This window comes from Scophthalmus maximus, chromosome 4, assembly GCF_022379125.1.
Source record: "Scophthalmus maximus strain ysfricsl-2021 chromosome 4, ASM2237912v1, whole genome shotgun sequence".
Lineage (NCBI taxonomy): Eukaryota > Metazoa > Chordata > Actinopteri > Pleuronectiformes > Scophthalmidae > Scophthalmus > Scophthalmus maximus.
Window position 1 is genome coordinate 8,582,452 of NC_061518.1, and position 72,089 is coordinate 8,654,540.

At 42.0% G+C, this 72,089-nt stretch overlaps 2 protein-coding genes across 3 annotated transcripts in view; both read left to right on the top strand.

Moving 5' to 3' along the window:
* The window catches only part of LOC118302553 (mothers against decapentaplegic homolog 6-like), a 22,442-nt gene extending 16,730 nt beyond the window's left edge, over positions 1-5,712 (top strand). For both annotated transcript variants that reach the window (XM_035628782.2, XM_035628783.2), the window contains one exon: positions 4,682-5,712. In XM_035628782.2, the coding sequence (XP_035484675.1) occupies positions 4,682-5,349 (668 nt within the window). In that variant the 3' untranslated portion in view covers positions 5,350-5,712. The remainder of the gene's footprint in view (positions 1-4,681) is intronic.
* Positions 5,713-27,281: 21,569 nt separating this feature from the next.
* On the top strand, positions 27,282-54,703 carry LOC118302389 (mothers against decapentaplegic homolog 3). The gene is made up of 8 exons (XM_035628468.2): positions 27,282-27,870; positions 46,527-46,720; positions 46,972-47,106; positions 48,057-48,182; positions 49,066-49,278; positions 49,417-49,554; positions 50,823-50,967; positions 52,116-54,703. Exons 1-8 carry the CDS (start codon positions 27,668-27,670, stop codon positions 52,237-52,239), a joined length of 1,278 nt encoding a protein of 425 aa, XP_035484361.1. The 5' UTR covers positions 27,282-27,667; the 3' UTR covers positions 52,240-54,703.
* Positions 54,704-72,089: the final 17,386 nt, after the last annotated feature.

The window sequence follows — 72,089 nt, forward strand, 5'->3', positions numbered from 1 at the left end:
AACTCTCAGAAAGAAACCAAGTGAATGTGTTTCTGAAAATATCGGCTCAGTTCTGGGGAGGAAAGACAAAGAGGAGGAAAAGAAAAAGGAAAGACGAGCAGGGTTGTCGTTGTTTGAAGTCCAGGCTGGACAGTCTGTGGGGCGCCGACAGGAAACTGACTGTCTGATCCCCGAACATAAATTGCCACCGTCCGAAAACAAAACTAGTCTTACACATATATTTGTTGCAGCCTATTGCGATTTATTTAACAGCAATTGATTTGTTTTATATTCCACCTCTCTTCCCACAACAACAACAACAACAACAACAACAACAACAAGAGTGAAGTGTATCAGACGTTTCGAGGAGATTGGCACTAAAAGACAGTGATTTTGAAATGAAATAACAAAGACTACTTATCTAATTGGTAAACAGGCCAGTTAAATGGTGGTTGGCTTAAATGCTTGCAGGATGCTGTAATTGCTGCCAGGCCTCACACACAGATGCACGCATGCACACTCACACACACGTCTTTCGACTTCCCCCTCTCAAACATAAACATGCTGATAACCTCAAGTTTGAACCCGTTTTTTACAAATTCCATTGAAGAAGTCGGTTGCCCACCCGCTCCTTCCTCCTCCTCCTCCTCCTCCTCTCTCATTCTCTGCTCTCCCTCGTCTTTCTCACACGAGCTCATTATACCTTTGGTTGGACGATGGCCAGGCGGAGCATGATGACACTAAGGACTGTGCCAGAAACATTAAATGTGACATGCTGTTCCACTCGGGCTGTCAAACTCTGGTGGAAATCTTGATTGAGTGCTTTTCACTTCACAGCATTTCAGTCAAACTTCGGCGTCTGAGCCTTTTATCAACTAACCTTTTTTTTTTTTTACATTTTAAAAGTCACAACAGAAAACGACATGAATGGGATTTGAAAAAGAGTGAAATAAGGTAGAAGACAAAAATAAGCTCCAACAGAATAAAGGTGTTCAGGTGAGAAATGAACTCGGACGATGAAGTCAGACGTTGACACCGGTTGAATTTCAGTAACATGCTGAGGCGTCCGGACAGAGCATGATGGAGGCAGGACATGATGATAATTCCACTATGGAAAGCAGTGTTTATGTTTACAGTTGTCATGTGCTCACACACAAATCTTATATATATATACTTATTCGTGGACATTTGCGTTCTCACATACAGCCCCTCTGGAGAAGTTCAGGAAAACGTACAGACTTCAGTGCATGTCTGGTCTGAAAGCATTTTAAGAGAGATTAAACAGGAATGTAAATATGAAAGCACAGTTACAGATCAGGGCAAGATATGAATTATTAGTCCCAAATTGAATTTAATATTTTTAGAATTGATTTAAAAGAGCCAAGAATTGGAACAGATCTCGAGTTTTCTGGGAGTTTCTACCAGATTTTTCGGTGCATTAAAATAGAGCGGCGTCTTTCTTTAATTTAGTCTCTTCAGATGCTCTTCCTCCGTTTGCATTATACGATCAGTGCTATGAAGTCTTAATGCATCATAAACTTAAAAGCCAAGGTTTGATACTATATCCTTAGCTTTCATTCATTCATTAAATGATAAATTAAAGTGCACTATGTCAAAAAAATAAAAAGCCCCAAAAGTCCCAGTTTGTTTTATGTCTTCTTTGGGAATTAATCTGATCATGAGCTCATAAAGTCCCCCTGTATTTTCCCAGACATGATTGTGTTGCCTTATTACAGGGAAGAGCACAGCTTGTAAACGTGTGTGTGTGTGTGTGTGTGTGTGTGTGTGTGCGTTACAAAGAGAGAGAGAGAGAGAAAGAGAGAGATCCTGCTAGCTGAGCAGCCAGCTCTCTTATTGGAGAGCTGTAAAAACTCCAGACCGCAGTAGTTGCCAGCCTGGAATTCACTAATGACACACGTGGGCCTCAGATGAGAAGTGCAATTTTGTGTGTGTGTGTGTGTGTGTGTGTGTGTGTGTGTCATAGTCATACTGTTTGGATCAGAAGCCCCAATTTGTGTCTGTACGCGTGCATGTGTGGGGCCCTATCTTATCATCTACTGAGTGTGTGTGTGTGTGTGTATGTGCGTGAATGTGTGTGTGTGTGTATGTGCGTGAATGTGTGTGTGCGTGTATGTGCGTGAATGTGTGTGTGCGTGCCTCCTCCTACATGTCCTCCTCCTCCCATCGCCACCGCCCCCCCTCTCACCCTGTACACCCCACCCACCCGTCTGCCCCGTCCCCCTGAAACGAAAATGGCCACTGTGCAAACATAACACACCTTGCCTAATCTCAGTCCTGGTTTCACCCAAAAGCAACTTGTTAATGGACGAAGGGCCACCGCCATCCTGGCCCCTGGTGGATGAGGAGGGGGTGGATATGAAAGGGATGGGGCCACAGGCACATGGGTCTTTAAAGCCTCTGTGTCAATAGAGTCTCTGGAGCAAAATAATGGCATCACTCTGTGTGGGAGTTAATGTGAGCTGATAGCATGAAGGCTGGGGGGTCAAGGGTTCATGGGCTTGCGCTAGGTTGACAGAGAGCTGAATGCTTTCCACCCCCCATTCCCCTCTCCGCTGCTCTCTGCCTCCTCTTTAACTCTGGCCCTGAAGGAGTGTGATGGAGGGAGATGGCGAGGGACGTCAGTGAAGGAAGTGGGTTGATTGGTGTTGACAGTTTTAGCCCCGTTTTCAAAATACACAGACCAGACAGATGAGAAATTGTAGGCAAAACATGGAAGAAATGAGCTGTTTTCAGACATGAACTCAGGAAAATGTCCAGAAAATGTGGGTCTGGACATTTTCATGATTCTGCCGTTCAAGTATGAAGAATGCAGAAGGAGACGGGTTCACAACAGCAGTAAAAAAAAAAAAAATCCAGAATATCCAGGCGGTGGGTGGCGCCTGGGTAGACGGTGAATCTTCCGGAGATGTTCCAGCTGTATTCTCACACGTGCCTACTCTGACATTTTCCCAGAAATGTTACCAGGTGAAATGTCCAGACCAACAATTGCTGATCTTAGCGTTCTCACATACAGCCCCATCCGGACTTCAGTGCATGTCTGAAAGCATCGTAAGTGAATGTAGATGATTCCCTGCAGAACAAAAGGACTTACAGAATTTTCAAAGATTATGAAAACTGTGTGAATGATGGGAATCATATACCGATCAGTAATTAGAGAGCACACACACATCCAGAAAATCTTTCTAGGTGCAATAAGAAACAGTAAGCGGGAAAAAAAAGACAAAAATAACCACACGCTGCTTCCTCGTTCCCGAAGCTTATGTTATTCTTCATCAGTTGTGGCTGAAACAAAGTCATGTCCATGTATCTACTTTATTCTCATTCATGTAAGCAATGTTACATGAGGAAGGGAGATAGATTCACCCCCCAAAGGTTCAGGAGCTACCAGGATGGGACTTGTAGTGCTGGATGTCGCTGATTAGTCAAGTGCCTCAGTGTTTTCACACCAGACATTCTCAAAAACCGGCAACTGCAAAACACTTTTGCTCGTAGTTTGTGGACGAGAATAATGAGGATGGTTCTGCCCAAGAGATTTTAAAATTGATGGACCAACAGCCAGTTATAAAAGTCCAGGCTTTGTTGTCCATTATTCAGCTGATGTGTCAAAAGCGACTGTCATGCTTTTGAAATATCAGCTGGACCATTTGCTTAATCTTCCTGGAGCTTTCACCCTGGTCTGGAAATGCAAACCACATGGCACGGGAGGAACTCTTACCCCTAAAGTTCCGAGACAATAAATTCCAGGAAGTTTTCACGGCAGAGACAAAAGGCAATTTATGGGGGGTTTGTCCTTTATTTTGCAATTAATCTGCAGGTCTACGGGGTAAAAGGGTCGAGGAAGAAATCAAGACATGGGAGAAGTCATTTTCTTTTGTCATGCAGAATGAAAGTGAAACCCTTGTTCAAGTTGCAACTGTCGTGAGCTAAAACATTTTGTTTTAGGGATGTGTGTGCGGTCTCAGTGTAAGAGGTGATCTTATCAGTTTTGTTAGCTAACTTGTTTTGAACTGGCTCAAGGTCTGCGGCAAGAGCTGGGTCTATGCAAAGGTTATACTTTTACGTAGAGTGTGGGACTCAGGAGCAATATCAGGAGATGATGAACATGCAAACCTTCATGTCGGAGGACAAAGGGAACACATGGGCTTCTGCAGCCTGTAAGGCTCAGGTGATCTAGATCTGCTGTCGCCGGCTGCGGTCGGACAGGACAGCCCTGCTGGTGCAGTCAGTGGGAGACGTGTCACAACAACCAATCGCGAGGATGCTGAGGACGTTAGATCATGTTCTGGGCACATGAACACTCATCTCAGTGCATGCGGGGCACTGCGCTCATTGCTTCTCTGCAGCTGTTGTGTACATGTATGCACCGTTATTAAGCGTCTTATGTAACGGAGCTTTCGCCTCGTAAATCATGTCACATGACTCTCCGCTACATGCTAGTGCATGAGCTGTCCATGATGTAAAACATGTTGCTAATGATATCATTGATTCTGATAATCAGATTTTCCACCCCTGGTGAAAACAGAAAATAATTGAGTGAGCAGAAAGACTTCCTCTCCCTACCTCCTCCCCCTTAACATAACTTTGTTCTCCTCCCTTCAAGAGGAATTACTGTCGTCAAAAAAAAAAATTGTGCACTTACTAATGCAAATATTAATACTTCCACCTCTCTTCTTCCCCTCAGACACTGGTACCTCCCTCGGCTCCTCGACCTCCGGCGGACATCGCTCCCACTGGTGCAGCGTTGCCTACTGGGAGCAGCGCACGCGCGTGGGTCGCCTTTATCCAGCCTACGAGCCCTCGCTCAGTATCTTCTATGACCTACCTCAGGGCACGGGCCTCTGCCTCGGCCAGCTCCACGCCAATGCCTACCACAGCCGCCGCGACGACCCGGGCAGTCACGGAACATCGGGCCTTCACGGACATTACAGTCACGGAGGTGGAGGGAGCAGCGGCAGAAGCAGCAGCAGCAGCAGCAGCAGCAGCAGCAGCGTACAACAGATTCGCAGTAAAATCGGTTTCGGCATCGTGCTGAGCCGTGAGCCAGACGGAGTGTGGGTGTACAATCGCAGCCAGCACCCGGTGTTCGTCCACTCACCCACTCTGGACCCGCCCAGTGCTCGGGGGCTGAGTGTGAAGAGGGTGATGCCGGGCTTCTCCCTCAAGGTGTTTGACTATGAACGCTCCAGCTGGATGGCCGAGCACGACGTGAAGCCTGAGAGCCAGGAGGGGCCCTGGGACCCCCACAGTGTTCGCATCAGTTTTGCTAAAGGATGGGGCCCGTGCTACTCCAGACAGTTCATCACCTCCTGTCCCTGCTGGCTGGAGGTGCTACTAAACAGCCACAGATAGCAACGCAGGCACACACTCACAGACTCACATGATGTTTCCTGAACCCAGTATCCTAATTGTAATCTACCTAGATTTAATATAAAATTTATATATTATATAAAATATATTATACTTGTAAATACTCGAGTCATTTTTACAATGCAATTATTTATGTATAGTGTAATGTGTATATGGATAAAAATAAAAAAAGGAACAAGAATATGCACTTTCCATTCTATATATGCATTTCAGATTCTCAGTGTCATTTTGCAGACGTAAACTGTAAAAACAATACAAACCTGGTTTGTGTTCTCATGATTTAGTGAATTCCATAAACATGTATGCCATACACACATTCTCAATAAAGTATTTGTATTAAACGTAGGTGGCTGTTCTGGTCTCAAGTGCTTTTACCTGAGCTTTGGATTAGTTAGGACTCTATGATCAGTGATGTGGAGAGTTATGACTTGATACTAATAGCATCCATTAACACATTCTTCTGTTTACACCATAGATGATCTTTTCAGTGTTTTAAAGAATTGGTTTTGAGGTGCCAGTTGACTGATTTCTTGGTTTTTCCTTTGGATCACCTAAACTAACTGTGCCCTGGATGTAGTTTAATATCTGATGGACAGGTTTGAGAGGTGGTATTGAGTTTTTGTTTTTTTTAAGATGAATCAAATATAATAATAATAATAATAATAATAATACATTTCATTTATAGAGCTTTTTCCATTGCCAAATCAATCTCAAATTGCTGTATGTAACATGGCATAGATGGCAAAAGGGGGGCAGACTTGTTATTGGGTCATTGCTGACTCTCACTGTGCATGTCAGCTTCATTCTTTTTTTTCAGATGCCAGAATCTCTCTGGTGCTCTCTAGGACCCTCTAGAACTCTAAAGCTGGTAAGATTGGTTGATTGATCGAAAAGACAGAAATCGATTTATTGTTACAGTATACACAGTTTTCTATAAACTCATCATCCCACCATCATTCAGAACACAATATGTGAGAGGATGTAAATACAGTAAAAGTATAGAATATAATTAAGGCAAATAAAACGCAGGCGGATCATGTACAGGGCAGTTTGTGTTGGTGGTAGCTGTCAAATGGTGAAGTCTGGCCCTGTTGTCAGGTACCTGAGCCAAGCATGTTCACTGAGGAAGACTCTGAGATGCAGCTCAAGGCTCTCAAAAGCTAGTAAGTGAACCTTTGAGCTCACATTGTTTTGTTGTTTGTATCTTATGCTGCACAATTTTTAAAAGTGAGTTCAAACTGTATAAATCATAATCAAGTTGTAACTATCTTCTTGGCACAAAGAAGGGCCGGCAGCAATGGAAAACAGTTGAAGGCGTCACAGTGCCAGTGGTAAGAAAATTAAGTGCATAACTTAGAGATTACACAACAGACCGCAGCAGGGCACCCGGGCCCAAAACCGACTCTGGCAGGAATGAGTTCTGTGTTTATAGCGTAATGGCATCCTGTTTGAGCCGATCAACAACACAATTATTTATGGAAACTCATATTTGGCGTTCGAAGAGGCTGCGGAGCAGGAACAGTGAGATGAAGAAAAAAAAATCAATGTTAGCAGCAGAAGGCAGTAAAAAAAAAACCATTGTAGAGATGTGTGTTTAAGAAGCAGCAGCAGCAGCTCGCTCAGCTCAGGCAAGGCCGGCATTTTTGTTTTGACCCCGAACCTCTGCAGGCTGCTTTGCCGAAACCTGTAATTAACTTTAGCTCGAAAAGTAGAGGAGGGTTGATTACAAAGTTGCAGCACTCCCGAAGAAAAATGAAGCATGGCAGCTTTCAAAAAATCTCTCTCCAGTGTTACTGGTTGGAGTCAGAAACTAAAATAGATGTCAAACCATGATCGGCACAGAAGGCAGTCACGTTTGTGCATTTGAAGAACTCGTATGTTGGTTTGAAACTCTTCTCTTTATATGCCAACAGAGCTGAATGAAAAACTTTTATAAAAACTCTGCACATTCCCACACACCCCCAAGAAATTCCAATGTATATTTCAGTCAAGTCTCCTCTCTGCTTTTCCAGGAAAAGAGTGGGATTTGTGGTCAGGATACAATGGAAGGATTGAGAGGAAGGGGTTGGGTCGGGAGAGTCGCTGCTGGCGGGACTTGTCCAAAAGCTAACCGGGTTTCTTTTCCATCTCTTTTTTTGGTTGTTCACATCTGAAAACACCCCTGCCCAGTCTCTTGTCTTTTGTTTTTTGTTTTCCTTTGTCAGGATTCAGAGTCATGGAGACCGTGAAATGGATCCCAGGCAGCAAGCGGTGGAGGAGGGTTCTCGGGCCTCGGCTTCAGGGCTGCGGTGTGCACTGACCTCACTGTGAACTGAAGGAAAACGGGCTAATTCTGCCGCTGGCTCACCAGCTCCACCCCTTCACCGTATAATTATCCCTGTCCGGATTATGATGTTATAATTATGTTAATGAATACATCAGGGATGGTAATTTACGGAGGACACTCTCTGTTGTTGCTCTAAACAAGATGAGTGATGAGTGTTTACAACTTTTAGCTCCTTCACTGCAAATCATGAACACTTTATTTTCTCGAATCTTTAGCTTTTTTCTCCTTTTCTTTCATATACATGTTTATAGATCAGTGGTTCTCAAACTGTGTGTAAGGGCTCTGTATTTGCTATAAATTGAGAGCGAGAGAGCTGTTTCTTTCTTCTTTGCTTCATCTTATTGTGAATTACTGGATTATTACAGGTTTTATCGGCAAAATAAATTCCTCATGAAACAAACATGCATCGGGACGTCACAAAAATGTGACGTCACGAGGGCTTCATTTTCCAAGGGTCGGAAGTTGTCAGTTTAGTTTTAGACCTACTTTTCGTATAGTTCAGGCAATGAAAGTCGGCCTGTGTTGTTTTTTGTCATCTTGAAATTTCCTAATCTGTAAACTCAACACAACAAAATCTCATAATAAAAAAGGGGATTTTGACCAGCTCAGTTACTCAATAGTTGTGTTTACTCAATATATGTAGAAAACTAATTTACCTCAGAATCACGAAGCACAACAAATGGTAATTGGTTCAAACTATGTTCCAGGTCGAAAGGTGGAAAATTATACAAAAATTAACAAATAGGCAAAAAAAATTATATTTAAAAAAGAGTCAAAATACAAAAAATTAACTTTGTTTATCTTCATATATTATGTATGTGTGTGAATAATTGTGTATAAAACTATTAATTGTGTAAAATCTTACATACTGTTCAACTATATCGGAGAGTGATAGTATTAGGCATAGTATAACTACAAAATGTACTAACAATCTAATAATGTACTGTATGATAATCTTCAGTCACTGGGACATCTGTACTTTGACTTAAGTAGAATTTTAAATACAGGACTTGACATGAATTAATACATGTACAAATCCAACGAGTATTATCACCAAATGTTTCACATGACAATTCAACCCTAAATTATCTCACATCAGCAGAAATCTGATCACCAGAGAAAAACACTCCCCACATCACACCATCATCATCATCTTGTCAGTGTTTTGTCACTTGGCTGCTCGGAGTGCATGTGGATCGATACCTCGGCTGTTAGCGAGTCGTCCTGTGTGAAACCACAGACAGCTCAGACATCTCTTCACTGTCTCCTCGCTGATGGCACATCGCAGTTTGATTAATGTCTCCTCACATCTGCAGAATGACAGACAAGCATTCTCCTCTTGACACCAAACCAGGAAATAAACTGTCGTAAATCACCGCGAATATATAACACTCACTGGGCAATTTATTCGACACACCTGTACACCTGTTAAACCCTGCTATTATCCAGTCAGCCAATCGGGTGACAGGAGGGTGGAGCATCAAACCATGCAGATACAGGTCAGGAGCTTCAGTTCATGTTCACATTGCATCATCGATACAGAATAAAGACTAAAGTGCGTGAACAATTGAATCCTGTCAAGTCTGAAGATATGGCACACAGATAAGACACTGCTTATAATAGGACATCCATCAGGGCTATGTGAGTGTGGGGTCGAAGAAAGTATGTTTTGTCATTGTCGTACAACTAACAGAGTTTGACTTTTTAAAACCAGGTTGATGAGGAGAATATAGTGTTTTTTAAGCTGTGGCCGACAGTCCAGCATGGTGGGTGGCGGTAATGCACATTAAATGGTAAGTGCCTCTTGCCATTACACTAATAGAAGGAGAATAAGAAGTATGCATGGATGAAACATCACACCTCTGATATTTGATTGTGGCATGATTGTTGGTGCCAGATGGAACAGTTTGAGTATTTCTGAAATTGCTGAGCTCCGGGCATTTTCATGAACAATAGTCTCTAGAGTTCAATCAGAATGGAACCCAAAAAAACAACATCTATTGAGCGGCAGGTCTGAGGCTTTAAATGCCTTGTTGATGAGCGAGGTCAGAGGAAAACGGTCAGACTGGTTGGAGCTGACAGAAAAGCTACGATAACTCAGACGACCACCCTTCACAACTGCGGCGATCGGAGAAGCATCTCAGAATCCTCAACATGTCAAACCTTGAGGTGATGGACGACCAGGGCAGAACACCACGTCAGGTTTTACTCCCGTCAGTCAAGAACAGAGATCTGAGGCTGCGGTGGACACAGACTCACCAACAATGGACAGTAGAAGACTAGAAAATACAGCCTGGTCTGAAGAATCTGGATTTCTTCTGAAGCTGCAGGTTGGTAGAGTCAGAGTTTGGACCCAACGGTCCAGGTTAACGGTGGTGTTAGGGTTTACAGAACCAACCATGGTTTGAATTCCTAATGGGTTAGGGACGAGCCGTAGATTGGCAGCATGAATGTGCTTCTGACAAATCTACAGAAATGATGCCATTGCGTTCAAGTGGACCAGAATGTGGTCGATCCTAATAAAGTGCTCGGTAAAGGGCATGTGCCCTGAAGTACGTTCAACAAAGACTAGGCTTCCAGATTCTTTGCAATTTCTGTTGTTTGTTAGCCTCACATAATCCAGGATTATTGGCGTGGTTCCTGGAAATTACTAAAGATGTCAGCAAACATCAAATAGTCAACTCAAGGTCTTTGTTATTATTCAGTAAACTGGAGCAAAGTCATCGCTACTTGGAGGAGTAAGCATCCAAGGTCAGATACATGTGTATATGATGCCCAAAGCTTTTACATGTTGGACCCACAATAATAAAGCATCATTTGAATTATTTTTGTGATAAAATGGTTCATCTTCTAGATTATTGTACTCAGTCAATTTGATGTGAACCTGAAATTAGATTCCAAATATAAAATTTGGGATTCAAGGTTTAAAGTTTGCCCGAAATAGAACTCTTCTTATTTTTTTTTCACGCCATACATTTTGACTTTCCATAGCAAAGCACAGGTGTTACCGATAACATTAACGGCCGCTGAGTGGCGGTAAATGTACTGTTTTGGTTTGAGCTCGCCGCTCTCACGCCGCAGCAGGTATTTCCCTCGGGAGCTGAGAGAAACTGAAAACGGAGCCAAAAAGAGGCTGAATATTTGCCAGATGACCAGAAACACAACTTCAATGTTGCTCCATCGCTGCGGTTTGCTAACAAGTTTGACATGATGTTGCGTCGTTGCAACTCGTTTCCAACGCATCAGTTTCATCTTTCACCTCCCACTTTCTTTTAACATCAGATCCCAAAATACCCAGGGTTATTTGTTTTGGTACGAGAGAGCGAACGATTAATTTACCAGCAAATAATTAGTCTGTTTAAGCTGATTAGTGACCAAATTGTTATATCAATGATTATACCAACAGATTTCTGTTAATTCACAAATTGATTGAGAATCCGAACAAAATGCCCACATATATTGCAGTTGACATGTGTTATGGATGTATATTATCTACAGTATGTCAGCTGATGCCTTCAGATCATACTTCGTTTTACCTAACTTATTGATAGGTGAGTAAGAAGTTAGCTCTCTGATACTACATTTGATTTCTAGAGTTCAAGATGCAAACTCGTGTGCAAAACTTTCCATCTTTTCTCTCCAGGAAACACACACACGCACAGACACGCAGAAACGCTGTTATCTCACACAAACACACACCCATTCATTGAGTTTTATTTCTGAAATTTAAAGTATGAAATCACTTAAAACTAATTTCAAGACTTGCCGATATGCGTCTCTGGAAATGAAACAATGACAACAGTTGTGGCGGAGCTTCTTGTTACCTCATGAAAGTGTGAAAATGATCAACAGAATGAGCTGCTGTCCCCTTTATGGTTTTCAAGAACATACACTGCGACGTTGCTGTCAGCGTAAACGATTTCCCGTCTCCACTAAACTATTAGTATAAAACTCCGAGTACACATCTCAGGCTCGCCCTTTGAGTGAATGAGTGAGGTGCTGTTTATTTTCCAGTCTGTCTTTGTTTTGTTACTTTAAGCACCATGTCTGTCAGCCATAGTGTAATTATATGGAGACAGACACAGAAGGGGGGGCGGAGGGTGTTGGAGACAGCCCTCTCTTTCAGCTGCTGTGAGCCGCAACCAGTACCGCCCGAAGCTGCTCGCCTCTTGAATAGCAGCCAGGAGACTCTTCGACTCCCGTTTAACCCCTTAGATCACCCAAAGAGCCGCTTTCTTCCAATTCACCTGGCGCTTCCCACAAAATAGTTCCGATCTGAGAAGAAGAAACAAACTGGAAAAGGTCATGGAAAGTAATGCACACAAAATTTGACTTCAAAGACGCGTCATGTCTCATGATGTCCATCTCCGAACTCGTGTCATGTCTCATTATGTCCATCTCTGAACTCTTTCATTAGTTATGAGACATTTGTACAGCATCCTCACAGTAAACATATGCCAATATTTAATGTTCTTGCTGCTTGAAGTTATGAGTTGACAGTCTAATTGACTTATTTTACTTATACTCATGCAGTCACGCCCACAACCACTTAGCCATTGGAGCAAATACAAGTTTTCTATATGCACAAAGTATATGACTGAGCTTATTAAATGTATTTACACTCAACATTTTATATTTTAACTTTGTCTTATTTTACCTTAAAGACAATCCAACTCTCAATCTCCCTGCCAGACTTACTCCTACTTTCAAGGGCTGAGGTTTTTGACAAAATAAGACTTGTGAATCATAGTCACTACAGGAATGGCCTGTATTGATGAACAGTCTTTAGTGTCACAAGAGACAAGACTTTGTGAAGTCTAAAGAAAGTGTCAACTGTGATCAATTGCAGAAAACTACAGCAACCATGTCTCCTGCGTTTATATTCTCCTTTTTTGTTTTTCTTTAGTTGCCAAATACCGGGACAACTTTTCTCTTATTTGTAACCTAATGCTTTCAGTTGCCAAATCACAGCCATAGAAATGTTAATTCGGCTTTAGTTGCCTGGAGAGACTACTGAGGAATGAACAAATTAAATATTACATGTTTGCTGTGAATGTCTTTTCAGTATACAAACATTTACAGATGCATTCACAGCTGATTTTTACAAAATAACTGTCTGAACTGAGCTGCTAGCAGTTGTATTAAGCTGTGACTATGGCTATTTGGCTATACTGCATATGCTGCACCAATTATGGAATAAAGGATATAAACAATGAACACCTAGGTTAAAAGTGTGACATTAGTTTCATCAAGCACGCATCTCTTAAAATGAGGGCTTACTGTTAAAGTCAAGTTAAACTCATAGTAATGAATAAAATATAATAATCAATAAATAAACTAGAAAGTATTTGAAAAGACACAAACTCTAACCATTGACAACTTGACCCTCAAAGAACAGGATGAGCGCATTGTCCTGTATCCATGAGCAGATAAAAGTGTGAAAGGGTGAACTTTTGGAAAATGCTGAAAAGTTTAACACCTTTCGAGGGTTTTTTTTTGGTTTTTCTGTCACAGTGTGGACATGCCCTCTGATCATTAGAAACATCATTTGGAGAGTTTTATATGTTAATACATGTTGGATGAGAGGCCAATTTAAAAAAGACCACATACTCCTGTCTTCCCTACAAATGGATGTAGTTACCGTTTTGAAAACAAAGAACACGTATACAACATATGGTGGTTCAATAGTGGTTCAATAGTGGTTAGTGTAAGTATCATGCCTTTTGATCCTGGCAAAGGCCCACACCACCCAGACAAAAGCTGCAGCACATTTCCAGAGACACGCTGGGGATGTTTGACAACTTTCGTAGAAGTTTTAATGTCATTCATTGTACAAATGCATAACAAAGAACAATTCTGCCCCGAGACCACACAGTCGAGTATCAAACCAGCTCCCCTTCTGTTTTCAATTTGTTATTGTTCACAGATAAAAGGTTTCCTTTACACGACTTGCATTTACACAAAATACCACCAGAAAGAAAGAAAAAAATCACAACGCATCTAATGTACGACTTGACTTTTCTTCTTTAAGAGGTCTAAATGTTTTCCATATTGTGGGACTCTAAATGGACGCAGGAAATGCTGTCACTCCGCTCTGCTTTCCAAACTTCCAGAATGAGGTTTTGGCTCTGGTGGATGCCAGTGTGGTAGATTCCACCGCGGTACCGACCCAGCTCAGGTTTCCTCTCGGTGGGAGAGACTTCGGGAGTCCCCGCCCTCTCTTGATGAACACAGCATTATCCCCCTGTTGTCCATTCAGCTCATTTTGGATCTTGTTAAAATGTGTTTGCTTGACATGAGGGCAGTCTTGCTATTTCCATTTGGGCACTGGATGCAACTAAACTAGCCCACAGGCTTCCTTTAACCGTTTCACACGTTTTTTTTCCCCCGCAGCAAACAAAACCTTCTGTCAACTCAGATTGTGCACACAATCTAGACAGTTGTCAGCGTTAAGTTGGGAGGAACTAAGATCGTATCTCAAAGGCACGGAGAAATGCACTGACATTAATAGCAAGAAACACAGAAAACAAACACCAATGGTATATGAATATAATAAGAAGAAGTCATGAAGATACAGTATGTTTCAGTCATCCCAGCATCATGGCAGCCTGTGCGGCGCTGGGCTCAGTGGCCTTTGGCTAAAGCGTATGACGAACCTTAGCATGTCCCCATGCTGACATGTCGAAAAGTCGATGTATAGTAATCCATGCAAAATTTGTTGAAGTTCCATTTCTATATTTCCATCTTTTGACAGAATGAAAAAAAGGTTTATCCTGTAACATGTACCCATCTTCTTGCAGAAAGTACCCATGTAGATATCAATTATGACCCGGAGCTTTTTGCTCCAGCCATTTTTTTCCACATTTGATTCTTTTCACATTTTCTGCATTTGACCAGCCCACAACTGCAATATATAGTCATCCACATGATTTATAATTTCTATGTATCTAATCGTGTAAAACTGAGGTAAATACTCATTAATTAAAAACTCTTCCTTTAAAACGCAGTCACTTACATTGGCCTACCTATTCATAAGACCTTTTTTAAAAATCATTAATTATACATTGGAAAAGTAATGGACCCGCTGAGTATAATTATTCTTGCTCTAACCGGTTGTACACACATCAACTACAAACTGTGGTATCAACATAATTTGTGACTAAACCTTAACTGTACTTCATAGCTTTCAAAAACATACAGGCCTTCATCAGACAACCCCAGATTGTTGGCGACGTTAAACGTGACTCTTTCATCTCTTTTTTCTCTTTCTTTCTTCGCCGTCTCTTTGACACACACGGACATTATTCCTCATATCAAAGCGTTTTATTGAACCGTGTCGGCACAAAGCCTTATTGTCTGACCTCTTCTTGAACCAGTGAGATGAAGTATGAAGCCATTTTTCATCTCTCACCTTTTGTGTCAAGCAAGGTGTTAAAAACAGAAATAAAAGGGTGGAACCGAGAGCTCCGGTCTCCATTGTGCAAAAAGCAACATGTTTGAAGTTGAAGACTCTTCACTTTCATCTCATCAAATTGACACGAGAAGATAAAACTGCCTTGTTTTTCCTGCAACAGTAACCAGATAATGTTTCAAAAGGAGAGTTTGGGTGTTGAACAAGAGACGCAGCGAGTGAAGCGTTAGATCAAATCTAATGTACTGACTGTACTAACATGTACTCAAGTATTGCATAGATTTTAGGTACTTTTATTATACTGTATACTTGCACCCCGTCAGATTTAAGGGAGATTTACTCGACTTTTTACAGCACTGTATTTGTCTGACGCCTCTAGTTACTAGTTGTTTTTTTTCAGACTACAAATAATAGCTTTCCTTTCTGGTGATAAAAACAAATCCTAAACAAACAATGAAGAAAAAAACAACTCTCAAAGTTGAAAACTTTCATTGATTGCCCTTTTTTGTTGTTGAGATATTTGGTTCTCACAGGACAATGAAACTACAAGCATTTAATGATCTTGTAGAATATGATGCTTTGCTAGATTAAACAACCTGACAGTATATACCGTAAAGTACCAAACAAATAATTGTGAATGATAATTTTACCATTGTAAATTTAAAATTGTATTTGATGAAATGTTACCCAGCGTTTGAATGCAGAACTTTTACTTACCTGATAGTCTATCTTTACAGTTTGGTATTAGTACTCTTAACTTGAGCAAACGATCACTGGTCAAAACAAAGTCCCCGTGCTTTTGTTCAGTTGAGGCGTTTTTAATGAGATATTCCTGGGGCTTTCTCTCCGTGGAGCTGTCGATCAAACCGAGGCGGAGGTGAGAAAGCTATGTCTGCCTGTCAGTGTGCTGGCGTTGCAGGTACTAGCCTGGGCCCTGAAGGCAACATTACCACAACTACTGATGTTCTTAAGTTTGTCGGAGGAGTTGTCAACACATGCCCTGCAGTGCTGCAGTTGGCCTTCACCTCTGCCTCTGCCTCTCTTTCCCTCCCTCTCTCTCTCTCTCTCGCTCGCTCATTGCTCAACGTTTTGTTCTTGGTTTTTCGTTTCGGTCTGCTGGAAAGTCCTGTAAGTCAAGAAGTCCCCAGAACCTAAAAAGTAGCTGAGCTTCATGTGGCACTAGAGCGTGCCTTGCACCTTCACTGCACCTTTACATGAAATAGCATACATACAGTATAACTGACTACACATGGCAGATATCTCTATATGTCGACTGTAACATTAATATTTCCTCACTGCACGGGAGTTGCATTCACACTAATCTAAAAAAAAAAAAAACTTTAATATTTTTCACAACTCACTCAAGTCAATTTTTAGATCAGGACCAGGGTCTCTGCATGATTTGGCCAACTGAATGTCCAGGCAGACACGGCATGAAAATCCGTTTGTTTTAATTCTGTATTAATGTGAATCAGGGTAAAGACAGAACTCTAAAACACTGCAGCCTGTGTTACAAATCTGATGTCAGACATCTATAGTGTAAATTATTTCGAACAGATGAAGTAACTGAAAGGTCCTTCAAGTTATTTACATCGATTCGATGTCACTGCTGGTCTGTCATTACTCATTATCTGTTTAAGTGATCAGAGGCTCAAACGAACAAACACAAATCTACTCTAGGTTTACAAACATACAGATTCTCTCCTCTTTGGTTTCTATCCTCTTGTTTTCAAGTATGCAGGTATTTTATGCTGTACAGTTAATCTTTCACATATTTCTAAAATTCAGCTTATAAGACAGAGACAGATAAAAGAAACAGAAATGCAGAAAACAAGTAATAAAAAAAGTCATTTTGGGGGGCAACTGAGGTCTGTTGTCCATATCCTGACTCTAACCTAACTTCAGCTCTAACTAGAAATCTGTGCCTCCTCCCAAGCCTCGGAATCTAACGTTTACTCCTTCATCAGTGGGGTGTTAAAGTTTTAGTCAGCACAGCAGGTTTTTGCTGCCATCTTTTGGCACAAAGTTGTGCATTGTTTTGTGCACAGGCTCCATTTGAGATTGAAATTAAATGTTGAGAAATGTCCTATCCTCCCTAATATATAAATAAAAAAATTGTTATTACTGTAATTCAAAAACTGGATAACAAAGACTCCCTAGTGTACAGATATAAGCCAAGAGATTGACACTGCTTTCAGACTGTAAAAAAACACTCATGGACGTAGTTATTATGGATATCCTTAATACACACACACCAGAACTTTCTCCTAGTCATAATTAAAACTTACAAAGTTTTAGTCCTGAAATAAATAATTATTCTTGTGGGCGATGGAGTTTTGTCCTCATATGGGGGCTGAGATCCCATCAACACAAAGTGTTAGACTGCTTTCAGAAATGAGGGATGATTGGTTCCCATTCCACTGGCTCCCAACCTGGGGCTCAGGACTCCAACCCAAAAAATAAATCTGAAGCCGGATCACAAATTAAAGATGAGAATGATTGCTGTTACACAGGAATCTGAAGATTCTCCGATGTTGTGAATTACTGGATACTTTCACATCTTCAAATGGACAACGTCAAAAGAGAACCTTCATTTTTGTGATCTATCTATAGGCTGGACACATTCCAACCTTTTAGCTCAGGTATAGTGATGAAAGAAGATCATTCGTACACAATATTTCATATGATCTTGGTTTATGTGAAATATCCTTAAGACTGTGCAGCTTCAATCTGTTGTCATTATATATATACTGTACATATACATATTTTATATATATATATATATATATATATATATATATATATATATATATATATATATAATTTGTTTCAGTTCAGTAAGTGTTAGGACTGCTCTCCTTTCTCCCTGCTCTGTCTATCCATACTTCTTCTGCAGGCGCCTGCAGGCCGGACGGGGTCATTCGTGTGATGTGGTGGCACCTTGTTTGGCCTCCACACAAACACCAGCACCTTCTCGTTCACTTTGTCCCTCTCCGTCGCCTCCAGTTCAACATTTTACCGCTTGCAACACAGACATTTCTCACTCACCCATACATTTGTCACACATCACTGATGCACCGGACCTTCACACTCGGTGTGTGGATTTGGAAAATGTGTTTATCTAAAGATGAAGCACTTATTGGCCACGTCATTCCGACTTGTGGCTGCCCTCCTCGTCGCCAACATTGAGGTTTGTCACACTTGTAATCACATTGTGTTTCTTTATCCCAAAGTGGCTAAATGTCACTGCAGAATATGTGGAGGAAAAAAAGATGGAATAAATTGAGATGAGCAGTGCAAACGTGAGTGTCTCATTTCCATGTTGTCCATAAAACAGGACTCTCATTTCCAAACAACGTCAGGCAGATCACATGGATCTCTTTGTTTGTGCCCCTGCATAATTATCAGCTGCAGCCCCTTTTCCTTTAAAGGCTCGTGGAATTTGATAACAACTCCGGCAACAATAGTGTTCCTCTCACACATAATGTTCAAGTGTGGCAACACAATGGTAGCCCAGGGACATTATTTGCATATTGTCAAGGGTGTGTGTGAATGGGGCTTGGGAGAATGAGAAATTATATCAGCCACGAAGAAAAGCAATGGTCTGTGACCAAATGCTTGATCTTCTATGCCGATGTTATTTGAGACGGAGGGGTTTTGTTGTCATAAAAATGCAAATGGCAGACTGGTATGCGGGATGTAATGTGCAATTATCGCTCAAAAAGGAATTTTTACTCGATCAAATCCTCTTTAGTGTTCTGTATAGTGCAATGTATCATATAAATCCACCATAGTAGCATGACGTTAGACATAATTTATTCACTATAGCATGTAATCTGTATTAGTCAGAGCTCATCAAGGAAGTAAATCCCCTTTGGAGAAACATGATGGATCGTTTTGATTTTGACGGCAAGAACTGATAAATACTAATTATTTAGCTCCTAATAATAGTGTTATGATGATTTATTTAATTTGGTTCAGGCAAAGACTGACTGTTGAGTCAAAGCGCCCCTCTCTCTCTCTCTCTCCCTCAGGTGTAGGATGGAATATTTAACAAATGGAGCAAATGCTTGTAATACAGATGCCATCACCACTGGGGGGCACAATTTACCCGTTTTCATACATGACCATGAAAATGACACGTTCACAGTCAGCATATCATGGAGAGCCAGATGTCTTTCTTTCTTTCTTTCTTTCTTTCTTGTGTTATGTTTATTCAAGTGTTTATGATAATTTTCTATCTGGACAAACGTGTTGTAAACATACACAAGATACTTTGATGTTTATTTTTATAGGTATTCTGTTTTGATTCATGTTTTGTTGGTATTTAGTCTAAAGGAGTGGAGCTGTGTGGTTACCTGCTAGAATCCCTGGATCAGCTGGGAATCTGTGGCTACACTGATTGAATGTGGATAAAGATGATGATGTAAAACGTCGACCAGGGAAACCTTTTCTGAATTTCTATCATAACAGAAAATAACAATATCAAGTTACTGGGTGTGTTGCAGATATTCAGAGGCCCTCGTGTGTTCAGACAACTGCCAGTTTGTCTGTGATGTACAGTAGATTACATTTGCCTGCGACTGATCTGTACATTACCATTATTTCTCTGTGTGCTGAGAATTAAGTCAACAATGGAAAGTAATTACACATATTAACTTAGATGTACAGTTCAGAGATATTGATACTTTACACAAGTATTCCAGTTTAATAGTACTAAATTTAGCTGATAATAGTTTTTTTTAAATATTAATTCAGTAAAATTCCAGTATTCCAGAGTATTTTTTACACTGTAATATCAATACTTTGTTAAGGATCTGAGTATTTATCCCTCCAGTGTTTACTTGGGACCTCTTCTGAGCAGTTGCCTTTTTCAGTCCAAAAAATGTGTGATATTTTTCCTTGCTTTTGAATGTGTTTTAGTGATGAGAGTAGCACTGTTAAATTTGAAAGAGACACACAAAGACGAAAAAGTTAACCAATCTCTCTAACTTTAAGTAACTATTAAATATCTCATATGTATGTTGTATTTTTATTTAGTTGTTTACTTATGCACTCATCAGTTTCTTATTTATTACATGTTATTTGGTGTCCATTTGTTCTATGCCGGACTCGGGGGTCGTCACCATTGGATTAAGAAAAGTCTCTGGACTTCCTCTCATCACTGTCAGGGCCACCTGTTCACGTGGTGATAACTATGATGGTGGTGCTGAGGCCTCAGTAGCAAGTGAGTGAGTACATTTTGAACCGTTGTTGAAAAGGACTGACGATCTGCTGTTGAGGAGACTCGAGTGCGCTCCCCCTCCTGTCACTGTTAGCATGATTTAAAAATGACCCAGAGACAGCTTCCGCTGACTGTCTCACTGTAATGAAATCCATGTAAACTGAACCAGACCGATCAGCAAGCGTGCTGTTGAGTCATTTGTAGGATGTTGTTGGGTGTACACAACCAGATTGATTTTTTTTGCCTGTTTGTTCAGATGTTCAGATGATTTATTACTTCCGCTGAATCGACATCCCAAACCAATTTAGTGCAAGTGCTGCTAAATTATACCAAATGGCAGTCTTGTATGTGGCTCGATGCTCTGTGCTATACTTGCCTTTGCACACCATCTCAAACTGAATAACCTCCAACTCAATATCCTGTCTGCTATCAATGAGATTACGCAGGCATGCTAACAACAGGAAATTTGCTCTCACAGGGATTGACCAAGAGCCATTTATAGTGACTCATGACTCAGAGGTAAGTCATGCGAGTGGTGCCTGTATGACAAGCTTGCATTTTACAAGCAGTCAAATTAGGAACACTGTGCTGTCACTGATATTGTTGTTTCACTTGATGAGTCACAGCTTCAGTGGAGATAAACTGGAGGTAAAATGTTCACTGAAGATTATGGTCACTGTGACTATATATGGGAAGAGGAAGAGGATATGTTTGTATGATAAAGTGTGTGTTTAAACAGCAGAGTCACACTCTGCTGATGAGCAACGAACATATGACTCGGCCGTACCAGCCTGTTACTACAGGACCCATTTCACTTTGAGGGTCAAAGCTCTCGCTGGGGGTCGCCCTCGCAACCCTTCTTAAAAACAAACAAATCTCAGAATTTTATCATGCTGTGCACAACACGTTGCCAGATATCACTTGTTGTTGACTTGAAACATTAAATCTGTCAACTTTTATGCGAACAAAAACATCTTGCATTGCACTTGACGGACAACAGTATTTCTAATGTCCTGGATGGAGTTGTGTTTCCGCTGTATTTGACGAAGGGCCCGCTGTGAGCCATTGTTTCGAATTCACACCTTTAAAAGATTGTGAAATTGAATTGTCTGTCCAAGCACTCAGCCTACTGACACACATACAGATGGATTACTGAACAGACCAAGGAGGCACAGGCCCAGGGGTCCAGGGGCCCAAGGGTTGTGGGGGACCTAGGGGCTTTTTGAAGGAGAAGTCTCTGATGTCCCAGTATCCATCGAAAAACCATCCCTCGAGTCTATTTTGACTTCTCTGATACTCACACAAATAAACAAAACTGTAAACTTTCTGCAGTGGAACATTAATTCCTCCCATCACAATGACGTCCACTTGTTTTAACCTACTAACTAAAATATAGCTCAATGATTGCATCCATCACCCGCCATCAAAACTTTGGAAACAGCCAAACTTCCCTAATTGACTGACAGGACAAAGACCAACACGCGATACCAAAGATACCGAGATAGTAATATTTTGGATGCTGTTAAATTTATTTTATTTGATCACAGCCATGAAAACCGCCATGAACGACTGACAAGGAACTAATTCATGATTCTTCAATAAGCAGGAAGAAAAGTAACACAAGGCAAACCAACAGATAGACATATTGGTTGGTTAGTTAGGGAAATTGATGTACAGATATGTGCCAGATATTGAATGTGAGTAGCTGTTACTCTCAGTCCATCGTAACAAAGCTGTCTCCATAACAAAGACAAGAGCACTCAGAGAGCGCGGACCTCCAGGAAGGATGAGGAAGAATCCCTAAAAAAATGACTGGAGCCAGATCCGGGTCTCTACCAAAATTTACCAGTTACCATGCCCGAGACCTATCTTTGATCAAATTTTCATGTAAATCTGTTCATAATCTAAACACACAAATAGACAAAAAGAGGTCAACTAATCTCAGATGTTCTAATATCCAAAGCTTGATGTATGATGTTTAATTTTAAGAGAGTCTATGTTTATGTGTTTCATATTTATGCAGACATACCTCAGAGTGTGTGAATGACAGGCAATTAAACTGAGAGGAAAAATATGTCTTCCTGTTATTCATAGCGAAGTGACTTGTGCAACAGCCTCAAAAGATTTGTCACTGAGGACGTTATGAGCCAAAAATTGTTTCCTCTGCTCACCTGGATCAGCTACTGGAAACAATGTGAAATGAATCCATATGAAGAGTAGAGTGAAGTGAAAGGTAAATATGTGTGTGTGTGTGTGTGTGTGTGTGTGTGTGTGTGTGTGTGTGTGTGTGTGTGTGTGTGTGTGTGTGTGTGTGAGTGTAAGCCTCCGGTACAGCATGTGCTCTACCAGTCGGAGCTGTCAGGAGCTGTTGAGCGATTGATGACTTTCTCAGAGAGAAAACTCGGTGTCATGTTATTGCCAAGGAGTTCGGTTAAAAACACTTTTATATCCCAACAGTTCTCAACGGTGTGCCAGGAGCTCTCCACTCCCCGCTCACAAACATTGCCAACATAACACCCACTTGTATTTCAGAAATGCAATCCCACATACAAACCTGCAAAGTGATTTAGACAAATATTGAGAAACACAGAGAACATAAAGATTCTGCTATAAATTTGTTGCCAAGACTCCAGAGACAAACTTGTGACGAACCCAGCGACACGTTTGTGACGAAATAATTACAAACCGTACACATTTCTTCGGCCAAAATCTCATATTTAGCATTTTTCACATACCAATGGTTGAAATGCAGCTTTTACTGAGAACTGCACTTGTGAAACACAAGTGAAACTTCTTATTCCACTGAATCTATTTATTAGCTGTTGTTCCTGTATAGGTGACCTTTTGTTAAACACAACACATAATCATTTGGTGCATTGTTACAACCTAAACTACAGAACAATATATAAAACCAGCTCCACCTTGAGAAGCTGTAACACGAAAATACGCAAAAGGGTGGAGATATTTTTTATCTAATTTTGTCGCTTCTTAAACAACATCATCAGATCTAACAGGGACACAATCAGGCCCCGGTTTCCGACCCGATTGGACCAAATCACACATCATTTTTCTCGAATCTGAAAAGCCATACAGCATCTGCACAGGACATTTAGAAACAAAACAAAAAAGTACGTCACAGTGGGTCCGCCCCCTCATAGATAGCGAACGGTGTTGTTGGGATGGATTTGGATTCTACTGGCTCTGGGGTTCTATGGATGTGTCAATCACCCAGATTGACCAATGAGCTGCTGAGATACATGCCTTTGAACTTTAAGTTGAATCTGTCTGAAGCTCTGACGTTACCGCGCGCTACAAAGATCGTTTATAGAGAGACAGATGCTCACCCGTCTTCGTTAAAACAGTAGATGTGATACTGTGCCAAGTTGTGCCAATTTGGAGAGTCTGTCTGACCATGTCCCTACTTAAGCCTGTAACTTTGCCCTGCTTCACTTAATCTGCATGACATTTGGCACAGATAATGCTCAGATGTTGTTTTATGGATTCCAAGAGGAATGGGCCTAATCTGCATTATTACATAGGAGATATTAACTCAGAAATGTTTCTTTTTTCTTTCAGGCGGACATGAAATCTTCCATTTATGTTGTGTTCCATCTTCATTTACTTTTGAAATCTCATGTGTCACCTTAATATAGATGATAAGATTATTCATACAGATCTTGTAGTTGCAGAGATATACTCCTTTCATTTTGGGCATGTCATTTTTGAGCAGGGATATGCGAAAAGGGGCCCAACTGAAGAGGCGATACTATGGGTAATAAAGTGATTTATTTTACAGTTTATCTTTTATTCATATTGAGGATAGGTTGATGTGCTGATCAATGAAATTTGTATTGATATTGGGGGGATAACTGGGCCAAACAAGGGTCATCTGCGTTCTTATCACATCTTTCCAGAGACTCACAGTTTATGTTATTTCTGCTTCTACTCCACTGGGACACCAGCTGACATCATACACACCCACACTCACCCACACATACACACACACACACTCACACACTGGGCCATGTCCTCTGAGGTTGCGGCCAGCACAATGTCATTATCATCCATCGGATTGTACGTGGTCACTGCCTATTCAGTCTTGCTGACGTGCCTTTTGTGCTCAGTAATTCTTCTCACAGAAGCCCCCCATAGACGCCCACCCTACCCCCCTGTCCTGCCCCCTGTCTACTGCGGCCCATCTGTAATCCCATCCCCCATCCTGCACCCCTATATCCGCCCTGTCTCGCCCTACACTTCTCCAAAACAAACCAGCTGTCTTGGCCGGTCGTGTCCCCGGGGGCGTAAACAGGTGCCGGGAGGGCCGCAGGGCCTCAGCATGTGACACATGGCTGCACGCTCCTTCAGCCTTCTCCTCCAACCTGCCAACACACCAGAGAGGCAGAGAGTGGTACGTTTTACAGCTGCAGACTTGATTGTTAACACAGACATGGAGTTGTCTATTAGAATGAAAACCACCTCATATAAAAGCTTCTCACTGGATCAAGCCATTCATTCTCATTAATATCAGTGAAAAAGTTAAAAGCATATGTTTTATTATTCCCTAATTAACAAAGAATAACACTGTTTAACATAAGATTTTTTGGTTCCAAAAAACATTGCTGTGCCGAACCTTGATGTGCTTTCAGCAGATAGAAAAATATACATTGCTGTGTAACCGAAATAGATAAAAGGAAAGGTGTCTGTCCTGCTGAGCCTAACACCAGCTGTATTTTTAGCACAAACTACACACTGTGCACTGAGAGGGGGTGGGCTGGACACATGTCAGTGGGCCTGTACACACATACCAAAATGGTAACCACAGGTCAATGCTACTATTCTTGTGTAACTGTGAACTGTCAATGGAGGCACTGATTAAAGTGTTCGTACTTGGAACAACTGAAGATATGGAGATGAAAAAGGTGACAAGTGAAATTCAGTTTATCTTAGAGACAAGTCGGTAACCACATGAAGCAAAAATAAAAAAAAAGTCGAACTTTTTAATGCAGATTTTCCAGTGCAGCCCTTTTGGGGCTATAGTTTTTCTGCACAGTCTTGGCTGGCCTGATAGGCTGCTTTTTTGTTGTTGTTGTTGTTTGTATTACACAATACTTTCAAAACTGGAATTTGTAAAAAGACACTCAGCGAGTGCACCAGTCTCTTTGGGCAGAACATTCGTAACTTTTACAACAAGTTTGGAAACTGCTCTTGAACGCAGTAAAGTCTTCCTTTTGAAGCATGAAGAACAAAGGCAGTTTCACACCCGGAACTGTCCAACTATCACTCTCTCTGTGGTGAGCTCAGCTGTGCTATACACTCTATTGTACATCTGGCTCTTTGACTCCTTGACATTGTGTGTGTGTGTGTGTGTGTGTGTGTGTGTGTGTGTGTGTGTGTGTGTGTGTGTGTGTGTGTGTGTGTGTGTGTGTGTGTGTGTGTGTGTGTGTGTGTGTGTGTGTGGACTAGTGATTGTGTGAGTGGACTAGTGAGTGTGCGAGTGAGGGGAGGGGTGTACGTCTGTATGCATATGAGTGAGTGTGCGCATATGTCAGACTATACTTGTGGTTTGAGCTGAGCTTCAAACCAAACAGACATCTTGTTGAGAAGGCGTAGGATGTTCGCAACTCTAACAAGCTGAGGCAAGTCGGTGGCTCAGATTGTGTGTGTGTTTGTGTCTGTGTGTGTGTGTGTGTGTTTGTGTGTGTTTGTGTTTGTGACTTCTATAGTCTCCCATCTTAAAGCAGCTCCCACAAGTTATTTAGCAGTTACTAAGAAGGTTTTGTTTTGGAGATGCTGACTATGAGAACCCATAAGTCTGGGATGTCACTGCCAGTCAGATTATGAAGAATGTATGTCATGTGTATTTCCAAAAATAAATAAAAGAAAAGACAAGTATGTATTTTCCTCTTTAAAGTTTGAAAACATAAACTTTATTACCCTGTGGAGGGAAATACGGAGGTAAGAAAACCATGGCCCTCTATGGACTGTAATTATGTTGTGCGGATAAACTGAAACAGATGGGTGATTTCATTTGGGCAGTTTTCAAGACCATTCACAAAGACTAAACAAAGAATCTTTGCCTGTGGAAACAGTTTTTCCTCAAAGTTTCCTCACATAGCACATCTCCTAACTGACCCATTACACAATGCATGGCAGCTTTCGTAGTGTTAATTGAATTTTACAAATGACATTTCAAATCTTAAAGCTCCACTTTAACAGATGATGGTATATTCAGTATTTATTCACATGGGCACAATACAAAGTGGAAAAATGAAGTTTTTCACTTTGTATAAGTCAAACATTTTGACACAATATGGAAGACAAGGGTTTAAACCGTTGGGGGATGAAAGGGTCTACATGAACTGTGAAAATTCTTTAAAAAAACCCGATTTAAATTCATTTTAAATGACAAATGCTTTTAGGGAACCCGGGGGTCCACTTTTCCCGCTGGTGCTCCAGCCATGGCCCAGAGAAAAAAATGATTCAATAAATAAATGAAGGACCAAGGAGAAAGGGCACTCAACGCCATCGACCTTTCTAAGTACACCCACATGCTGTTTTGCTCAGTGTTACATAACTAAATCAAGCGATCTGTGCACGTGTGGGTAGCGACAGAACATTTAGGCCGCATGCATCCCCCCCAGTCTGAGAGCAATGGCAGAGGGGATTGTGCAACATCAGCGCTGCACACTTGGCCAGCTGCTCAACACAACACCGGCCCACCTCGGCTCTGGGTGTGCAGCCCGGAGCCCGGACGGAGAGACTACCCTCGGCTGCAGATCCTCCTGCATTAGCATCTGATGCAGACTTGTGGCAGACTTCAGCCGGCAGGACGCAGCACCGCGGATGAACACAGACAAACTTTGCCGATCGGAAGGGGGCGGGGCTGGGAGGGGGGGTGGTGCTCACTCAGTCAGTGCGGTGCATCCGCGGTGTTAAAACACCAACTAAGTTCTTTCACTTCCTTGTTTGAAGCGTGCGTGTGTGGGAGAGAGTTAAAGACGTGGTCCGGAGGACCCCTCGAGTTTGGTGTGTTTTACTTCAAAAAATAGGCCTCGACCAGAACAAGTGCAGTCGGGACTAGTTTCCCTGGCGGAGGCGCGCTACATGCACAGCGCAACAGACTCACCGGTGCACAGTCCGCCGCCGAGCTCGACGCAGACGGAGCGAGAGCTGCTGAAAGTGGAGGCTTGAACTCCGGGATGCGTCCGTGAGGCGTCCAGTACATCACCCCGATCTGCTTCCACCAGAACACCGCCTCGGATCGTGCGGAAGGACAACTGCCCGCCCGCCGCCGCCAGTGCCACCCGGTGTTCTGTCGACGGACTTGACCGAAGTCGAGATGTCAATTTTGCCGTTCACCCCCCCGATCGTCAAACGACTCCTGGGCTGGAAGAAAGGGGAGCAGAACGGCCAGGAGGAGAAGTGGTGCGAGAAAGCCGTGAAAAGTCTGGTGAAGAAGCTGAAGAAGACGGGCCAGCTGGACGAGCTGGAGAGAGCCATCACCACGCAGAACGCCAACACCAAATGCATCACTATACCGAGGTAAGGACGCAGGGGCCCCAGCCTCGGGCTCCAGGGGCCCCGGCCTCGGGCTCCAGGGGCCCCAGCCTCGGGCTCCAGGGACCACGGCCTCGGGCTCCAGGGGCCACAGCCTCGGGCTCCAGGGACCACAGCCTTACCGTTTAAAACAAACCTTGTTACAGCAAAAAGAAAACATGCCCTGCAGTCTGCTGCTAACTCTAGCTCACCCCTCTCTCTCTCTCTCTCACACACACACACACACACACACACACCTCGACACTTCCACTTCCTTTCCTCGCGTCAATATCTTCAAACTCTCTCTGGCTCTTGAAGGTTCATTACACACTAACCATGGAGGCTGAGGTGAAAGCTTCACGAGCTAACACTGGTCCACAAGGCAAGCTAGCTCGCACACACACACACACACACACACACACACACACACCTCAGCCGGCGAGCTGCCATCCATCGTGTATGCACGTGCACTTTACTGTGAGGGCAATGTGAGACAAATCGATCAGCTGTGATCAGACTGACACTTTTCAAAACGAGGTCCCTTCTGTGGACAGAGGGAGCAGGTAGTAGTCTGTGCATCGACGAGCCTGGCTGCAGAGCACATGCAATGCAAAAAGCACAAATGGAGTCCCAAGTTATATAACTTGGCCTTAATCTGGAACTCTCTCTCTCTCTCTCTCTCTCTCTCTCTCTCCCTCCCTCTCTCTCTCTCTCCGTCTCTCTCTCTCTCTCTCTCTCTCTCTCTCTCTCTCTCTCTCCGTCTCTCTCTCTCTCTCCTCTGTGGTGTTGGTGCGTAGGCGAGTGTGTGTGGAGCTGTGGGCTCCTTCATGTCCTTGCACTGCCTCGATCAGGGTTTTTCTGCAGGTCGTTGGGGTGGGGGAAGTTTTGAAGGAAGCACTGATTGCATTGGAAGGTATTTTAAAGACTGAAGGAGAAACATGCGCTGCAATGCAGAAGAGCCATGAGTTGGTTATTAGTTACACTTGTGCAAAACCAAAAGGAGGAATCCTTTGTTGACGGTGAGTTGTGCTGCAGGAAGCGCTTCGATCTTCCTCAGCTTATCAACTAGTGCCGCCCCCAGCCAAACAACATACATGAACTTATGAATTATCGTTATATTCAAATGGGAAGAACTGAAACAAAGGGGCATACAATCCTCTCTTGTCTCTATTGGGTTTAGACCACGCTCTCATACTTTGGCAGGTTGAAACACGCTTTATAAGTCTCGAATTTAACTCCATGAACCACACAGAAGCCCCGTTTCCACTTCCATCTGTCCACATATAGATCAAATGATCCAAATTGGAATTTGGCGTCATAGTGTAGTTTTGTGGATTCTTGAAAGGCTTTGAAGGGCAAGAGCTTGAGGGGTGTTGTAAGTCAACACAGGCCGTGTCTGCCAGAAGTCTTCTTGAGTTTGTTTAACCTCCGTTCCATTAAAATGCGTGCATCATATTATGAGAGTATCAGCAGTAGTTTGTGGTTTCGTCGTCCTCGCCACTCTCCTTGCGTGAACAGCACTATTCAATGTGTTTGGACAGCATCTGTTACATACACTCAGTTGCCACAAGAACAAATAGGGAAGTTTCATCCACCTTACGAACCGTATATGAGTGAGGGCACAGAGGAAATTATTAGTCATCAAATCGAAAGGGTTGCTTTACAAAGTATTAATCAGCAACTATTTTGATTTTTATTTATCAATTGCTCGTTTCTTTTTTCAAGTGAAGCTATCAAAACCTTGCTGATTCCAGCTTTTCAAATATGAGGTTTTTATACACTTTTGTTTGTGATATATGATTTGATATTTTTGTTGTTTCAGACTTTTGGAAATTGGGTTGTAGGACATCATAAATGCATGTTAAACTCATTCCTGACATTTAGACCCAACAATTGTTTGGGAATTTAATTGGCTGAATAATCAATAGTGCAAACAATCATTAGCTGTAGCCTTGAATTAGAGTTGTGGACCTCCTACTGTAGTGCAAACATATTCAGCAGCCCAACACGCTCTGAAATGACAGCAGAGTTGCGTCAACACCTTTCTATACAAGTTTGAACACAAACTGCAGTAGGATTTGTTGAGAAGTCCTTCTAGATTCAGTCAGGTGTAACTCACAGACTGGCAGCAGAGTACGTGTTCACTGCTTCTTTTTTTTAAGTCTCTCCCTATTTTTGCGAAATATAGGCCTCAAACTTTTGCTTGTGTCCACAAAAATCTCACTTACATGTGTGGGCAATTTGTATTTAATGGCACACAGTGTGTCAGATGAAAACTGAGCCTGGCGCAGGGCACTCCCACATTCTCGATTGCCACAACTGTGCATATCACAGCTTGCAAAGGCCCGGGCCAGCATTCAGAGTTAAGCCTACCCGGAAAGTTAAATAATGTTTGCAGTGATCCACGGTTTCATATTTCCCACCGCTAATGCAGAGGGGAAGAGGCAGAGTGCATTAAGATGACCCCAGATCAGAGCTGGATGTTAGTGTGGGCTAACTGTGTCCCTGGAGAGCTGCTGTTTCTATTAATTCCCCAATGTTCTGGCCCGCTGACAGCAGCTGCCTGCATGTTCAGGCCTGTCCATGGGGAGGTCAGCTCCTGTCTCCCTGACACATGAACTCCCTGATGAAGCTCATCGCTACCCCTCTTGATGACAGTTTGCTGTGATGCTGAGTGCTGAAGGAAGCAGGCACTGTGCACTGATAGAGTCACTAGTTACGTCCAGTGGTGGAATACCAGATCTGTTGATCTCGTGGTGTTTATTTATGGGATGAAACAACTTAGATAGCAAATTTCCGGAGGCTTTAGTCCTGTGATTTTGAAATCTCAAGGTTAATGTTTTCCAGTGCTGTCAAACAAAGTTGATGATGTTTACTGTATAGGTTGAGTCCAAAGCCCAGCTTCCTGTAAGTTTGACGTCAGTATTGCATCCGCCTGACTTACCACTGTTCGGGTGGTAGAGATGACATGTTATGAACCTTGGGTAAGCCAGCTAATTTAAAATGGACTGGGGAGCAGCTTGATAACATTTAAAATAACATGTTAGGTCAGAAGCCATGTTATCACAACATGATGAATTTGGTCGAGAAAGTTATTTCTGGGTGTGGGTTGTGTGTAGGTGGTTGATGTGGGCGATGGAGCAGCTTGTGCAATGTGTATGTATATGTTCCAATAGCATTACACTGGGGATAAAGCCCACAAGCCATAAAAAAATAACATTAGTCACAGTCCCGCTGACTTACACTCCCATTTGAAGCTTGCCATTTGAAAAACAAATGGCTTTTACACTATATCAGGCCATGCCTATCACTTGTGCAGGGCTACTGTTTTACTTGCCTTTTAGGTCACTGTGGTTTTGACAATGAGCTGTTTTTACTTTCCTGAAGCACACCGAGAAGAGTGAATGCTTCAAATTCAAGCCTTAGTCACTCAACAACAAGTAGTTATGGCATTGTGGTATTGACCTGCCTTCCCTCCCTCTCTCTTTCTCCTTGTGAAATCCTCTTTCCTCCTATGAGCTGTAATCTCGGGTTAGTCACAAACAGTGGTGTGTAAAGTGCGTCAAGCCATGAAAGTTTACCAGTCTCCGACTGTGAATGAAGGGGTGGATGTGAAGTGTGGTAGCCTCTACTGCTTGGAATTGACTGGATGACTAACAAGTGACTTTCTTTGTTATCCTGAAGAAGACTCAGTGCATTTATACAGAAGTGGAGTCTGTTTCCGTCATACCTTTGGGTTGGTAAATATCTCAGGTGGTTGTCCTGTAGCCATCCAATAACTTGGATATTCCTACACTGAAGTAACAAAGCCCCAGTGGAGCAAAGTTGGACATGGGCAGAAAGTCTAGGTTAGATGGAGGAGGTCACACCTTGATTGGTGCTACTCGCCTCCTGTTTCCTACTGACATCAATGTTAGTTTCTTTTAGCGGTGGTAGCGATTTTTTCCTCAACGTTAACCCAGATGATGAAGGTCCCCTAACCATGAGGAAGCAGTTATTTCAACCTAAAACCACGATGTTCCCCCTAATATCAACCGATTACCCAAACCGGCCCACACATTGACCATAGCAGTGTCAGGTCAGGACACAGTGATTTGTTAGGCCTTGACTTTTCACATGTTTTTTGTGTGCATGTCAAATAGGCCAGCACCTACCAATTGCAGATGAAAAACCTGAAATATTATTGGAAAAACAAGATGACAAAACCCCCATCCATAGCACGCGAGGGGTCAATTATATTTGATGATCATGGACAATTGTCAGACTTGACTCTGAAGAGATATTTTCACAAATTACATCAGCTGGACTTCTTTGTTAACAGTTAGAGGGTAATAACAGGTAAACTTTCTCTCAGCAACTTCTTGGGTTGTCTAGTCTTGCCAGGTATTAAACATTGTGTTCCTACCAGTAACAGTCTTTTCATATTAGAACAGAGATGAACTTTTCAACAGCAGTTTAGTGTGGGAACACTGATGATGTATTCATGGAAATTATCAAAGGTGTGTTTTGCGTGTATGTGTGTGTTGTGTCTTTTCACAGAGCCCGGGGGAGTGGATTCCTCACTCGTACCTACCTCCACTTACTGTGGGTTTGAGCCAGTGCCTTGTTGTGCTTTTGTCTTGTCCACACACATCCCTCCTGGCAGCAAGACTGCTGTCTGATTCACACTGCTGCATGTCAGGGCAGGAGGTAGGGAGTGAAGTGAAGTCCCAAACGCACATAAAAAATGTGAAGAGACAAGAATTACCATTATTATATTTATAAGAATGAAAGAAATATATCTGTGAAAAAGAGGGCGATAGGAAGGGATAGACCAGTGCCCTTTTTACATGAGCTGCTTTCAGACATGCACTGAAGACCAGGAGGAATCGTATTTGAGAAAGCCAATATCGGCAATTGTTGCTCTAGATAATTTTTGAAACTTTTCCCTAATAAAATTTCCAGAAATGTGGGAATACAGCAGGAAAATCTCAGCACACCCAGTTAGTGAGTGGGCGTGTCAAATCAAAAACACTGCTTTCTGCAGCAGAATTATCTTCATGTCCTGCCTCCTGCAAGCTCTTTCAGACGCCAAAGAATTTTCCCAAAATGTTCCATCTGTTTTGAACGCGGCCAATCTCCTGCTACGTTCATCATAATTAAAGGCATGCTGAAAATCAGGGTTTTCAGTGCAACTCTGACTCTGTAAATTGAAAACAAAAAAAAAAGTTGATGCCCGCACCTCACAACACTGTGTGCAGGTTGTGAACATCACTCACCAACGCGTTAAGAGACGTGCTAGCAACAGGCGTTAAGACTCCGGGGTTTTGGCTTTGGGGTTAGCGTGTCGGTCTGCCATACCCGAGGCTGCGGGCCGAGCCCCAGCCAGTGCAGTGAACACATCAACAACAACAAAGAGAGAAACAATCTTTCTCTAAAATTGCTAACTATCCCTTTAAGGGTATTTCTTTGATAAATTTAGTCAGCCCATGAAAAATCTTTCGGCAAGTCTTTTTGTTTGAAAGCAGCACGATTAATGACTGAAAGAGCGACAACCAAAAACAGATAGATTTACTTACTGTGGCAATTCTCTGGTTATAGAAAAATCTTTGGTCACGGTTTCACACCAAAGGATGAGCTCCGTCAGAGTTGTCGTAAAACCTGGTTAAATTAAACTTGGACCCAAGACTTGGGTTGTAAAGCTGGACATTGAACCTCAATGTGCCCTGGCAGAAATGTCTCCGTAGCACAGATAACCAGAAGCTTGCATAAATGTTTGTCAAAATCTTTAAAACTTAAGTCAGTGATCAAATTGCTTTGATTTTAATGAAAATTTTCTTTTGTGCGCCAATTTTGTTAAAATGTCTGCTACTTCTGTTCAATGACAAAAGTTTTTATAAAATTCTAATATTATTTTGGTCCAAGCACTTTCACATATTCATTCTTTCCAGCTTGATCCAGTAACGCCAACACACATTTACCAGTTTTTTATCAGCCAGGTCCATGTTGTTGGTGGACTAATAGAGAGATAAAGGGAGAATACAGAGCGCTGAAGAGGAGATGGGGATTCCCGGTGTTGTGTGCGGTGCTGGACGGGAGAACCTGTCGTCATAGTAGAATAATGTGCTTTGATGAAGGAGACAGAATAGTAATAGACTGAAAGCAACAGAGGTGAGAAGAGAGGTTGAAGTTTGAGATCAGAATGTTAAAGAGCAAGGCAATCCAGAAAGCCAAGGGTGTAGATTGGAGGACGGAAATGAGACAGAATATTTGGCAGGAGGCGGCGTGGTGGATTCTCTGGCTTAGCAAAAGAAGGGTTAGTGTGGTGTACGTGAAAACAAATAAGCATGCTAACAGCTGAGATAGGATAGAACTGATTTGTTTTTTCCAGCTAGACAGCAGATCAACATCAAAAGAATGTGTCATTTAACAGTTGGGCGGCAGACGTCTGTGCATCCTGTCATTATTAGTGCATACTGGCTTTTTATTTAATGAGCATGCAAGTTCAGTATTTGCACCGTGCTATACCAAAGATGGAGATTAAACTTTAAACAACACCTGCCCACGTTAAGAAGATTTGAGCTCAGTTTTGGGCTGCAGTGAATTTCAACTTGAACCAAAATGTGATTTAAAACGATTATGCTCAACAATGACTGGCAAATCTTTTATTGTTAAGAGTTTCATCTCTCTTGACGCCATGTAACAAAGCCAACCCATTGTTGAAACATTTCTATAAATTTTGTTCTGATTATTTTAGGGCTTCCGCTATTGATTTATTGTCTCTTAATCTATTACACTGCTGATTATGTTCTAAAGATTGTTTGGTCTATACAATTTAAGAAAACAATAAAAAATACAGATTACAATTTGCTCGAGCTGAAGATAATCTTATCAAATTTCATATTTGACTGAAAAAAAACAATTTTAAGCAGCAAATATATAACAGTTGAAAATGTTTGGCATTTTTGCTTGGAAAAAAATTATAAACTGACAAACATCACAAAGTTGCTTGATGGACTAATAGATCATAGATCTATTGTTGCAGCTCTTGATTATTACACTTGATACAGAGCCTGTCTTTTTTACACATCTTAATTAAAGCAATTGAACGTCTTTATTAGAGATTTAACAATTAATCAATTGGTAATCTACTACTAAATGAATCACCAACTATTTTGATTATCGATAAAATTAGAAAAGTTGTTTTTGTGAAAAATAGTCACAATTATCTGATTGTCTTAAATTTGAATATGTTCTGGTGTCTGTGCTCCTCTATGTCAGTAAACTGAATATTTTTAGTTTGTGGATAAAACAACATTTCATCTTGGGGTTTAGGAAACACAACATTTATTTTTCCCCATTTTATGGACCAAATGACTTATAGAGAATATAAATGACAGATTATTATCAATACAGGTGTGTATTAGGAGATCAGTGCTGATTCTCTCTGGGCCATTTTCCAATCCTAACTTTCATCTTAATTATGCTTAAATATGGTCAAAGGTGTTCTTACACACACACACACACGCTGTCACTCACTGAGGCAGCTTTCACATCGAATATCACTCATGAGTCATCTGAGACAGCTTTGTCCGCCAGAGACGCAACACAAGACAGGTCACAGAGAGTTTATGTGTGTTTTCTGTCTGCATGTGGTTGTCTGCTCTAATGACAATAATGAGTTACCCTCTTCAGTTGGGTTCAGGATTTCCATCTTTGTTTCATCTGCTCTATAGAAACGGGATCCTGCTTCGAGTCCAGACAGATGCATACACTGTGTATGTGTGTGTGTGTGTACCCGTGTTATATAGTGTTTACCTTGTTGTAACCAAAGAGTACTGACCTCAAAAACCTGAATGAGTGAGACCACAGTGGTGTCAGCTGGTTGCTACTGCTGGGTAACACTAACACTGTGACATTCAGGGGCCGGGCACGGAAAGGTGCGAGGACCCTATTGTTCTTCTTATTTTCCATCTTGCAACGCTTTTTTTTTTTTTGAGGGACCCAACTCACCAAACCTTGCACATGTTCGGTCTGGCAAAAAAATTATACATTTTATGGGTCTCGCACATAGGCATTGCAAATGGTTGGATTGTGCCCCCTGATAATTGAAAAAATCTAAGACCCCTGGCTGTTTTATCATTTCATGTCTATTAGGCAGAGAGAAAAAAAAGCCTCTTGGATCTATACTCTAATCCCAACAGAAAATGTTTAATTCATGGTGCAAATTTGGGGTATTATTTGCCGTCTCCACGCTTCCTACTTTGACACAACTTGACAAAATTACACTCTTTATGAATAATTGACTGGAGGGTTTTTATTGATATTCAAACTGAATCACATTGAACTTGATTAAAAGTCACGTAGTTTTAGGTGATAAAATCATATCATCATTATACTGTATACCAGTAAAAAAAAAAAGGGGTGATCCTGCATTCAGACTGCTGAGAGGGAGCCTAACATCATATGAATTTTATGTCATCATACGTGTGTGTGTGTGTGTGTGTGTGTGTGTGTGTGTGTGTGTGTGTGTGTGTGTGTGTGTGTGTGTGTGTGTGTGTGTGTGTGTGTGTGTGTGTGTGTGTGTGTGTGTGTGTGTGTGTGTGTGTGTGTGTGTGTGTGTGTGTGTGTGTGTGTGTGTGTGTGTGTGGTTAGTCAGCTCACAGGAATGCTCTTTTTGCCCGCTGGGGCTTTGAGGAGGGCGTGGGCTGCTGTTTGGTTTGTGGCTTGCACCCTGGGTGGAGGGGGTTAGAGAGACAGCGCTGCCTCAACTTGGCCCCGGCCGTCTCACTATCTGCGGGGGAGTGCGTGTGCACGATGCAGAAACACACGCACACACACAGTCACACGCACTCAGACACGTTCACCAGACAACAAACCTGCCTTTGTGCTCCACTGGCCACTAGTGCGACTGCTGCTGCTCTGGATGCTGGACTACAGCTGGATGTGTGGGAAAACCTAACATGAAGGAGCAGGGGTTTATAAGGAAATGGGGAGATTACCGGTAAGCTAGGAGCACAAGTGAAAGTCTCAAAATACAGAAACTGAGCAATAGTTTGCCGAGAAGTCGGGCAAAAGTTGTTCAAGATAAGCAGTGTCGATGACCGCAGTTTCCAAAATGGTCCAGGACTACCTATGCCTCACCAGATGAGACACTGTTGGAAAAAAACGAATGTTTTGAGCGTTTATTTAATTAAGTCGTTTGAAACATTGACCCTTAAATCTACTCTAAAGTTGAGGGCACCACTTTGGTCAAAGTAGAAGAAGATGAAACTTCAGCGAGGATCCCCCCATACAGTCTAATGTCAAGGACACCCAACATACCACGAGGAATGGCAAGTCCTTTGTTCAAATATTTATCCACTGTCCAACATGTTAAAGAAACAACTTGTGTTAGTCTTGATAATTTTAAAAGGATGAGTGCCCGGGCCTCAGCCTACACCGAATTCTGCAACACTGCAGATTCCCTGACCTGTAGCAGCGCAAGGAGTTTGCCCTCAGGTAACGAAAATACATTGACACCAGCAATAAATTTAAGTTAGCTATGTATTAATTTTTTACTCGAACTTCTGCAGTTTCTGCAGCCCCCACCCTTAATCTCCCCCCTCCCCCCCAAAAAAAATAAAAAAGAAAGAGTGAGCACAGGGTGAATGAATGTCACAGAGTGGTGATAAAACATGTGGTGAGAACACCACATCCCCCACAACTCTACAAAACAGCAGAATAACCATAACCTATAACCTCTGTTGTTTACTGTAATTTACTGTGCCACTGTTTGTCCGGTAACTGGTTCCTATATTACAATTAAAATAACGATAATATTTGGATTGAATTAGATTTGACGTTTTTCAGAACCCGATTCCGATTTGATCTATTGTGATCAAACCACACCTCTAGAAGGAAGTGTGGTCCCCAGATAATATCCAAATTTAAAACGCCCAACGTTTTTGTTTGTTGTACCAAGTTAATGTCAGATGCCACACACGCCCCACTAAATCATGAAGCAAACTTACAGGTTATTTTTATTGAAGACATTTCACTTCATATCTTGATCACATCCAGCTGGAGGCTGGGGTAGAACATCTGCCTACACAACCACAGCCCAAAACTGTAGGAAAAATGACTTAGCTGTGCTGAAATATTTATTGATGACCTGCGTCTGGAATATTCTCAGTCATTCATCATTTTGATTCTGAAAGAGAAGAGACAGGCTGCTCCGCTCATTGACTATGAGCAGTTAAACTAATGGTTGCCAGTCCTCTATCTTCTTTCCAGGTTTTTTTCTTTTCGAGTCCAGACTTATTTGTCGTCTGGCCTTGCCAGTCGTCTGTCTCCTGGTTTCTTATTCCACATTATACCCTCCTTCACAGGTCCCAGCACACTCCAGCCCTATGATATCACCTGTGGGACTTGCTTTTCTCTCTCACACTCTATTCTTGGTTTGCTTCAACCCCCCCCCCCCCCCCCTTTTCTTTTTCTTTGTAAGAAAAAGAAAAGTCTGATGGCTTTTCCAGAGAGTGGGAGGAGTGTGTGTGTACAGTGTGTGCGTGGAATATGTTCGTCTGTGTGTCAGAATATCTTCACAAGCCATTTTTTGAGCATTCCTTTTCTAAAGTTGACTGCTGCTGGCCCACAAAAATAAAATATTTGTTAACCAATAAGGTGGTGAAATCAGTTTGACTTTTAAGAAAATCTCCATCTGAAAATTAAAAAAAAGTCCAAGGTTTTACTTTCTGTCCCACATTGTGAAACAACTAAGGCTTACATCCATACTACTACGTTTTACTTTTAAAACTAAAACAATCCCCACCCAGACGAGTGTTTTACTTCCGAATTAGAGATCGTCTCTGTCCGTACTAACACGCCTGAAATATCATATAACGTGTCCACTCAGGAACACCGGGCATGTGCGTACCAATGTAAACAGGAAGCAGATTGTCTACTCTGCTTTTGGTTGCTTGGTTACAGAAACTTCTTATAACGAGAAACAACGATGGTGAAAATTCATTTCCAAACGTCGCCGCGGGCCAGCAGCGTTTCCAAACTTCTCCGTTTTAGTCACTTGAAAACATAGGAGTAGAGTGGATGGCAGATATAAACATAGAAGCAGTGATCCTTATAATTACTTAAATGTAGTGTGGACGTAGCCTTAGACTGCACAATTTTTTTTTTCTTTCTATTATTGATTCATCTTTTGATTGTTTGCTCGATTCTTGATTGTTGGTTCTGTAATATGCCTTGTTTCAGTCCAAAAACCTTGAAAAGCATATTGCAAAAACCAAAAGAAAAGATTTTACCAAAAAAATAACACTTTGAATTAACCAAAAACACACATGCCCACCTTCATCTAAATTGTTGTCATAATAACTTTTCATATTTCTTAAAAACCTATCCCATGCTATTATAAACCGATGTACAGTGTTTTGACATCTGATAAAACTCGTGGATCTCTTACTCTGGACTGGCCTCAATGGATCATTTTATATCATCACCAGTATCCAAAACAATACCCCCACCCAGTTTTTTCTGAACACTCCTGTACCGTAGTTAAACATGTTGTTTTTTAAAAGAATTTAACACATAGACCAACATATGTACACGTAAAAACAACCAACACAACAACACAGGCCAAACCCATGTCCGTGACAGGGATGAATATAGATGCTGCTCAGCTTTTACTGAGTTTAATTCCATTTATTATGTTACTGTTGATTCAATAACACTTAAAAACCTCCCTCCTATCAACTCAAGTGGGAGAGGAAGGGAAAGAGAGCTTGAGGACAAGCTTGCTGAGGACTCAAACTCTTTAATATGAAATTGTGTTATATAGTTAATTCTTTTGATGCAAATTCCTTGAATGAATGCACCACAAGGGATTAACACAGGTTAACTGGAGTAGAAGCAGTTTTAGAGCAAATTAATTCCCCAACACTCCTACATTATAACACGTCATTGTCAAATAACTTTGGAAATGCATGGCACTTCACAGGTCGGCGAAGAAGCCGTGTGTCGGGTTTTTTCAAAAAACCAAGTGAACTGATTCCTCTTCTTCTGAATTAGTGAATGATTCTCTTCACATGTGGTTATTGGAAGAAGGCAAACATGTTGCTCATGGCTCGACAGACTGGCCACGATCTTTATGAAAGGCACAAAGGCCATTTCAGCTCTACGACACCACACCCCCACCCCCACCCCCTCCGCCCTCACCCCTCACTCAGCAATGGGACGGAGGGATAGCGGGACAGACGGAGGAGAGGAAAAGGGGGGTGGGGGTTTAAGTGGGAATGGGGGGGGGCCTGGTCACAGACACTCTGAGCTGCCCTGAGCTGTTGAGACAGTCTGCCAGGCCTATTGTCCTGCAGCAGCCTCCTTTCGTTATCCATCACCCACTTTGTCCTCCCCACTCCGGGCTCTGATAGGACAGACTGAGTGCTTTTCAAGGCACTTGCTTATTTTCATTTCTGAATTACACAAGAGATAGCTAACTTAATAATGATCAACACCCTCAAAGACGAGAACAAATAAAGTACAATCTAGAGCCGCAACAGTAAATCGATTAATAATCGACTACTAAATTAATCGCCAACTATTTTGATTATTTGATTAATCGGTTTGAGTAGTTTTTATGAAAGAAAGAGTAAAATTTCTCTGATTTAAGCTTCCTAAATGTGAATATTTTCTGGTTTCTTTGCTCCTCTATGACAGTAAACTGAATATGTTTGCTGTGTGGACAAAACAGAACATCATCTTGGAGTTTTGGGAAACATGATGGTGATTTTTCACCATTTTAAGACATTTTATGGACCAAACAACTAATCGTTTAATCGAGAAAATAATCGACTTTCATTTAAGTTCAAAGCTGGGCAGAGAGTCGTAAAAGGTCCGTGTCAAAAGGTCTCAGCAGTGTGTGTGTGCGTGCGTGCGTGTGTGTGTGTGTGTGTGTTCTCGGACCATAGCCAGCCTGACACACACAGTGTACGTTTGTGTCTGTGAGCGTAACTGGGCATGCCTGTTTGTTTTGACTCCCACCCTCTTCCTCCGCAGTTTAGTAAAGCTCAATCTTCTCTGTCTCAGTCTGTTTTATGAATCAGCCAAACACACACACACACACACACACACACACACACACACACACACACACACACACACACCCACACACCCACCTAGTTATTTTATCTTACTGTCGCACTTACCTGTGTGTGTGTGTGTGTGTGTGTGTGTGTGTGTGTGTGTGTGTGTGTGTGTGTGTGTGTGTGTGTGTGTGTGTGTGTGTGTGTGTGTACGTACTTGCGCAGATTGCACTCCCTCTGTCACACAAACAGACAATGTGGTTAGGGCACAAAGGTCAGGTTCAGCCTCAGCTTCAGGTCATGGCACACAATTATGTCGACACAATTTCCCCTGTGGCAAGAAAAATCCATACCAATTTGTCCCTTTCATTCTTGTACATCAATTTCCCTCTGACTGCCTTTCGACAGAGAAATGTCAGCACTTCATCTGTTGTGCTCAATCAGAAAGGGAGTCAAGATGGTGTAAAGATTTACAGTCCCACGCATGTTTTAACAAGTTTTACATGACATGGCAGTAAAAATCTAACCAAGAAAGAACAGTGGATGTTTGTACATTTGTTTTTTCAGTTTATCTTCATTGGTCAAGCAACCAAAAATTTAAATTATTTGAATATTTTATAAGTTATTATGTCATTTTACAAGCAAACAAGTTACAACATCTCAAATGTAAGCATTTTCTTTTCTTTTATGTTTGTCTCAGACTTTGCGTGCAGACATTTCACGGAGTTTGCCTTCCACACAAAAAATGCAGCAAGAGATTGTCTGAGTCACATTGTCTGTGTTCACAACAGCAGCATAGAATTTTTTTTTACTTGGGGAGGTTGGCAGGAAAAGTTCAGGAAAGTGCCCAGAGCAAAATGTCACGTCCCAGGACATTGATGTCCTCACATACAGCCCCCTCCGGAGAACTTCAGGAAAATGTCCGGACTTCAGTGCATGTCTGAAAGCAGCTTCAATGATATACTTAAAATTGCGTGATCGAGTAGATAATCTGCAGATCGCCGCTGTTAGTTGCAGCGTTTACACCGTAACATTATTGGTCTGAGGAAAAAGAAGTGAGTATAGCAAGCAACGTTTTTCTTCAGCGAAACAAAATAATGCTATTCCTTCATCGTTGGTATCCAGCTATTTTTTTTCAGTTTGCTGTTACTTTGTCTGTAAATAAAATCAGTCTGCTGTCGGGAGGGGGCTGAATGTCGAAAAGTGCTGGCCGGAGTTTTGGGATTCTTGGATCCCACCCATGTCCCTCAAATATTCATTCTGGAACATAGACAGACACACACACACACACACACACACACACACACACACACACACACACACACACACACACACACACACACAGACACACAGACACACACACACACACACACACACACACACACACACACACACACACAGACACACAGACACACACACACACACACACACACACACACACACACACAGACCCACCAGGGAATTTGGGGTCACAGTTTTCTCCCCTCTGCGACACAGTTGAGGGAGTCTGAGCTTCAAATCATGTTGAAGTGTTTTGCAGAATGTGAGGTCGTCTGTTTAGACAGTGCTACTGGCTCTTCCTCTAAACAACAAACTGAGGCTTGGTGTTTTTTTTTTACTGTCAGTAAACTGTTTCTCATCAAAGTCTCATCCAGTGTGGCGTCATAAATCGCCTCAATAGAGTGAGTCACCCAGATTTAGATGGCTGTAGTGCGTGTGTGCCTGGACCTGTCCATGTGTCTCATGTGCACAGAGTTTTGACGGTTGCTGTTTGTTTTTCTTTATTTTAGTTTTTGTCCTTTCACAAACAGCAGTGGTGAAAGAAATATTCAAGTCAAAAAAAATTAAGTTGTCAATACAAAATCCTACTCAGTACAGAAGTATCATCAACGAAATGTAGGTATCAAGAAGAAATTGCACATTTGTGAAAAACATGGAACTCCTTTCATAGTATCAAATCATTTTATTATATCCTGTTTTTTTATCATGAACACATTTAAGAGCAGTTAATTGTTGTCCTTCCTCACTGTGGAGCTATCTTTTTTTAATACTTTATAGATCAGCACTGCCTCCTATTATGTAAATAAGTCCTACTTTTTTCCAATGAAAGATCTCAATCTGAAAATTGTGAACGATGTGTTGAGTTGAGAAGTGTTGAGTTTCCTGCCCCAAAAAATGAAACATGCTGAAATGTGAAGTCTGAGGTTAAGATGGACGGTTTGAGGTTGGCTATTGTATACGTGAATAGAGTTCAAATATATATTATATATTATATATTAATATCAGCCTCAGTTTATCCAGATTTCCATGTTCCTTAGATTTGACGAACTTGTTCCCTGTCTTTTTGGAGAAGGTGGATTTGTTGGTGCCCTTGTGTTTCAAGGGCACCAACAGTGCATGTACATAAATGAACCAGATTTGACTCGCCATTGACTTGACATGAGGAATAATTGCCAATTTTGGGCCATAATAACCATTGACTATATATAAAAATGGACATAGTCAGTGGGAAATTGAAGCCAACGTGGAAGTGCCTCGTTACGCTTGGTTGCCACTTGGATATAACTAAGTTTAGAATCACATTTTTTGCCCTGTAGCGTCAGTGTGAGACACATTTGTGAGGTTGGTATTTGTTACTTCGAAATAAAGTGATGTTGGTTGTTCCTGGTTGATGCTACAGGAGGTCCTCTGTCTCCTATTGCACGTGTGCAGTTCAGCGATGGCCTTCATTAGTGTGACTCACCCCATACTATTTCTGTAAACCCTTTTCTTTACAAACACTGACTGGAAGGAGCTTTACAAAGACGAGGACATTAAGTAGGACACCAACTAGCCGGTAATGCCACTGCAGTGTGTGCATGTCTGTCTCAGCCCACACAGAGTCTAGCCCCACCAAACACCCACTCAGCAGCAGCAGCAGCGACAAAACACACATACCACTGACATCAGATCAGCCCCCATCTGACCATTAAACAAGTTTTATTTTTCTTACTTTTCCTGCTCCAGAGTAGTAAGGAAACACCCCGCAGTACAACCACAATAACATTACGTAAAATTCTACTTCTTTGAATCTTTTATGTACATTTTTTGCGGATTATGTCAGCGAGGTTTTGTTCCATCTTGCACAGTTTATTTTGTAATCAAACAAACATCTTTCCTTTCGGTCAGAGTTGTGAGTGTCCACATGTGATCACTGTTCCTCTTCACACATGCGTTCTTCATGTGTTTCCCTCGTGGCATCGTGACTTTGGGCAATTGATCCTATGATTCACATCTTCAGCTGCCTTTGCGACCGCAATTTAATGATTTCAAAGCTACTTACAGTGTTTTGTTTGCTTTATTTTGTCCAACAAAACTATTAAGTCAAGTTACTGAGGTACAAAAAAGGACTGAATTGCTGCTGCTTCAGTGAAAAACCAGAGCAAAAGTATGCAACGTGGCAAAGGGAAACAGCCTCAATAAATCACGACTTGATCTACGTCAAACACAGGAAAACGGCAATAGAAAAGAGGAACAGTTGCTCACAGGTAGCCCTTCACAAACACCAACCTGAAAGACATTTTATATCAAAATGTAATGCTCATCAGCAGCACAAGCAACAGCTCGACGTGGACAAGGTTTTGTGCCTGATTGCATAATAAAACCAAAGAGTTACAGTTTATTCGTCTGGTCTGAGTAAGGATCCAGATTGTACTCGTGGAAGCAGCCAAACCTCTCAACACCAAGATCGAAAGCTGAGAAGTGTTGTTTTTTTGTGCTTGATTCAAAAAAAACCTGGAGTCTTGGTGCTCTTTTATCACACACTTTGTGTCAGTGCTACCTCTAGTACAATATTACACTATTATGTTGTTAGGAATTATATTGTTTTTGTTGTTGGGATATCCTGATTGATGCTGCTGTGGCTCCCTCTTAAAAACTACCTGTAAAGATAAGATGGTAAGATGATAAGATAATCCACAATGGGAAAATTTGCTGTGTTACAGCAGCAAAGGAGATATTCAAAATAGAGGGGAAAAAAAACATTAGTGAAAAAATGAGTTAAAATCCAACACAAATTTCATGGAAATATAGAAAAAAGTAATGATATATCCAAGCATGATATATTCATTACTAATAGCGAATCAAACATCGTGAATAAAGACAGTACAATGCACATTATCACTGAACAAAGCAGTTGTCTCAATGAGCAAGATTTGTCTTTCTTACTGTATGTGTGAAGAAAACCTGCTGTTATGTGGTATTGACTGACCACAGTCGTGTTTCATGGTTGAGGAGACCTCTGCCTTTAAGTTTAAATTATTAGCTGGTGAACATTATGATCACAAACCGCTTCTTTTTTTACGAACCTGAATAAAGGTTTGTAGCTGTGTGAACCTGCATGAAGTGCATGCAGTACAAAGTTCGGGCATTAACACGTCAGGGGACTCCGTTGCAGACTGTGCGGATGAGGTTTTTTAAGTTTCTGAAGCCTTCTTCCTTTAACAGCTTTGCTTAATCAGCTGCATGCTCGTGTGCACTTGAAGCACTCACCAACACACACGCTGCCCAGCCTCTTTCAAAGTACAGAGACAGGGAATGAAAGCCTTTGCCATGAAAAATTAAAACACAATAATGGCTGACCCAGATGGGCCTCTGCTGAGCTCTCGGTGGTTGGACAGTGCGCAGCCTTGTTTTCATTTGCGGACTGATATTTGTCCTTCTGAAGGGCTTTAGCTTAAGCCTTTGACCCTTACTCTGTATTTATGTGAGAGTGAGTGGGTGAGAGAGAGAGAGAGAGAGAGAGGAGGGACATATGTGGCTGTTGCCTCTTGCATAAGATGATGAGTTTTTTTGTCATGGGTCATTGTGCTCAGAGATTACAGGCTACAACCTCATTATGTCAATCTGAACGTCGAACCACGGCTCATTAATATCCGGCGACCTAAACTATCACCACGCCAACGGTATTGTTTACCAAATGAGTGCAGGTGTTACACAACACAATGGAGTTCCTCTAATACATATTGTATACTCATTGCCGGCTGCATATTATTAGACATTATCGCCTCATGACCAGTGCACACACAGCTGGGACCGTCGCCAGTAGGAGCGAGTGTCGGTGCCCAAACTTAACAACAATAGTGAACACCACACAGAGTGGTGGCATCTTGGAGGACAGATTATTTTTTGGGGGGGGGGTTCTAATGTAAAGACTGAATTTAAAAAAGATTTTTCAACGACACTGTACTGTAAAGTAAAGGTTGTGTTCCTGCAAATAGTTTATAAGAGATTCAGCATTTTGATCACGGAGCTTCGTAAAGTTTCCAAACATTAAACAACACACGTTTTAACAGACGCCACAGGATGTAACAGTCAATATTCAAACTACTGAGACAATCATATCAATAGCAGGTCAAATCGTAGAGTATAAGAAAGAATAGAGAAAAGGAGAATGAGTGAGGAAATCAAGGAAATATGAAGTTGTCTTTACCGGTGAAAACTTCTGAGTAAATAGTCTAATGTTATACAGCATGTAACACATTTTTGTTCGGACCAGACGACCAGCATTTTAATAACTAAAGGTTGCACATTGTCAACAAACCTCTCTGCCTCTTCCTCTCCTCGTGTCTGCAGGTCTCTGGATGGCCGCCTGCAGGTTTCCCACAGAAAGGGTTTGCCCCACGTCATCTACTGCCGTCTGTGGCGCTGGCCCGACCTGCAGTCCCACCACGAGCTGCGAGCTGTGGAGCTGTGCGAGTACGCCTTCCACACAAAGAAGGATGAAGTGTGCGTCAACCCGTACCACTACCAGAGGGTCGAGACACCAGGTATGACGGCTCTCGTCTGCAGACACTATCATGGTTCTCATCCCAAGAAGTTTGACAGTTTGTCAAAGTTCACTTTGCTGTCAGGGTTATTTTCTATGGAAAGAGACAGTTTGTTCCTATTATTCAAGGCAAATAACTTTGTTTTATTGTTTTATTGCATACTGAAGTTGTATTGTTTTTTAATTGTGTTTCATTACACACACATTGATTTATCAAGAAATGTAACCCTTTTTTTTCTGTCCGTTGTACAGTTCTCCCACCTGTCCTGGTGCCCAGACACACAGAAATCCCCAGTGAGTTCCCGCCACTGGATGACTACAGCCATTCAATCCCTGAAAACACCAACTTCCCTGCTGGAATTGAACCCCAGAGCAACTACATACCAGGTATCGGCATGATTCACACTCAGCGCTCTATTTGAACAGTCTGAAGGGCGTGCTCTTAAGTGCGTGCATATGGTACAAGTGCATTCAGGGCGTGTCCAAATCCACTAGCGCTAGTTTAACAGCGGAAAAAAGTTGCGGTACCAAGCGCTGCACTTACTCTCATTTAGTCTCATTAATCATGGGTGGGTTTTGGGCATAACATGCCATAAACCAATCAGAGTGCCATCTCCCATTCCCTTTAACAGTCAGGTGCCCTTGTGCCAGATGTGCTGTTATTGGGGTGGATTTACCATGCAGTGAGGAGGAAACGGTTTCACTTTGAGAACAAGCAAGTGCATTTGCCATTTAAACAACGTGGCAACGTAATGACAACTGCGTTGGTCTGAAACTAACAAAGACACTTATTATTCTTGTTTCTATGATTTGCATTTAAGACAGGGCTCAATGTCTCTGACTCGTCTTTGTTTGAGAATCTTTCATACCATGTCGAATGTCAGACTGTTTACATTATCTATACATTGTGTAGACAATCCACCACATTGTCGTCTTCTCCGTTTAGTCACTTGAGCAGTCAGAGTTTATTGCCAAGAGACAATTAGATCTTGTTGACCAGTAGTTGTTTGGATAATTTGGACATTTGTTTTCTTTGGTTAGCCGCATATAGACTCCTATTAGTTAACCTGCTCTTTAGTTTGTAAGTTAGTAAGTTAATCTGTTCCTAAAAGTGCATTCTTCACATTGTCAAAACTTTTTAACTTATGCGTGATTTCAAATAACGTCAATGTTGCTGTATGGTGTTAGAAACGGATTTATAGCTATTAAATCATAAGTGGTTTTCCGTTGATTAATTCACCTTTAGATTGACATAGTGATACATCTTTGTAGTTGTGAATGGACGAACAATTGTTGTTCAACATGAGTCATTTGCCGTGTGCCTGTACTTGTCTCAGAAACGCCGCCACCAGGCTACCTCAGTGAGGATGGGGAGACCAGCGATCACCAGATGACCCACAGCATGGACACAAGCTCCCCAAACCTGTCACCGAACCCCGTTTCACCCACACACAGCAACCTAGGTGAGGGATGTGTGTCTGTGCACGCGTGTGTTTGTGTACTTTCCTGTCCGTCTGCGCTCACACACACAGACAAATGAGTCAATGGTGCATCTGCCCGGTGGGAATTCTGTTTGATTCAACTCCAGTTTTGTAAGAGGAAACCAGGTGATGAAAGAAGCCTTTGTCTTCCCTGCACCATGTGAGCTGCCAAACGGGCCAAGACGCCTTCCAGCCAACACTAACATCAATGACAATATCCTACGTTTATTCTATCAGGATGGAAAAACGCCAGGGGTCTCGGCTGGAAGGCATCTGGTGAAATAACAGAATCGCACCAGTTTCATTTGACGGTGCCGTCCAGCTCTGTTCTGGACTTCAAAGCCAAGGACGAAATGCTGAAGCTGTTAGAGAGCGGCCGTGTGGAGTGGAAAAAGAGCAAATTACCAGATTCAGTTGAAGTTACTGAAAACTATCGCGGATAAGCCTGTAATTTGACCATTTTCGCTCCACTGTCCCATCAGTGAGGGCTGAGTTTCCACATTTTTTTTCGTCTGTTAAAAGCTTCTGGGAAACGGCGTATGGATTTGACATTTTGTGACGCACGCCCACCCTAATGTTTTCTTTGGTGGCGTTTCTCTTCCCCCTCTACATCCACCTCAGCCCCTTTTCTCCCCACATTTCCCACTTTATGCCTCTTCTTTTTTGCTCTTCATTTCCATTTTCCCCTTCCATCCATTCAGTTTTCTGGCCATTATTTTTCTGATTTGCGCCCACTTCTTATTCTGTTCCAGTTTCCTTTCTCCTGTATCATTTTAATCACAACATTTCAAAGTGATCTGCTCATCTCAGCCTATTCACAGGCACCCAGCATTGAAAACTTAATCTTTCTCTGTCTCTGTCTCAGACCTTCAGCCAGTGACGTACTGTGAGCCGGCGTTCTGGTGCTCCATTTCATACTACGAGTTGAACCAGCGAGTAGGAGAGACCTTCCACGCCTCGCAGCCGTCGCTGACAGTTGATGGCTTCACGGACCCCTCCAACTCGGAGCGTTTCTGTCTGGGCCTGTTGTCCAACGTCAACCGCAATGCGTCTGTGGAGTTAACACGCAGACATATCGGTAGGGCTCCACTCAAATGATAAGCATTCATCATCATACTGTGCTCCTTTACCCATTTTTTTTCTTGTTTGCATTTTAAATATTGTGTCAGGAGTTTTTATCTGAGGAGCTTTCTGTTCTGTCCCTGTTTTCTTCAAGGCCGTGGTGTGCGGCTGTACTACATCGGAGGAGAAGTGTTTGCAGAGTGTCTCAGCGACAGCGCCATCTTTGTGCAGAGCCCCAACTGTAACCAGCGCTACGGCTGGCACCCCGCCACAGTCTGCAAGATCCCTCCAGGTGTGTGTGTGTGTGTGTGTGTGTGTGTGTGTGTGTGTGTGTGTGTGTGTGTGTGTGTGTGTGTGTGTGTGTGTGTGTGTGTGTGTGTGTGTGTGTGTGTGTGTGTGTGTGTGTGTGTGTGTGTGTGTGTGTGTGTGTGTGTGTGTGTGTGTGTGTGTGCGCGTCAAGCTGAGAGAGACAGAGAGAAAAAAGACAGCAGGCAGAGCGAGAGACAGAAGAAAGAGTGACAGAGGTTGATGGGAAGAAAAATCGAGAGGCAAAACTGGGAATGGAAAGTAGCTGTGGCTCAGGAGGTGGAGCGAGTAGTCCACTAATCTCAAGGTTGGCGGCTTGATCCTCAGGTCCTTTTGTCCAGATGTCGAGATCCCCTTTATTAAGACACTGGAGCCCAATTGTTGAAAGGAGAGCGTGTGTATTATGAGAACTTCAATCCAAGAAGCCTGAGGCCAACATACACTAAAAACAAATAGGTTTGCAGATGCCTTTATTCACCTTTCCACGTGTGTTCCTCAAAAAGGTCCTGTATGAAGTTGTGGTGTTGTTGTTCCCAACTATCAGACCTGAGAGAAAAGTTATATCTGGAGACTCAATCGTTGAAATTGCAGAAATGCATTTCGAGCACTTTCGGGACCAGAGGCTCATATTCTCCAGCCAAGTTTTAATTAAGTTAGATTCATTTAAAATGGACGATGGAGAACAAGTGTCATCACGGCGATCACGTCAACGACAGAGGCCATATCCGGCCCATCACTTCCCCTCGTCAGCAGTCCAGAGTAATCCCCTTTAGCAGAAGTGTGGTCTGCGTATAAAAACAAAAGTTGTTCCTCTTCACCAGGCTCTTGTTGACTTATGGCACACTTTGTTGTCTGAGTCACTTTCACATTTCAGACATGCACCACCAAACGTGAATGTGTCAGCATTTTACGTGTCAGTTCCAAGTCACTTTTAAATAATACTCACTGAAATCTTATTATGTCAGATCTAGTAATAGTTCTGTAAAAAAAACAAAAAAACAGCTCTCCTCAAGATTCCCTTCACAGAGAAATTCAGTTCACATCCAGTTTGCTTCAGGATCACTATAAAATACCACTATGCTGTAAATTAATTCGTTTATTTTAGTGTAAAACACTGCAAATCCGCTGATTTTCTCATGTTAGCTCACTCTAAATAACATGTGAAGGGCAAAAGATCTTTCGATGAAAAGTAGTAATGAAATTAAAGTGTCTCTTGTCTAAAGCATCTTGTCCTGGTTTGTCTTTTTCTTCCAGGATGTAACCTGAAGATTTTCAACAACCAGGAGTTTGCTGCCTTGCTGGCCCAGTCAGTCAACCAGGGCTTTGAGGCCGTGTACCAACTCACCAGGATGTGCACCATTCGCATGAGCTTTGTCAAGGGCTGGGGAGCCGAGTACAGGTAAGCTGCAGCTTTGGGTTAACGGCAACCACTCACTCATTTCCCCGAACGTAAACCTTGACCGCTAGTGAGCTGAACTGCCTCACAGATGATAAAGCCCGAAACCAACTTGTCAGCAACGCTGCGCAAAGTTCAATTCCTCAGCGGGCCCCGTATGTAAACACAGACAATAGAAACAAACAGACTGTGAATCACATCCCACAATCCAGCCGCCCCCGCTCCCGGGCATCTGCTCACACTCTGGCGAATCCGGTGTGTGACGTCGCCGGAAGCCTCATCAGTAGAAACAGGCCCCAGCTGGCACGCCAGACTATTTTTAAACAAACACACATGTGCTGCGTCAAAAAAGAGATGTCAGACTTTCCCTCTTTCATCCCCACCCTGTTTTTTCCACACGGTCTGACTCACTGATAGTAAGGAAGGAGGAGACGGAATGAAGGGGATCAGACGATTGGATGAAAGTTGAGTCCGCACAGGAGGTTTCCACAAGGGGAGAAACCTTTGTGCTCCACCAGTCGTCATCCAGACCAAATGCTGACATGTGGATACACTTAGAAACAGGATTCAGGTTACTGGACCAGCCAAGCCCTCCTTCTTCTCTCCCTCCACCCACACCTCCCTCTCTCGGTCTCTTCCCAGGCTGGCTGTTAGTTGTTTTTCATTCCCTTTGTCATTTTTCTTCTATTTCAATTCATAAAAAGCAGACAAAATTAGAGATGAATGAAAGATCTTTGAAAGACCCTATCTGTTGCATCTTTATTAAGACAAACAAAGTATTATGGAAACAAACCATATAAATCGGAGGAAATCTTTGTGGACATGAAATATAGATTCAATCTTAGGAATTTCCAATCCCCATAAGAAGAAAAACAGACAGGGGGAGGTTGGTTGGTTTTTCAGTTCAGTTCACACAATAAACCTTATTTTAAACTTAAACTCTGTCTTAACTGGCAGTAAGTTGTGTTCAAACTAAAGTGTGAAACCTTCATTCATCCAGTTTGTTGTTCATTTTTTTGGTTACTTTTGTTTGCCTCTTTGTGTTGTCCTCCCACGGCAAACATTCAAGAGCAGTAGTTTGACTTTGCTGAAACCGCTCTGGTCTTCTTAACACTCTGACCATCTGTCTCCGCTTCCCTTGCGTCTCCCAGGCGACAGACGGTGACCAGCACCCCCTGCTGGATCGAGCTCCACCTGAACGGCCCCCTGCAGTGGCTCGACAAGGTGCTCACACAAATGGGCTCCCCCAGCATCCGCTGCTCCAGCGTCTCCTAGGGAAGATCCTTCATCCACCCGCTTCCTGTTCACCACCTCTCCTGTCACGTGACTAGAAAAAAAAACACATACAGACTCCACGCAGAAAAGAACACGAGCTACACAAAGTACGGAAAGACGACGAGCCCCCTCCTCGACCTGTTACTCGGTCCTTCCTCCCCACCAGCTGTCAGTAGCACTTTTTATATACTATATGTTGTTTGTGGCGAAAGGGGACAAGTGCATTAAAGCAGAACCATGTTGGTATGATCTCCACATTTTGTCCAGAATTATTTTGATGGCAATTTTTTTTTTCTTGCTGCCTTTTGTTTTGTTTGTTTTTTCAATTGAGAGATTCTTATTTTCTTTGCTCTTTTGTTGAAATTTCATGATTTTTACTTTTTTTTTAATTGTACAGATGTCTAAGTGAACCATGGATCTAAAAAAAAAAAAGAATGAATTTTTTAAGCATTAATAACAGCTTGGTCAAACATGAGGAAGATCATGTTGAAATGCATTTCACTTGACTGTAGCTCTGTATTCGGGCATTTGAAAGTGTTTTAAGATGAATGGAAATGGTCAACCATCATTTTTAAACACCTTGTGAAGGACGATGCTAAAAAAAATCTAGTACATCAAATCGTTTTGGTTTTCATACCGTCAGTTTATTCAGCCTCTCAGACTCTGTTGAGGAAAATAACAGAATTTCAGACAGAAACAAATGATTAAGCAAGAAATCAGACCAACCAACAATTTTTCCCCCCTGATAGATGGAAACTATTCACTGATGTGAACAAGTCTTACGAAGCAGTCTGATGCTTCAGGACACAGTAGAGCTCTTAAACCCCACATATGAGTATTTAAAGACAATGATATTCGTCAATTGGCATCAAGAGGATGATGCACTTCTGTAAAACGTTACTATTGTCAATGTGGACAAAGTGCATTCAATGACATTTGTAATTCATAGCTTCAGTAGAACTTGTCAGAGGGGCTACGTGAAATTTTGCCTGCATTTATTTCAGGAAGCTTTCGCCAATTTGCAAAATACGTTTTGCAGCATTGAATTGTGTCGTAGTTATTACATTATAGGCTTTTATACAGCACTTGAAAACATCTCACATACTGTACTGTTCTGCAAACTTTTAGTCAAATTACAAATTGAACACACGACACATCGTTGTGTGTGACATGAGTACGCTGCAGGAAGCTTTGAAGTGTTAAGAAAGCAGCAAGACGACTTCCCGTTTTGTTTTTATCTTTATTGTCTCTCTCGGCAGGCCATGACATTTTTTTCCTATTTTTTAACCATCAGTAATCTCAATGTTTTGTTCACTCAGGATTGTAAAAAAGAGCAGAGTTCTGTACAGAAACCAGATGCATGGCTGTTGAGGCTTGAAAGTCAATGTTGCTACCAATTATTTCTGTTGAACAATTAGGTGTTCACATGTGTGTTTTGCATGACATGACAGAAATATACTGCCGGCGGGTCTGAGGATACTCACCTTGTATTTTTCTACCTGTGAAGACGAGGGCAGTGTCAGTACAAAGCACAGCTTTTTACAAAAGGGAAGTGTTCAGACGGACGGAGGCGTGTAAATAGCCCAACCCACTCAATCTGATGGCCCTTTTATCGTGTAGGTCGATGTACATGTAGAACTTACATGTGTTATCATTTGACCCTTCACCTTCATAGTGTTGGAAGCAGGAATGATAATAATTGCTGGAAGCAGGAGAACAAAAAAATATGCTTGAAAAGAAAATAATTGGTGAAATAGAAAAGCATAGTCGTAGCTTTTGTCCCGTTTCCTTTCAGCCACCCACTGCGGTGGAAGTGGATTGATTTCCTTCTGGTTCCACAACATTAGACAAAGACACAGTGGGCGAACACGGACAATGTTTTTGAATCTTTTTATAGTACTTATTTACATTAACGCAGCTTCTGATGTTAATGCCAGCCCAGTGGTGCTAAACTCTTAACATTATAGGGACTCGGAAGAACAGCAGAGCCATGAGATTTCACTTTTGACTTAAAGCTGGTAGCTGTTGAACCTTTGTGAAAGATATGATGTCAGGTTGTCTTCAGAAACAGTAGCATCTACCAATCTGAGACAAGACGGCTCTTTGTAGAGCTTTTTAGTGTCCTTGAACACAGCAGTCCTGATCCTGGCGGGCTCTTGAACCCCGTGGTCAGTGTAATTACCCAGTAGGGAATATTTTTGCAAGCAAATTTGTCATTTTTATACACTTCAAGTTATAGTGCTTGTGTTGTTTTTTCCCCCTTGTCTAATTTTTTTTCGATTTTCTCTAATCGTTGTTATTATTAGTTGTGACTTTTTTTTTTTTTGCCCTGAATTGCTTGTTAGATGTCTTGTATAAAATGATACCCCTTTATTTTTCTCTGCCTATAAAAAAAGTTGATGTGATGCTTTATATTTTTGTTTATTATTGTTGGTCTACGAATAAAATATATATCTTGTGGTGATACCGGGGTCGAGCTGGATGGAGCTGGGTTGTACGAAACGTGAAGTGTCAAACCACATCTATATTTCAGTAACTGTCAAAGACATTTTTTTCGTGTTCAGTCAAAACTCACTCTGTTATGCGTAGCTGATCCAATATGGAACAAGTCAACATTGGATATTGCTCACAAGATTTTGTAGCTTAAAAAGTTTTGTTAGCATGAAATGAACTTACGGTTGGTTCTTACAGTACAAGCCTCTCGGGAAAACATTTCAGGTTATAACGTCGTCTTGTCTGTTTCCCTCTGTAGTTTGGGGATTTCCTAGTCTGTGATAAATAATTTGGCACTGTCTTCAGAAGCAGACAGAAACCGTAATTACAGACCCGAAGCAGACGCTCTCTTGTTTCTTCAATTACTGCTAAGTTACGAACCAATGCAAACCAAGACCATCGGCGTGGCGTCACAGTGGCACCCCGCGGCTTCTGGTGTGAATGCAGAGCTTTGTTCTGATGCCCGGAAGGTAAAGAGGACTTCAAAACCACTTCACTGTGGTGACAAATAGTGTGGGTGCATGAGTAGATGAATTGTTGGAGAGAGAGAGGGCAACCTGAACTTCACTCTGCTCCTAAGAATTTCAGGAATCCGGATGAAGGCAGCAAGACTGGTCATGAATTTACTTACATGCTGAAGTAATTGTGGGCCTCCTTTGTGTGATGGCATCATAAGCTGCGTTAGTTTACTGTGTGTGTGTGTGTGTGTGTGTGTGCGTGCGTGCGTGCGCGCGTGCGCGCGTGCGTGCGTGCGTGCGTGTGTGTGTGTGTGTGTCCGCCACAGCTTCATTCCAGTCAACACAGGCATTTAATAATTAGCTCTCTAGGGCAATTATGAATCATTAATTAATGTTTGTGTACATGTGCAGCTCCACTAAAAAAAATGCGGATGGGAGGATGGTTTATTTTCACAGCGTCAGGAAGAGATTATTTTCTGAGGATGACAGAATTTATAGAAATTCTTTACAAATTAAAAGCATGAACACTTTATTAAAACAGTTTGAAAGCACTTCTTTGAACTTGATGCAGTCTAAACAATTCCTAAATCAAAAAAGTTCCATCTAATATATGAATATCTGCAACTGACAATCATTTTCATCTGAGGATAACATATCCGATCATTTTATCAGTCTATGAAATGGAAAAATGTCAAAAATCTTGCTGTGTTGAAGGTGACAGATTAAATTTTTTGTTTTGTTTGTCCAAAAGAGGAAAGGCCTTCAAATATTTGGGTTACACAAGCCAAGAGAAGTGTCACATCCTCTCTTCCGAGAAGCTGAAATCCACAAATATTTGGAATAAAAAAATAATAATACAAACTTAAATTATCCCAAAACGATTATTTTCTGGTGATAAGCTAATTTATTCTAATACCTTACAACTAATCACCAATTAGTCAACTATTCATCTGAGCTCTGCTGGGTTCTATTATAAATGCATCTTGTAGAAACACATGATTTATTCAGTGTACCATCAGATTGACAGTAAAGAAGTGATACAACAACACGCCTTTAAACATCTCGTGTTCCAACAGAAATATATTTAAATGCACTTCCTCGGTCGAAAAGTCAAATTCTTCTTATCATTGGCTCAAGACAAGATATTAAAAACTAAATAAGTAGTAAAGCCGTTGAGACTGCACTGGAGTAATTATGTTCTGTATAATACCATGTTTACAGTCAAACAGCTGATGATATCAGGGAGCAAAACTTGTGTGTCATTCATTCAGGGAGTGTCACTTAATATCAGTTAAAAAACTTGACTTTTGCTCCTCATAGAAAAGATCCAGACACAGGCCAGTTTTTAAACGGCTGAAGAGGAGGAGAGTGAGCAGCGTGTTTAGATTAAGTGAATTATAATCTTTTAAACTTTCAGTTTAGTCATAAATGTGACTGACTGACTCTACTAATGTGAATGACTCTACTACTGTCACTGTTTATTGTAGCAGCAGGCTCCTCAATGAACTGTTTTAGCTCAACTCCGCCACCTGCTGGTTACAAGGATTATACAAAGTGAGCTCTGTAGATTCAAGACTTTTGTTGGGACGCTCCAGTTAGGCAAATGAAAAAGTGTTCAAGTAAGGAAGACATAATAAAGATAAGAGGAAGAAGATAAAATATACAGTAATGGAATATAATTTGTATTTATAAAATAAAATATACAGTTATAAATTAAGAACAACATAATTATGGAAGACAGCTAAGGGTTGAAAACTTAAAATATCGCATTGTAAATCTGATATTGCATTTCTAGTATCGGTCATTGCCTTGGATGTTTAACACAGTTTAATATTCCACAGGGCTGATTGCAAACTTAAAACATTAGGAATGAGAGTTTATTGTATTAATGGCTCCAAAATCATACTTATTGATTGCTGGTGTGATTTTTTTGTTGTTGTCTTTATTAGACAGTGGGAGATGTCTTCGGATGTCTGACAAGAGATCCCTGACAAGGATCAGCATGACTACAGTGACAGTTGAAATTATTTAACAAATGAGGCCAAACTGCATATACTGTATGTCTGAAAAACGGTGCAAGACTTGTTTATGGTGAATTGATAAACCTAAATGGACAGAAAGTGCTTTACTTGTAAAACGATATGGGAGGACATTAATGATAATATACCCGGTACAGCATAATAAAATATACTATTAGGATGAAGATTCAATGACTGCACAAATATTGAGCTAATTGTTGCCGTGTACAGATTATTAAACCGAAAAGGTTCACATGTTCTGCAACTACACTGAGTGTCTCCTTCATTCAAACCATAAATTATTGGAAGGAACATCATCACAAGCCACGTCGAGCCCACGTGATCACAGCTAATAGTGATTGAATGAACACGGCAGTTTGCGGTGGAATCAAAGGGCTCCGAGCATCGTCACACCGACAGACACATGCCTCATGTCGTCTGCCGAATTGATACGCCTTCGTGTTGACAAGTGGCCGCAAAGATGAACAGATGAGAGCCGTCAGCTCCGTCGCCACGTGAAGGTCACACCGGGGCAGGCGTTGACAGCGAGGACATTTGTTGGTAAACAAATCCATCTTTGGAAAAGGTCACCATTCGTATCGCAGCGTTCTCTCGCACTCGGTCTCCCTTCATCATCTTCCACATCTCGTCGTCTCTCTCACCCCCGGCTCCTCTCCTGCTCTCTGTTTACTTCTCTGGCTCCTCCGGTCTGGAGTTATTTTCATGAGGAACGCCTGTCACGGGTTGGTCGCAGGCTCCGTCTGCCAGGCCTGAGAAAAATCGTGCGCCGCAGCGTTATCAGCATTCAGTAGCCACCGACCTGATTGCACAGCCACGGGTGGCTACGTTACAGCTGCCTCTGGACAGCAGCAGGTACCCCGGCCCCTGCACGCCAACCAAGATGGGCCCCCCACTTCTCCAACTGGCTTCTGTTGGCCCTGTGCCCGCATGTCACACACTCGCACACACACACACACACACACACACACCAGCAGCCACTGAGCAAGCCAACACTCATCCTCCCCTGTCAGCTGCAAGAGAGGAATCTGTCATGGAGTCTCAACTGAGGAGAGACATTTTGTTCAGACAACATTCATAAGCACCTGGCAAAGACTTGTGTTCAATGCAAAAAAAAAATAAAAAATACCAAGCATGTGAAAATGATGTAAGAGAGAGTGTGGTGCAGCTGAGAACAATGTAAAGAGTTCTTTTTTTCCCCCTAAAAGCAAATTCCTGTTCATTTATTAAAATTAAAATAAATTCTCATTTTCTCTCCCTATACCCCCCAAAAATATTTAACTAAACTTATGTATTGGAAAGCTTCCATAGTTTGGATCCTTATATGAGATCAATGCAAGAACTGGTCAGCATTAAATCACAAAGAACTGGGGGAGGGAAAGAACAATCGTGAAGGAAATGGAGCGAGGGCGTAAGGAAAGTGGCGGGAAAAAAAGAGGCAGTGAGGTAAACATATTTACTGACATCCATGGGCTGTCACCGCTCTGATTAATGGTGGTCGGAATCCCTGCCTGGTGAAAAGGTGTTGTTGGGGTGTAGAGAGAGCCCAGGCGCTGACCCAGAACTAATAGCATTCGACTTGAACAAGCTGTCCGACCTGAGAGACTGGGCGCTGCTGCCGAAGGTACAGCAGACGGCTGGAGAAGAAGAAAAAAAGGAAATAAGAAAAGTTAGAATTAGGAAACAAGGAAGGTGTGTAGGTTCACATGGCAACCTTTGGACTTTGAGCACCTGGCCTGACTACGTACTGTGTTTAAATCACCCATTTCCTATTCTATATGTAATAGATATAGAATATTCTCTTCACATATTTAGCAATATGTGTCAGATACTTGTGCAAACAATCATTTTGTGCTATAAAGGTGTGGTGTCACGTAACTGTCGCCGACGTATCCTTTAACTGTCGTATGGGACAGAAAACATCTGATTAGTTTAAACAACTTACGGGTTGTTTTGGCGGGAAGTTAACACCCTGTGGCCCTTTCAGAAGATTTTGTAGTTTCGGCCTGGAACTTCAGTGTCTTTTCAGAGACTTTGTACAACATGTCCGTGATGATATATCCAACATTGAATGACTTTGATAATCAAATTTTATCGCGTTTTTCAAGACATAAAAGGCTACTGTTGTTGTTAGCGGACTTCTAGCCGTCCATTTTAGATCCACTTGACCAATCAGAGGCTTTGTTACAGACTTTGTACCAATCAGACGCTGTGTTGTCGACCGGTCGAAAAAACAAACAAAGATTTTAGACTGAAAACAGGACCTCTCACTCCTCCTGTTAACTCTTACTACTGCTGACTCTCCTCGGTGTCATTGACAGGAACTGCTTTGCAGAATGGCACAAGCGACTTTTTGGGGTGAAGAATCAAAGGACTTATTTGTGGAAAATTGTACATAACTTTTGATTATTAGCATTATTCGGCTCCTAACCAAGAACGAAAGAAATGAAGAAAGAACGATTGATTCAAACATAGATTCCCGTCTTTTTCCTTTTTATTTTGAGCTACAAATTGATAGCTTGGCCAAGTCAACTCACACTCAAAAAAACCCCACAGCACAGTCACAAATTGAGGCCACTCCGGTGCCATGTTTTCCGACAAAACCACATAGAAAAGCTCTTGTTTCAAATAATCCGCAGTCTGTTTGCCAGGAACCTCATCCTGCCGAGGTTGTTTTTCGCTGAGGGCAACAGCGAGCCCAACAGCTGGGACATAATGAAGCTTTGAGGCACTTGTTCTCCCATCGTGTCATGCCAGCCCCCGTCTCATCCAGCAGATGTTCCATGTTTTTCCCCTTCCAAAAGGCTCTGCTGCCAAAACGGGCACAATCGCGATGAAAAAGCGGGAAACCAGCTAGCTCCACGGTCAGCTCGTGATTGTAAGGAGATCGTTCGGTTAATTGCTTGTTCAGTGTTTATTGGGCGAGGCCCTTGTCACTTGGTTGTCATCTTTTGTGTAGCTGCGGACGTCAGTCTGACAGAAACCAGAGCCGCTGTCGTCGCTGCTCTCGCTGGCCTGGAGTCAGACGAAGATGATGTTATTGATCAGTGTCAGTGTGAACAATCATGTCGTTTGGGAGTTGATAAGGACGTCAAGCGTGTGTCAGCGTGCATTGTCAGCCGGCACAGGTGACACCCTCCTCCAAACCAAGTGAACCCAAGATGTCAGGTGACGCAGTGCAAGGACACCAGAGCAGCATCACGCGCACGCGTATGTGTGTGTGTGTGTGTGTGTGTGTGTGTGCGCGTGTGCGTGCGTGTGCGTGTGTGTGTGTGTGTGTGTGTGTGTGTGTGTGTGTGTGAGAGAGAGACTCGGCACTGATCACAAGCTGCTGAACCAGCCAACTTCACAGAGCGGAAGATTCAGCCGTCTCTATCTGCAGCACCGCAACTGTTGTCATTTATCAGCTGTGATAAAAAGTGGAGCTGAGACGAAACAGACCACGACAGGTGTCGGTTAGAGTCAGTGGGAGTTCGTGCTGGGACCTGCGATTTATCACGAGGAAATGTCTCGGCACAATCCGCATTTTACCGCTTTTTTGTTGCATTGTGAGACATCAGTCAACATGTTTCCATTCAAAGCACACTTCACAAGTGAATCAAGGAAATTGAATCATTGACAGCATCAAGCATCAGTTAGGTGGTTAGGTCAAGGTGTGTTAGTAAGTTAGTTAACTAGCAGTGAGTTAGATGAAATTCATTGCATAGTTGATGGTTCAATTTCTATTGATCTAAAAATTGACACATTGTTTTAGCTCAAGCTAAAATATTACCGTTCATTTTTTCTAAAGATTTTCTAAATATGATGTGCCGGTGTATTCGCCTGTAGCTCGCTGGCAGTATAGCCAGCATTCTGGATAAACTGGTAATGATACTTTACACAGTAATAGGTCAAACATAATTTGTTGTTGATTTTCTATATTTGACCGATTGATCAAGTCCATAATATGCAAGAAAATAGGGAAGAATGCCGATCACAACATGCCAGGGTGAAGTCTCGAGATGTGCAACAACCAAAATTACAAATACATTCGATTTACATTGATAACAAAATATCAAATATGAGAATTGATTTGAGAATGTTCGCTGTTATGATAGATCAGTTATTTGATATTTGATGTTGTTTTATTGCTAGTTGTCTGATCAATTGATTAGTCAGCACTAGGATGACCTTTGTCCTTTCTTCATACATGGCGGACAGTTTTGCCTGCGGATCGTTTTGCAGGCTAACTGAATCAATGGAGACTGGATGTTTTTTTATACATGTAATTAATCTAAATCATATACTGCAGGTTATGCTTTGCGCGAATCCTGTTTGACTGAAGTGGATCGTAGTTAAAACCTGTGGGGTTTTTTTCTTCTTTTTGGGCAAATGAAGAAATCTCTATGGGCTATAACGTCACTGATCAATGCACATTCAGATATTCAACATCTGGCAAGCCACTGGAAATTGGCTTCTGTGGCAACATTGTCTTGCCATCATCCTCCCATCATTAGCTTTCACCATTGCCCCGGGGTTCATAATGTCGTTAGCTTACATAGAGACGCAGTAAAGTGATGTTACATGACGTTTCTCAACTCCTTTTATTGAAGTAGCCTGCCACGCAGCCGGCTTGTCCTATTCCACGGACACCACAGGGAAATAAGACGCGATGAGAGCAGAGGCGTGATGACACGAGGTTTAACATTTCTTGCGTCAAACATCATTTAATTAGGGGGTTAGGCAAATAAAAAGCACAACACAAGCTAGGACGAAAATCTTTCTGGTGGTGGTGCAATTTTATGTGAAAAAGGCGAACAAGGAATTTGTTATTTAGCCAGTTGGCCTACGAACGCTTTTACACATGTGGAGTCTCTCTTCTGGAGCCGGATCCTATTCTGTGTGGACCTCAAATGGTTTGACACGGAGCCTGAGAGTTGCACCACTGCTGCACTACTTTTAATCGAATGTGCAGTCAAAATGATTAGCCACAATGACTGAAATTATGTAGTTGTAATTACAAACAGATGGGAGGCTTTATTTGCACTTAAGGCGACTGTGTGCATGGGAAATGCAGTGTGAACAAGAATAATTAAGAAGTTAAAGCCTTCTTTTTTTTTCCCAATTTGTGTGTGAATAATCAACACTTTGGTATAAATTTGTTTCAAATTAACTATATAGTTGTATGAATGCGTTGCCAGGAGCAGACATTGCCTCCGAGCCCTCAGGTGGTGAAGACACAGATTTATTTTTTTTCTTTTTGGAAACATCCGTTTTTCATTTTATTTTCCAGAGGGAAGTGGCGTGTAAAGGCTGCACCGCCTCATGCTGAGATGTTTCACCGTACCTGGGGGCTCATCAGGGAGACACTAACTCATCAATGACTTTTTGCTTCAGCATTCCTCTTGATATATGTGAAGGAAAACATGGCGGGTTGTAATTTAGCAAGTTGCCACAGCGCAGTCGTCTCTCCCCGCGGGTGGATACAAGAGTGTAAAAGGGACGAACGCACATTTCTTTCACACACATGTATTATGTTAACTTGTTCTGACTTTGCTCCAATTTTTCCTTTTCTTTCTTCCATTCTCACATTCATTCCCCACTGACCTGTGATGACGGGTCATAAGTAGAAATTGGTTAACTTCAGTGTGTCAGAAGCCTTTGAGGATTCAAATTTTAGACCGATTTCTTTTCACAAAAGAATGTGTTACACTTTCAATGTGTGCAATTCACATGAACAGCTGCCAAATGTTGATTGTGTTAGTGGTGCAGTAGTGACAAAGAAATAAATCCTTATTCATATTTGATCATGAAATAAGCTCCTTTGCCACCCTCGGGCGTGGGATTAGCTCCAAGGTCTGATAGTGATAATCAATAAGCATGTTGTTTATTCTGTACAATACTTTGATGTGTTTTGATCAATGTCGCAACCCTCAAATGATAAGCAATGTGTAGCGAATGGATTGATGGATGGACGTGAGAATGTGAGGTGGGGATCAGGACCTGATATGATATGAATGAGGTCTTTGTGCAAATATAGGATGTAATACATCTTCGGAATGTTCTGAATTCCTCAGTAATGCCTCGCTGCCTCCCAGTCCTTCCGACCTGCTGGCTCCCTGCTCAGCCCCATGCTGTAGCTCCACGACAGTGAGGTGTTTGCAGTTTACTCAGTGTACAACAGAGGTCACTAGAAACTGCTCTTGGATGAAGTTGGCACGTCCTCCACATCAGAGCCGGAGTGCCGTGAGCTGAAATACCCAAGATATGCTGTAGTTTGTGAAAGTCTTTCTTAAAACTACCATTAACAAACAGCTTGTATCCTATTTCCACCCTGATTCAGCAAACCTGCGAGCACAGGCGTGCTTTATTTATGCTGGTGGATTTTTATGCATGACAGTTTTGCTGAGGGGAAAAAAAAATCTTCCTCCTCCCCATCTTCCCCATCTTCCCCATGTTTCCTCTATTGATCTTGGCGCCGCTCTGATGTGAAACCGTGCCAGAAGTGTCACTTAGATGAATCACTGTTAGCCCAGGCTGGCGCAGCTCGGCACTGGTGACAGAAGGGAGAATTCCACGAGGATCAAATAAATACAGATGTGGTATAATTAGTTGTATTCCCAAGGAGCCTTTTTGTGGGCATGTTAAAGATGCTGGGGATCAGCTGGCTTCCCTGCGAGTGGCTCGTATCAATTTAAACCGGAACAGGAGCGAGGTGGGTCACGGCCCATGTGGGTCCTGATGAGTCGCATGTCCATCGTGTAGGTTCGGAAAGTTAACAAGGTGAAACATCTGCAGTAAATGGAAGCTTTACTTTCCTGATGTGGAACTGACTTCATCAATTTGTGAACATAGTCAACGGGAACTGGCTTTATATTGCTCGTATCCATAGCTGGGTTCTTTTTTATATAACCTTGATTCAATCCTTCTCATTTACAATGTCACCTGCATAGCAAAGGGAGTCTTGCATAGTAAATCAGACAGGCAGATTTACTTTATAAATCAGTAAAGCAAAGAAAAAGTAGACATTCAGAAAGATTGAAATAAGTGCATAGATCTATACACAACTTTTAAATGTCAAACTCCTCGTCAATGTGTTTTCCAACAGCCACTCTCCTTTGTCCAGCATTAAACACAGTACAGAACAGTGAAGTACAGTAAGGCGACGGTCCTGTATAAATAGAGTTTACAACAAATGCTGCTGCTTTGGTGCATTTCAACGTTCAGAGAGCTGCGTTCAGGTCAGTGGCTCCCCGGCAGTTTATGTAAAACATGCTTTGATCCTCACTCCGACCGAAAGCACGCTACTTTAAGTGCATCATCTTATGACAAAAGGGGAGTACATTCGCCACACAATACTGCCATTACAACTAATGCCACATCCTTGTGAAATTGAAACCCACTTCGCTCCTCGCAATTATAGCCCCTTCAGGAGGCGACGTATTTATGCCCAGCAGTTAGCAATGCATTGATTTAATACGTTTCTAATCAGGACATACAGCTTCAGGGCCTGAAATGTTAATTTTTCCTGCTGCTTACAAAGTAGCCTTTGATTTTCTGTCACGGCAGTAATTACCGTTTTTTGCCACTAGATAGGGAGAGAGCTTTGTCTTGTCTAATTATGAGGTAATCATTGCTGTAGTGCCAGCATGTTGTTCCTCACCTTTTTGTTGATACTATTTTAATTTTATTTTTTTACAGCTTCCGGCTATTGCCTTCCCTTCCAATTCACACTGTGACACTGTTTACACCGTGCGTGCGTTCGCGTGTGTGTGTGTGTGTGTGCATGCATGCGTGTGTGTGTGTGTGTGTGTGTGTGTGTATCTGGAGTGTGGTAGCCTAGTGACTGTAATTGTTGTGGTATGGGTGCTGTTAATTACTGGAGTAAACGGTTGAATCATGGCCAGGGCCCTTTGTGGTTGCAGAGTGCCGGGCAGCAGGAGAGAGAGACAGAGGGCTGGAAAATTGTTTTTACCATCTGGGGACCGAGGGAGAGAGAAAGGGGAAGCAGAACGGAGAAAAGGGGGGAACAGCGGCAGACAGCAAAGGCCCAATTGGTGGCCAGAGCCTAAGGGCCCGGGGTCCATATGGAAGGCAACACTTTGCCTTGCGCTTTATTGCACACCTTGCTGTTTTAATCAATGGCAAGCCTGTTCACAGAGCCTAGAGCAGCAGCGGTTGTTTCTCATTGTCTCGCTGCTCCTTCCACTTTTGCTGCTCCACTACACCGCAACACTTCTCACCAAATCTCTGAAGAGCTGCGCGGCACTTTCACGGCCTCTCCGGAAGCCGGCAAAGTGGATGCGCTGCGGTGAAAAACCTTTGCACTGTGTGCGAGGTAAAAGCTCCTGTTTTGTAATGATGATTTGATACGCTTTTGGGCTCCTGCCTGAGCTGTTCCAATCTCCCGGCAAAGCAGGAATAAGAATGTAGACACCCGCTGTGTTTGGAGTCGTTTCTTAAAATGGAGATTCCGTCTGAATTCCATTTGAGTGCTGGAAGTAATGAGATTAGGCTACAAAAGGCGCGTTAACACCCAGACGCCGGGAAGTGTGCTAATAACACCATAAAAGTGCCAGCCAGCAGTGGTCCGAATCCCGTGTAACACCTCCCTGAGTGGAGGCAGTTCTGGTAATCACCCCCCACAGACCAAGCACCGCGATGAGGAGTGAGGAATAAAGCCACTGCGATATGGGAGGTTGAGTGTTTGATTTTATCACAGAACATGAATATTTTGTTAAATTAGACCCATTTTGTAAGAAACACACAAAAGGGGGGAAAGTTTTGAAATGAAAGGACCTGCTGTTTTAATTTCAAACCAGCTAAGTATAAACACAACAGCGACAAAACAAGTGAAGCATGACACGTCCTTACTCCGGATTTTATATCCATTGTTCCTCAGTTGGGTTATGAGGCTTCGACAGCATCTGACTCGTGAGAGACCTTTTAATGTAAGTTAACTCTGGACACAACAGAAAGAAACTAGAATGGCACTCGGTAGAGCACATTCTGTACCTCTGCCAAGGACAAGCAATAACAACTGTGAAGTTCTTACAGTAGAAATATGAAACGAAAAAGGGGAAGTGGTCTGATAGCCTGAAGGATTTATTTCTCTTATAAAAAAATATTTAAAATTAGTGTGTGCGTGTGTGTGTGTGTGTGTGTGTGTGTGTGTGTGTACGTAATGATAATAATAATATATGATTTATTCTATTCAATGATTTATTCATCATTCTTATTGAACAAATGTAAAACTTCCAAGCTGTTGACAACGCCCTGAGCCTTTCTCGTTTTTTTTTTATTATGATGGTGTATTCTTATTCTTATTACTATCATTATTATGATTATTATTACTATTAATAATAATAACAACAACAACAATAATAGTAATAATAGTAATAATAATATTGTTATTATTATTATTATTATTACAGCTATATGTAGTTATATATTTATTAATATTTATTCTAATACTGTGGACAGGAGATTCATTAATAACTGTTTTATTATATGTCATATGCATACCACTGTAGAATTTTCTTTTAAGGATTTTGAAAAAAAATAGTTTACGTTTAGAGAGCTTGCTCTAGTGAGCGTCAACCTTTTCTGAACAGTGTGCCTTGCGCTCTGTGATTGGCTGGCACAGCTGCATGATGTCATCCAGATGTCTAAGTGGTGCGATAAACGTGGTGCTCAACAGAATTGTGCATCATGTCTCCACTCTCCAGAAGTCCGATTGCAACTGCAGCGTCCCTCCTCCGCGTAAACGGACAGTGTCACTGTTGTTTGGCTCGTTGTACAACAGCTTTTACCATTACTTGGATTTGTGATTAAATTTAGCAAAGTGCTGCCGATAGCCGAATTGTCCAGCCACTCTCAATTACCGTCTAGGGAGGGTACCTGAGAAAGCTTAACACAGCAATTAACAACTTAATTAAGTGCCACAGCCATTGTGGCATTTCTGGAGCCATGCAACAAGGGGTGTATTGATTGCAGGGGATTGCCAGTTGGTCCCCAATTGATCGCCCCAATTGATTGGCTTGGATAGGCATTCCTCATTGACTCAGGGTGGGAGTGTGTGTGTGTGTGTGTGTGTGTGTGTGTGTGTGTGCGGTGTGTTTTGTCTCAGAGGAAGTAGCCGTCACGCCACCATGTGACACACTGATAATGACCTGCCAGACTGTGTATGGCCTCTCGTAGTCCCCCTGGGTATGACACACGTCCGCTGTCAATCAAAATCACTCACTCTCTGTCTCTCGCTTTCACACACACACACACACACACACACACACACACACACACACACACACACACACACACACACACACACACACACACACACACACACACACACACACACAGACACACACTTGCTCGTGTGCACATAGGTACACACAAACAAAAGCCCCAGGACAGCGCTTGAATCCTAAGTAACATCTGCAGTCCATTCATTCTAAATACAGCTGACAGGGATGCAGTAATACATACACACCACAGAATACACTGCAACCACTGGATACACTTCAACACCAAAAAACATAAATGCACTTCCGTTTCATTTCGATGCATCTTTTTTAACAACAACAACAATTTAAGATTATATTAGTATATTATTAGAGTTTCCAGACTCACAGGCTCACAGATAATGATGTGAAGACGCATGACATTACACATACACAGACACAGGAGAGCACATGCATTCACCATCTACAGAAAACACACACACACACACACACACACACATACACACACAAAATCCAGTGCACCCTGGGGAGCAGTTAGGGTGCAGGGCGGGGCTGGATGTAGGAGGGTAGTGAAGTGGTGGTAAGACGTCAAATAAACTGTCATCTCTTATTGTGTCAATGAAGTAATTCCCTTTTAAAGGCTTGACCCCTGACCCTGGAGGAGGCCGGGCTATTGCACAGGGCATCGGAGGAGCCATGAGGTGATAACAAATGACTCAGTTGAGAGGGGGTGGGTCCCACATCAGACACAGCACTAGGTAAAGGATGTTTCCAAACCAGTTACAAATAGCTCACATCAATTGTTTATCTCAGGAACAGTATTTCAGTTATTTAAGTTTTCATGAATGCAAAGATCATTATCCGTATATAATAGCATTTTTTTCTGTTATTATTCTTTAGCATTGGGAACCTACTTAACAGCATTTCCTTTTCAATTTGATTTTGTAATACACTCCCTGCCTTCCCTTATTTTACCACTGGGGGGTAGTATTATATGCCCGGACTTGAAGATGGCTCTCAACGAGATGAGATTAGGACTGTTGGCCAATGCATTCACATCTCAGAGGACGGTCAGAGAGAGTTAAGCCTGAAGACAGTGAAACGACACTTTATTCTGAGTATTTATGGGAAAAAAAGGTGTGTCTGTGTGTCTGTGTGTGTGTGTGTGTGGGGGGGGGGGGGGGGGGGTGCTTGACAGACTCAGCTCTCCCTGCGCCTGCTTTGGTCCTGAGGTGGTCAACTTATGACCTGTAATTACATTGCTACTTGGCTCTCTCGCATCTCGCCGGAGCAGGTTGGTCTTGGATACTTCAATTACTTTGCTTCAATGTCTCTGTTGCTCTCACGTGCCCAGCAAAAAAACATAATGATAATAGTCAAGGGAATAGATTGTCTCAAACATTTTTTTACATGTGCCACAGAAAAACAGAAAAAAAAGCCATTTCAAAATCAAAATGTTAGAGGAAAAGGACAGAATGGATGAAACTGATCATTTTAAACGGAAATTGCTACTTTAATCTCTGCACGCTTAATTAAAGGCATGATGACTAAATCTTGGACCCTCACGCATTTCCACAGACAGACTCCTAAATCTTCAGACCCAATTCAATATGCAGACATCCCATTCTTTAGAAAAACAGCACAACAATGCCTAACACATTCATTCCTTGAAAATCGCCTGCATTAATTTGCATTCAAACTTGTTGTAAAATAAAGAAGAGCAAAAAAAATATATCTATTTGGGCATATTTGAAGGTTGGGCCCAGGTCGCATATGTTTGCCCTTGTATAGTTCTGTCACATTGTGGTGTAACAGAGCCTCAGCTGCACGATTGCAGTTTTTAATGAAAAACTGGGGGCTCTTACATCCAGGTAAGACCCCTGGAGGTTGTATTTCCAGTCCTTTGTTATGTCCCACAATGAGGCCATGCGGACAACACACACACACACACACACACACGCACACACACACACACACACACACACACACACACACACACACAGATTTAATCTGACAATGATAGCTTTAATAGTGGCTGATATTACACACTTATTTCCCTGCAAAAAGCAAACGCTGGACGTATCCTTGTTAATCGGAAAGACTCCTCTTACAGCCATTAGATATCAAATGTCTCAGAACTCCCATCAAGTGTATGAGGAAACATCTGAGGTTATTAAGTGCCAACCAAATGCCATTATGGAAATAGAAGAGAGTCTTCATATTTTTGGTAATATTATAAAACGGGCAGTCAGAGTCCTTTGTTGGTCTATTGTAGCGTTCAAGGCCGGACTTGTTCAGTCTTTTCGCTATTAGTTGCAATGCCTCAAAATTTCATCATTTTCTTGTCTGAAATATAATTATCTTGCACTTTCTTATCTGAATATAATTTCTCATGATTTTCTTATTTGAATCATTGTATGATCAGCAGAAAATGTCTACCTTCAGTAGATATAAGTGGCGATTACTGTAATAAGTTTCCCTCACATCCTGCTCAATTTTTACGACAGAATTATATCAGAAATGTGTACAACACAATACATTGTTGCCATTTGGTTTAATCCAACATCCCCGCAATCAACACAGATCCTTGATTAAATCAGATTTAAGTTTGTGTCTCTAATCTTATTGGTTGCAAAAGTAGATGCACTACTACACTGTATTATGTCATTTTCTGACTTCATAGTGATGTCATGATGATATTATTCAAATCATATGAACATAAAACTTTTTTTTATCTACATAAGGTTTCGGATGAGTCAACAGTTTTATAGGAGGACCTTGAAAAATGCAAAATTTAAACTACATGTTACATTATTTTCTGTCTCCTTTGAAACTTCCTCATGTAGCTACATATCATATATATGCATGTATAGATGTAGGTGAGGATTCCAGTCTGCTAAATAAATATTTCATAAATACATACACATCGATATCGATATGTATTATTTTATTTCATATTTGCTTTTAATTCTTCCTTACAATACATGGAATAAGCATTTTTTTCCTGCCAATAACTGGTGTTGTTTCTTGCTAAATAATCTTAATAACCATGACTGTATATATTTTTTAAATAGTCTTCCTGGACAAATGCAAGACTTAACGTTGACGGTAAAACTCAAACACAGTCTCTTCTGCAGATGCTACAGAACGACTTGGAGCCATAAAAACGCTGTTCAACCACTATTGGTTGTTGCGAGCAGAAGGTCAGACAACAGGCCGAGGGATAAAGATTTGACTGCAGTGACGGACAGGAGAATCTCATCTGACAGGAAGGACCAGCACACACCAACCCCACCCCAACTATCCTCTGATTCGCCAGTGTCGTTCTTTTCAGAAATCTCTTTTCATCATGACTTTCACTGTTCAGTTAATTGTGTTGGGCTTTATATGACATGTGAGCACTGACCATGATGTGCTCTTTCACACACCAAAGGTCAGAGGCATCGCTTACAGAAAGAGAAGGCCCCCCCCCCCCAAAGACTCAGTCGGTCATTACTTCATTCCCTATCAATTATTGACCGTCAGTTGTCAGTTGAAAAGCAAGCCAGACTTTCCGTTGATCTGTTTGATGAATATTTCAGCTGACAAACAGGCCACCCGACACTCTGCACCAAAGCAATGTGTGGTTAGAGAGAGGCCGTTCATCTTAGCCACTGTCATTCACATATGCACGGACATGTACAGTATTGTTGTTGTTTATCACCTTTTGTTTTGCCAGTTTGATGAAAATGAACAATATAAAACAGGTAAAATATGCAGACAGCCGTGGAAAGTTCATTTGCTCAAGCTGCTTTTTAGTTTTATACCAGTTTGCATAAAGAACAGCGAGACTGAAATAGATAAAATATGGAGCACTGAGATCACAAATGATCTAATCTGTTTCCATGAGTTTGCATGGCATAATGGAATCTGCAGATAAAACCTACAACTGGAATATTTTTAACAATCATATTCCAGTTCTGTCTAAAACATGTCCATGAAATGTTACACACTCGAAACATTTCAATCAAACTGAAATATTTGATGGCGTTTTTGTTTCCGCAGTATCGTGTGAAAAAAACACACCAACTAGTCACATATTGTTTTCAATAAAGTCAGTTGACCACAGCGAGAAAGAAGAGCCAATAGAGCTGTGGTGAACTGGTGATGGGTTATTTATGTCAGGCTCAGCTCAAAAGCAGCCTTTATGGAGGAGACACGCCCCATAAATTTCTCTATGGCCTCTATAAGCAGGTCAGAAGGCACCAATATTTCCTCTTTATTGGAAACAACAGAAACAACATGCAGCCATAAAGGGGGCCTCAGAGGTGAATCTGAAACGGTGGGAAATGCAGGGAAAGCATGCTGCTCCAGGAGCTGAGAGGTAGTCACACAATCCATTTCCTCCTACCTGCTTGGCCATATATTGGGGCCTTTCGTCATAACTCTCGCAGCAGTGACTCACAAACTCCCCATGCTTCATCACAGGTCAACTCAGAGATGAACTTTAAAGGAAGATGTAACAAATGATCGCAGCCTCTCAGGCAATTCCTATCTGCTGAAGTGCCATAACCCTCTAAATATCCTGACCTCAATCTGGAGTCTGCATGTTGAAGGCCCATCTGAGGGAGATGGTATCGATCTGAGCAGGAACTCTGGCA

Excerpts from the sequence above, each read along its gene's own strand:
- LOC118302389 (XM_035628468.2), top strand. The coding sequence starts at position 27,668 with ATGTCAATTTTGCCGTTCACCCCCCCGATCGTCAAACGACTCCTGGGC. Across the intron at positions 46,721-46,971 it reads CCAGAGGGTCGAGACACCAG|TTCTCCCACCTGTCCTGGTG; the intron begins GTATGACGGCTC and ends TCCGTTGTACAG. Across the intron at positions 49,555-50,822 it reads AGTCTGCAAGATCCCTCCAG|GATGTAACCTGAAGATTTTC; the intron begins GTGTGTGTGTGT and ends TTTTTCTTCCAG.